Here is a 72,089-nt window from a genome sequence, read left to right on the forward strand (position 1 = left end):
ATCACATCAAATATACAGTATATTCTGGATTTAAAGCTATATTCAGATTTTATATAATTATTTCTTATTTGCTTCTATGGAATATCTGAATATACTGAATACTTATACACCTTGAATATATAGTTTTAAATATAAAAGTTTTTTGAAAGTTTTTTGAATTTTTGAAAGTCAATTTCTGTATAGGCAGTCCTACATACCATGTCTATCTTAGCCACAGAAAGCGGGGCAAGTTGGTACACTATAATGGGGTACATTTACATAATTGAACATGTCATTAAATAGCCTATAACAGGATTTGCAGCTAAATTTAAATAATAAAGCAATCATGAAACAGAAAACAATTTAAGAAAAGGCAAAAATGTGTATTTAATGGCATGAATTGCATTAATCCATGATATTTAAAACACACAACAACTTGCCCCAATTTGACATATATCAAAAATATCTTTCTCCTGAAAACCCAGTTCAGCTTTTTAGTTAAAATATGCAATTATTATACAATTTACAGTTGTACCTGAATGTATGCCAGGGTTATTTTATTGTGTTTGTTTTGAGGATATAATTCTTACAAATAATTCTAATTTAAAGGAATATTCCGGGATCAATACAAGAATTTGTGGCATAATTTTTGATTACCACAAAAAATTATTTCAATGGAAGTGAATGGGGCCAATTTGTGCCAGGTTTAAAGGCAGAAATATATGGCTTATAATTTTATAAAAGCACTTACATTAATTCTTATAGTTTAAAACTTGTGTATTATTTGAGCTGTAAAGTTGCTTAAATTGTAGTTTTAGGGTTTTAGGGTGGATTGAATTTAACTTGTATTGAACCCAGAATATTCCTTTAATAGGGTTTTGTGTTTGAAACCAACATACAAAACCACCAATAGAAAAACACACATTTATGTAATTAGACTTTTGACTTAAAACTTTTATTTTTACTAAGATATAGCTCTTTGTGACAACTTCCCAGTGTGACAACTATCCCCGGTCTCCCCTATATCTTTGTATGCAGACCACATTTCATGTAAAAGCATTAACATTTCTGAAATCTTGCCGCTGGATTGACGTGTTGTCCACACCAATGCTCCATTTACTGATTCTTACCTGCTCAGATTGCCACATAGCCATACGCATGGAAATAGATCAGACGGGTGCGTGAGAGAGCATTCATACAGACTAAATGAAACTAGAGGTCATTCCATTTTTGTTATTGCTTTGCTTTGTGAAAATGATGCTCACACCTCACATTATCCCTGTGTGTTATACTATAATGGTAAATGGTAGATGGTCTACACTTATATAGGGCCTTTTTTAACCTTAGCGGTTCCAGAGCGCTTTACACTGTGTCTCATTCACCCATTCACACACACCAATGACAGCATGTGCACACTTGAAAAAAAAAAAAGATAGGTTCCATCGAGATGGCCATTCATCTCAATATCTGAAAAGCGATGCCTGATTTAACCTTGAGAAATACCTTGTAAAGTACTTCTATTGATTATATTTTTGACATCATTTCGATCCTGGATGGATTTCAAAAGCATTGGAATTTTGCCAGGAATTTTCTGCTGTCAGCTCGGGGTGCACTATATGCTGGTAAATGGATGCTATTTACACAATTAAATGAATCAACATAAAGTAATTCTACATTTTGTCTCCCTTTGCTGTTGGAAAATTATGCTCAAATCAGTTAATACATGAGCAATGTATATTAGGGGATATTGTATAGCCAGCCAGTCATTATCGCAAAGTAAACCCTGAAAAGGTGACCAAAACTATCGGTATAAGTGTTGCCACGGACATTATTCACAGTGATTTCACTGCTGAATGACATGATTGACCCGTCAGAATGAATGTCTTTTAAAGACGGCATGACAAGTAAAAAACAGTTCAACTTTTATAAACGTGACATTTTTGCAAAATTACATTACATGGTTCCTTACCCATAACTGTGGCAGTTCCGAGGTGAAATGTCCACTGTGTGGCACTTAAAGCGAGTTTAATTTTCACCCAAACAGACAAGGTTTTTAAGGTTAATGCTCTATCGAGTTTTAAATCAACAAAACTGACTCCCTACCTGAAACCTTAAACCTAAACCTAACCAATAGTGTCATAAAAAGCAAATGTGAGATGAAAAATTAAATTGCTGAAGCAACCATTTGTGGTGCTTCTATGACACTTCAGTACTCGTACCCATGTCCTTTGCATCGCAAATGCAACATTCTATCTGTTGAGCTACTGCGCAATTTGATCAGACTCGAACAACCTTGTAAATGTTGTTGATTATGTAATGCAAATATTGAAATGTATCACTTATATCGTCATGTGCTTGTAAAAGTGTTTTTAAGTCATAAGATTGCATTGTGTGAGGAACAAGGCAAAAAGTATGTGTTTACGAACTGATATTCTGCCATTTTACTTGTGATTTGTGTGAATAAAATAAGTGCATAAAATGCATTGCTGTTGTAGCGCCTCTACATTTACATTTATGTAATTTGGCAGATGCTTTTATCCAAAGCGACTTACAGTGCCCTTATTACAGGGACAATCCCCCTGGAGCAACCTGGAGTTAAGTGCCTTGCTCAAGGACACAGTGGTAGTGGCTGTGGGAATTGAACCAACAACCTTTTGCTTACCAGTTCAGGGCTTTAGTCCACTACGCCGCCACCACCACTCCCTCTAGTGTTCATTTCACTAGGAAACTCCCACGACACGTCAATACGTACAAGACACTTTATTTAACCAAAAACTGTACATCTCAGTGGTAAGAAATTAATGTTAGTTAAAGGTAATTTAATGTCTATCAGTTTTTGATGTCTGTCAATAAATTCTAATTTTTAATTAGAATTTAAAACCCTAAATTGTGTTGAAGTCATTGGTTACTTGGAACAATTTAGGTACAGTGCTGTTTTAGAAAATATAAAATCTGGGCTCAATTTTCAGTACTGTGGTAATGATAAAAACTATTGTGCATGTTCCAGCAAATTTTACATATTAATGGTTGAATTAAATCTTAACATATTATTTGAATTCTCCATATTTGGTTATGTGATTGGCTTATTTTAATTATTAACATTTACATTTATGCATTTGGCAGATGCTTTTATCCGAAGCAACTTACAGTGCATTCATTTTATCAATTTGTATCTGTTTTTGTGTTCCCTGGGAATCGAACCCATTATCTTGCCGTTGTTAGCATCATGCCCTATTACCTATTAACTATTAACTTAACAATAGATGAAAACAAAACATGGCTTGTAGACTGATTATTGATATAATGTTGCTGTATGTTTGCAGAAAGGTCCCCGGAATTTAGAGGGTAAGTGAACATTATGGGAACTATTATGCAAACAAACGTTCTACTTCCGTAAAAAAAAAAAAAAAAGTTCCTGGCTAACCTAAAAAGAAACCTAAAACTAACATTCCCAGAAAGTTCTGGGAACAAAAAATTGTTAGTTGTGAAGCGACTTCAAGCGATAAAATCACTGTCAGTGTGAACGGGGCATTAATGTGATCTAGTGAGATGTGTTGCCTATAGCATACTGGTCAGAGGGTATGATAAAATAAGTTAATTTTTTTGTTTTGTTTATTATTTGTACTTAACACATTAAACTGACAGACCAAATTTTTTACCTTATCTTTTCTTTTATCTTCATATCAGCCCTAGTCAAATCTCCAGACGGATCTCACAGTGAAATCAGAAACAGTAGGTTGACTTTTCTCGTGCTAAAATCGGTCTGTGTGTACCGAAATTCAAAATACTGCCCCCAGTGGCCAAACTGGTATGTGTTGTTGGGCGTATGGGAACGTGTTCCATTTTCCATTTGAAATGTCCACAGAGAGGCACCAAAAGCGAGTTGTGTAGTGAGTTGTTGTACTGTACCCCCCAACCCAAAACTAAACCTAATCATAAGTGGAGTAAAAAAAAATACGTTAAAGGGAAATGCAATCTCTGAATTGTGCTCATCACTGATTATGCGAATGTGATTACTTCCTGGTTTCAATGCGGGATTTAAACCCTGATCTTCCACTCTGTGGACATAACAAACATTGGGTTGAAGGTAAACACACTGGAGCCGATGGAAAAATGTCTGATAGGAGATGGCTCTTGTTGATGAGTCGGCATAATGTGACCGATCCTAGGGTACCGGAATTATAGGAAACAACATGCCGACTTCCCATGTGATCATGTTTAATCTGTTGATGACTTTTTTGGGGGTAGATGTGGGGAAAAAATAATCTAACTGCTATAAGGACAGGCAGATTGCTTTCACTAAACCACTATAGCTCTCCTATCCTTGATAGTAATCAAAAGCAAAGAGAGGAGATGGGAGAGAGGAAGATTGAATTGATTGCCAGGGCAGACCTGACACCGTCAGGGGGATAGAAAATCGTCTGGATATAACCAAGTAAACTATATCAGTCTGTATTTGGGTTTTACACAATCCCGGCTGTCTAGACATCCTATGGTAGTGTGAAGACTGGCCATCAAAAATAATTACCTCTGATACACTTGAGGAATCGACTGAATGCGTCCTTAGGAGGACCTCTTTGTTACTTCACATTGTGGTCAAATTAGTTTCGTGTTTGATGTACAGAATAATACCCATTTAGTTCTCAGATCATAAATTTCACATCTTAAAGCCAAATTAACTTAGAGAAACATAAACATGTATTCTTTGCATACCACAAGTCATACATTTTTTCAGACTAATGTTATTAGCTTTATAAATCCATTAAACAATTTAAACATTTGCCATTATAACATCACATCAATTATAAAATGATCATAAATATATTCCTTTTCATAACACAAGACTCTGTTTAGGGAATATACATTTTATGTTTTATAAAAAAAGAATAGAAATCTGCAATAGTAACAAAACTTAACAAAAATAGACAAAAAAATTATGCCCGTTTGACCTAATGAGCTACAACACCCAGAATATTTTTCCTTGCATATCAAAAGGCCTATTTCCTAGTTCCTTATTAAAAACCATTCAGCTACAGATGGATATAAAGCATGTGGATATATCAAGCAGAGAGGCTGATCGTTTTTCAAAACTAATAGAGTCTTATCAGCTGAATTTCATTTCATTAGCTCTCAGATGTAACTTATATTGGCCTCGGCCATTGCAGCCAAAACAATCAGTGGATTATAGCCTCATACTTCATGAAACAGTTTCTGATAACGCTCAATCACGACCTTGCCAGACCAAAACTAATCAAGGAACTTCACCTTTTGTCAGGTATATTAAAACTCTATCAAAGGTCTGATAACCAGGACAAAGATACAAAAGGTATGTGTCAACACATTTGAACTGTGGATCGAAACTGTCACTTGACTGTCACTGATGTTTTTAAAGGCTAAATAAGCTTAAAAATCCTTGTAAATGAATTAACAAATCTTCCACCTGAAATTGATGGAACGCTTGACCTCCTTATACTCAGAGTTAGACAGAAGTCCAATCAGAGGGTTTGTGGTAAGCCCTAGGATTTGTTATGAAACCAAGCCATTAGCGTAATCTTCTGATGGGTGAAGCTGAGCAACTTACTGTAGAATTGATATTTGAAACTATATTCTATAAAGAGGCTTAAGCTATTTAATTGTGTATTATAATATTTAATATGATTAGTTTGATCTAACAGAATGATGTTTGATGTTCAGAAAGGAATACTAGCAATAGCATACTGTTTGCTGCCTAGAATTTAAATTTTATTTTATTTTAAATAGTATGTGAAACGGTACGCATTGTCCTAACCAAGCGTAACGCAATACGTTTCCAGCATCAAGTAATTTGTCTGTCCACCCCCAATCAGGACATATAAGAACACATTTAAATCATCAGCTATGGCATAAATTTGTCTTGTTTATGGCCACCTGAGAGTGATTGTGTGATCACTGACCTGTAACGAGGAGGGGGGCGTGGCCGGGCCGTGATGGAGCACGGCCGGCGCTGAATAAGCTGATCAGTGGGAGAGCGAGATAAAGAGGCGGCCAGAGGTGCCGGATTGAGAGAGAGAGATGCACGCGGCCGCGTTGTGTGTCCTTGTGTTTTATGTTGGTTAAGTTTATGTTGACCATTAAACTTTATGCGAAGTCCTCACCACTGCCATCTGCCAGGGGAGCAGCCACGGCCGTCTGCCTGTGGACGGAGGGGCGCTGTTGGCCTCAGAGAGCCGGAGGAACCGCGGCCATCTGCCGAGAAGGGGAGGATCAGCAGATGTGTTGCATCAGCAGTGTGGGAGACCCAGGTTCGGATACCGCGCTGAAACCAGAAAGTAATTGCATTTGCATAATCAGTGACGAGTACGAATCAGAGATTGCATTTTTCCCTCTAACATTACATTTTTAGTCCACTGAAGGTTAGGTTTAGGTTTGGGGGTTCAGTTTATAAAACATGCATTCCTCTTCACTGTATTACATCCAGTACAGCTGAAAACAACTCGCTTTTGACGCCCCTCAGTGGACATTACACTTGGAAAATGGAGCTCACACGTGCCCATACGCCCAACAACACTTACCACTTTGGCCACTGGGGGCAGTGTTTCAAATTTCGTTAAGCACAAACCGATTTTACCTAAAGAATAGTCAACCTACTGTTTCCGATTTCCATGCGAGATCAGTCTGACATTACATCCATGCATTATCTCCTGCATGATAAAGGAAATGTGAGCAAACAGGATGTGCAGACTTGAATTTGCTTGTCTACATGAATTACATAAATATGCCAGACTTGCATTCCAGACACCATAGATCACAATGTTTTTGGTCATGTACTGACTATTAGACATATAACCATGGTAGTTCCATACTCTTCTTTGAAGTACCTTGTGATTATGGGACATGAATATGGTAATCATTCAGTACCATGGAACATATCAAAGTACAGAATATATAAATAAGAAGCCTGCACACTATTAAAAAAGGGGACATACACCACCAAATGCGAGAACTGAGTGAGTTTTACTGCAGAATGTCAAATGTTTCGGTCACAGGTGACCTTCCTCAGTGCTTCAAATATATAAATACCACAGTAGTACAATCAGGGTTGGAGTAACGGAATACATGTAACGGGATTACGTATTTAAAATACAAAATATAAGTAACTGTATTCCACTACAGTTACAATTTAAATCATTGGTAATTAGAATACAGTTACATTCAAAAAGTATTTTGATTACTGAAGAGATTACTTTGCATTTTATTGTCATTTTAATATTTAGTCCTTTCAGATGGAAAACATTTATACATATAAATGATGCGATCCAAAGTGCATTTGAACAGCGGTGAAACACTTTCTTATGATGTGTTACATTCATACGAGCAGACAGAGAAGTAAGTTTGTAGTAAGTTTGGAGCAGAAGAAATAGAAATAAACCTTGTTTAAACTGTCAACTTTACGCTAAGCTAAAATGCTATTTCTAGCCGTTTTACATGCACACGTTACCTGGCACAATCATATTTTTTTATCAAGAAAATTCACGTTGGATCATAATTTCTTTTTTTCTAGTAAGACCTTTGATATTAGGGCAAAAATCATATTCTTGATAATTTTTGTATTGTTTTCCTGTAAAAATATCAAAAAATCCTTAAAACAAGATCAATTTGATTTATCTTGTTTTAGAAACAACACTGCATAAGATATTTCGGTTTTTCAGAGATGTATTTTTAACATGTGTATTTTGTCTTAATATACTGGCAGAGTTTTTATAGTCAAAACAAGTGAAAAAATCTACCAGTGCTGAAGAAGTAATCCAAAGTATTTAGAATACATTACTGACCTTGAGTAATCTAACGGAATACGTTACAAATTACATTTTACAGCATGTATTCTGTAATCTGTAGTGGAATACATTTTAAAAAGTAACCCTCCCAACCCTGAGTACAATCTAGTAGCATCACTGTACCGTGGTGCCACCACAGTAAGTGTTTCATAAGGATTTGAGGTAATTAAATGAATTAGAACTTATGAGCAATAACTTTTTATTTTTTTTATTATTCTTTGAAGTACCATGGCACATTACATCTTTTTTCATTTATAAAAAGTACCAAAACGTACCATGGTACTACTACCATGTTAAACATGTATGTTTTTTGACATGTATCATGGCAATAACATGTTTTGGGACATGTACCATAGTATTCATAAAAGTATCTTGTAAATAGCATGGTACAATAATATGGTTATCATCATCATGGTATATATCTGATACATCATTACTTTTTTAAAGGGGTTTAAGGAAATGAAATGAATTACTTTAACAGCCCTCTTCCATACACACTTTCGGATCATTTCTAAGTCCCTCTTTACATGGGATTTTTACCTTGAAATAAAAAATTCCATGCTGTCATTTTACAACACCATGAGACTGTTCACCTATGACACTAATTCATATCTGTAAATTGTCTGATCCAGTAGATGGCCACATTGAGCCAATTTCATATGCAAATCACTGCCTCCAAGCCCTGTTTATATTAAAACAACTGTTTTGCTCAATTGTAGAGGATATTTAATTGGTATTAAATTGCATGTTCGCAAAGATGTCCGCATGATGTAGGCTCTATGAGACTATGGTATCAGTATTGATTTATAGCCGTGAAAGCAATACAATTATAAATACATAGGGTAGGCTATTTGTAATTATTTTGTGGCTATTAGGTCATACAGAATGCCTACGAATATTCTATCTATCGACTTGCAGTTACAGAAGAACATGGTTTGGGATGCGACAACCTCCTCTGCTCCTCCAAAGACCTGTCAGAGCTTCTCTGAAAAAGCCAATGACGAGACTGAATGCCACTCTGTTCTTCAATTACAAGCTAGAGAAACTTAAGAAGGCTATCGAACCGAGAACTAACCAAGTGGGTCCTGTCTGTTACTTCTGATGGACTGCTGATGCTCAACAGAGCAACGATATTTATATATTTACAATTCAAGGTGTGCGCAAATAGGTAATATTGGAATTAAGAGACACATTTAAAGTCTGGTCTGTCCCCCCCCGTTATTATTATTATATATTTCTTTTCTTTTTTTTTTTTTTAATTTATTTATTTATTTATTTTTTTGCTAATGCATTGCAAAGTTGACATTTCTTGGGAATATGCACGCTCCACTGCTCCTCGCAATGCACACGATGCAGCGCGCGACAGGACGGGTGAGCATGAGCTTTAATTCCACATGATGTGCATGGGACGACCACAGCGTTTCCTTATGCAATAGTCAATGCCAACGCTTTAGAAATCAGTTATACAAATACGCACAGACCTTTTAAGGAAAACTAAAGCACGAAATATGGTTTTTCATCATGCACAGGATGGATTGGGGACAAACCGGACGCCTGGAACGTGAGAAGCGCGCCAAATTGCGCCTATCACTTTACTGTTGAGTCTTATGCATTTGCAGCTGATGCTAAATAGAATCGAGATACACTGAAAAGCGAGAGAATACTGGATATATTTAGTCTAATTAAAGACTTTGTTTTCTGCCAGTTAAGTGAAACGCCTGGCAAAAGTGCGCGATAGAAGGACACAACTCTCGTTTCTGGCTTCAAAATCAATGTGAAATGCGCATTTCTTGTTGGTTTTCAAACGGATTCTTACCCGTTCTCTCTGTGGAACAGAGTCTGCGTTGGAAACGGCATGAGACGGACGCGCTTCTGCTTTCATTAACGGGGACAAATCAGACGGACGCAGTGGAAATTCGATCGATAGGCAGTATCGATAAGCTCATATATAAGGCTAACGATCACGCCTGCCTGTGTTTGTTTAACCTGTTTGGGAGAGTATGCTGTGGGACTATGAACAAACTGCTGACAAGGTACTGAAAGAATAAACAGTCTTAATTAGACATTGATATATGTGTATAAACAATATTAAGTGGTTATTTTACTAAATATATGTCAGGATTTCCTCTCTCATTTCTGTTTTTGATCAAATCATGTTGATTGGGAAGGTCTGTGGGAGTTCATGGATCAGTTTTTTGGCACCTCAAGATTATTTAGTTTTGAAATGATGATATGCATTTTGCAAGATGACTTATGCAGTCAACATAGTCATGGACAATCCAGATCAACTAGTTGCTTGTCTATACGCAGCAGCTGCTCTGATTCCTGTGTAAACAGTCTTGGGTTGGACTTGGTCTGGAATTATGGGGTGACCGCTAATTTGACACGGTGAAAAAAAAAAAAAAAGCCATGGATGTGAACTACTCCACGGTCCTGGACAGCAGTGTGTCGCCGCGTGATTCGTCCAAGCGAGTTCTGACTGGCTGTTTCCTCTCGCTGCTTATCCTGACCACCCTACTGGGCAATACGCTGGTTTGCGCAGCCGTCACAAAGTTCCGCCACCTGCGTTCAAAAGTCACCAACTTTTTTGTTATATCGCTGGCTATTTCAGACTTGCTGGTGGCCATTTTGGTTATGCCATGGAAAGCGGCCACTGAGATTGTAGGGTTCTGGCCATTTGGCGCCTTCTGCAATGTCTGGGTGGCCTTTGACATCATGTGTTCCACTGCCTCCATCTTGAACCTGTGCGTCATCAGTGTGGACCGGTACTGGGCTATTTCCAGCCCGTTCCGCTATGAGCGCAAGATGACGCCCAAGGTGGCGTTCATCATGATCAGTGTTGCGTGGACGCTGTCTGTTCTTATCTCCTTCATCCCTGTGCAGCTAGACTGGCATAAAGCCCAGACAACAAGTTACACGGAGCTGAACGGCACCTACGGCGAGCCTCCCCCGGACAACTGCGATTCCAGCCTTAATCGAACATATGCCATCTCCTCTTCCCTGATCAGTTTTTACATACCTGTGGCCATCATGCTGGTCACCTACACCCGCATCTACCGGATTGCCCAGAAGCAGATACGCCGTATCTCTGCCCTCGAGCGCGCGGCCGAGAGCGCCAAGAACCGCCACAGCAGCATGGGTAACAATGGCAGTATGGAGTCTGAAAGTTCCTTCAAGATGTCCTTCAAGCGTGAAACCAAAGTTCTCAAAACCCTCTCTGTAATCATGGGTGTCTTTGTGTGCTGCTGGCTGCCCTTCTTTATCTTGAATTGCATGGTTCCATTCTGCGAGCCTAATGAGAGTGCCGACTTCCCGTGCATCAGTTCCACCACCTTTGATGTCTTTGTTTGGTTCGGTTGGGCCAACTCCTCACTCAACCCCATCATCTATGCCTTCAACGCTGACTTCCGAAAGGCATTCTCCATCCTGCTGGGCTGCCATCGACTCTGCCCTGGCAGTAATGCTATTGAGATTGTGAGTATTAACAAAAACGGGGCCCCTCAATCTTCTTCCCAGTACCAACCAAAGGGCCACATCCCGAAGGAGGGCAACAACAGCAACTATGTAATCCCGCACAGTATCCTCTGCCAGGACGAGGAGACCCAGAAGGTGGAGGACGACTCTGGGGTAAAAACCTTTGAGAATCTATCTCTGTCCATGTCGGGCAATTTGGATAGCGATGCTGATGTTTCCCTGGAAAAGATCAACCCCATAACACAAAATGGGCAGCACAAATCCATAACATGCTGAATATTCTGTTGTCAAAATTCTCTGTGATGCGAGCAAAGAACCCTTATTTCTACACAGTATGGAATCCAAACTTCACTGAGGACCTTAAAAAATTATTTTCAGACTAAATGAAACTCGTGTAAAACAAAGAATGTTCCAAATGAAGGCACTTTATGCTGGATAACTACCTGCAAAATGTTCGCAGCATTTATTATTGACGTTAACATGTCAGTTGTCACAAGACATTAATGGAAAATAATGTGAACAAACCATGTATGCATATGTATACATGTTATGCATTCTAAATGTGTATACATGTGCATGCCTATTTGGTTGTGATAGAAATACTGTCCGAGCTGTTAATACAAGGACCAGAGTTAGTACGTTAGATACATTTATTGTAGGTGAGTGCTTTGCCTAAATTGCTCACAAGTAGAGATATTTGGTTGCATCTACTGTCGACAATAAAATGTACATAATGTTGTGTATATTTTTTACAGGTTATCAGAGTTGGCTAAGTCAACATCACCCTGCGCTGCTAGTTGTGATAATTGAGTTCCAGCAAACAAATATTATATGTGCAAAACCACCTCATAATGTGACAGAGCAGTAGCTGTTTTCATCCAAGCATACTTTGGTACGATCTCGGGGGTGGGGGGGTTATGTGATATATCAGCTGTGGACATGGCCATGATATTTTCAGGACAGCACAGGGGGAAAATATGATCCCCCAGTAATCTCACAGGTCGTTACCCACCATTCGATTGTCATTACTCTCACGCTTAAAGAAACTTTACTAATGGTTATTTTAAACCCAAGTGCAATAGGCCTGTCGGTGTACTTGCATCCATCACAGGATTTGTTTAAATGTTAGGTTACATCTTTGAAAGAATATGTGGTTGTGTTTTTGTTACTGCACTGAGATAATTTTCTTACTCAGTATTTTTTCTGTCTAAATGTCCTAATAACAAGATACTGTACATTAACTTAAGAAGCAAACTGACTGAAGATTTGAAGGCTTGTTTTCAGAGAATCTAACAAATTTCGTGCGGTTTATGCTCAAACAACAACAACAAAAAAACTATTTGCCAATGGGGTGAGAAACAAATTAAATTAATTGAAAGGAAAAACAAGTTTGAAGCTTTTTTCCACTACTGAGAGAAAAAATAAAAAGGTAATTCTGACCTGTTATCTCATAATTGCGACTTTATACTCACGATTGCAAGAAACAAAGTGAGAGTTTAGATCTCGCAATTGCAAGATATAAACCAGCAATTCCGAGATCTAATCCTTCTCGCAATTTCATGTTTATATTTCGCAACTGTGACCTAATTTCTTGCAATTGTGAGATCTAAACTCTCAATATTTCTCGCTATTGTGAATTTATTTCTCTTAAATGCATGTTTATATTATGTAATTGTGTCAGTTGTGACTTTATTTCTCGTAATTGCATGCTTATACCTTGCAATTGCAACTTAATTTCTTGCCATTTGCGAAATCTAAACTCTAACTTTGTTTTTCAAAATTGCAAATCTATATTTCACAATTGCAACTTTATTTCTCGCAATTGCGACTTTATTTCTCAGAATTATGTGTTTGCAATAGCGATTTAAATTCTTGCAATTTCGAGACCTAAACTCTCATTTTGTTTCTCGCAATTGCAAGTTTATTTCTATAATTTCTTGCAATTGTGTCTTTATTTTTCACAATTGCGAGTATATATTGCATAATTGCGACATTATTTCTCGCATTTGCGAGATCTAAACTCTCAGTTTATATTTCACAACTGTGACTTTATTTCTTGCATTTACCACTTTAGTCATAATTGAGAGAAATAAAGTCGCAATTGCTAGATATAAACGTGCAAGTTGTTAAAAAAAGTCAGAATTACCTTTTTTAATTCCGTTTTCCATGGCGGGATCTGACTTCCATATTATGTTTCTGGAAACACTTTACAATAAGGTTCCATTCATTAACATTAGTTATTGCATTAGATATACTGAACAAACAATTAATAATATCGTTTTTTACAGCATTTATATTTCGTTGTTAATGTTATTGAACAAAAATACAATTGTTCATTGTTAGTTCATGTTAGTTCACTGTGAATTAACTAATGTTAACAAATAAAACTTTTGATTTTAAAAATGTATAAATATATGTTGAAATGAACATGAACTAAGGTTAATAAATGCTGTCAAAGTATTGTTCATTGTTAGTTCATGTTAACTAATGTAGTTCACTGATGTTAATAAATGGAACCTTATTGTAAAATGTTTCCATTTTCCAAAACCCATTGGCAAACATGTTTTTTTGCAACATCACTGAATTTTATTAGATTCTCTGAAAACAAGACTTAATGTCTTGTGTCATTTTGCTTCTCAAGTAATAGCTTCGTGTTTTAAGGATGTTTAGATATTTTAACTAGAAAACAAGCTTAAAAAAAAAAAAAAAACTGAGTAAGAAAATGATTCTTAACAGTGTGCCTCTCCTCACTTATTCCTTCCACTGTAAACATACAAAGTGGTAATGGCTGCCTTTTAACAGAAATAAACTGATGTCTTTGGGTTTCTTTTGCCAACTGTGTGGTTGAACTGTGATCTTGGTCAGCGTGAAATACAGTTAATGCAAAACAGAAACAAACCATTACTGTATCTTATGCAACACGTGTCCAGCCTCCCAGAAAGCTGCAGACATGTTGTTGACCTTTCCAAAATTATTAGACACCATAGGAAGCTCTATGTAGTACTTTCTAGTGCTTCAAAGCATATCCAGGATTACAAAAATCTTGCTTATAGTTATTGTGCAGAATGTTGTTCCTGTACTGTTATGTCAGCTATCAGTGTAGGATTGCGAACATATGTCAAAACCACAGGTACATTGACTCATACTCTGACGATTTAACCATTTAGCTGTCTCTCCTTGTTCAAACAAATTATGTGATGTACAAACAGTGCCCTACTTTTAATAATTTGTTGAGCTGTTTTGTAAGGTTATGCAACTGCCCTTGTAAAGTTAATTCCAGGGCCTACTATACAGTGAGCGCTTTCCCATGAACATCGTGATTTGACCGAATTGACACACATGAGCTTGTTCTCAGAGTGCATTATTAAAAAAATGCACGCAAAATGCAAATCGCTATGATTACTGTAAATCAGTGATGTGAGCTTTTAGTCAATAAGCATCAGTTTTCCCTTGCGGCTGATCCTGGAAACTTATTAAAAGGGTAGTTCACCAAAAAATTACAATTCGTGTGATACGTGGAACACAAAAGGAGATATTAGGCAGCATGTTAGGGACTGACAACCTCAGTCACCATTCACTTTCATTGCATCTTTTTTAATAGAATGAAAGTGAATGGTGACTAAGGCTAACATTCTGTCTAACATCTCCTTTTGTGTTCCTTGGAGTCATACATTTTTGAAAAAACATGAGGGTGAGTAAACAGAATTTTTATTCTTTGGCAAACTATGCCTTTAAGTCCACAATGAAATAACATTTCTTATATGTTCGCTTCAATAAAAACCGTGAGCCAAACAGCTGAAGACATCATGATGAACTTGAACTAAAAAATACATTTGACTCCAATCGATAAAAACTAAAGTTTTAAACAAATGAATAATTATGTGGACAACTTGTAGAGGTAGACAGATAAATAATGGCTAAAGTAAACATTTGTCTAAAATTGGACATTATCTGCTTCAGGGAGTTTTCTAAAAGGATGTGTTAGGACGTGTATACTCCGTCTGCTCACTCGCCTGCCAACGACCAATTCTTCTCAATGCTGCTATGGAAATATTCAGCTGTAAATGTATGATTTTGTTCCAGAACATTCGTCTTAACCACCTCTACATGTCAAAACAGCATCTTCAACTGAAATGCTAATGTTTGTCCCCTGACATTCACAAATTTAATAGGAGATATTTAAATATGTAAAATTGTGGTTCTTGTAGCATTTGGTTCAGTGAAATCACATGTATTCTCTCCAATGGGGCGATTAGCACTTAAAATAAGCATCCATGACATTCTGGAAAGTCCCAGGTGCTTTTTTAACTGCAAATGCTAAGGTATTCCCTGCACTTTTGGGGACCATGTGTAGTTCTTTAATTATAAGTGAATAAAATAACAGTTGGCCAAGTTTCTCATTTTCTTTCTTACCAAAGATTGCAGGTTTGTGTTTTGAGTTTTCAGGTGTTTTCTAGATGGTTTCTTGGGGGGGGGGGGGGGTTGCTAGACAGTGGCAGCACAACCCCCCCTGAAATGTCAGGATTGCTGCATTTTGCCATCATTTTATGGACATTCATTCCAAGGTTGTACAAAAAAGGGTTATTTCACACCCTAACCTCGGACACTCAACAAATACAAATGAGCATATTGTAAGATAAGCTGAAGAAAATAAAAACTGTGTTGTAAGATGTTAAAATAGAGATGTCAACACAAGTGCTTTTTATCTTGAAGTCCTTAATTGTGAGTAGAGAAAACAAATGTATGTGTTGTTTTTATGTGGGTTTGTCATGCAGTTAAAGCACTCATACAGGTTTGGTTACAGTGCTTTTTGGCATCTTTTGGAGGTCTTGGAACAACAGTCCTATCAAACCAAATCAGTTCTAACCCGAATCATTTACTACCCCTAAAATTAGAGGGAAATTGCAAAAAGCACTGGAAAAAATACAATAATAATACAAATGTATAAAATAAAATAACAATGATAATTTTTGTCTTTTTTTCTAGTAAAAATATTTTACACCCTTAAAAAAATGATAATTTTACTTGAGAACAAAAACGGACATAAGTTATGTCTTAAGTCTTTTTTTTTTTTTTTTTCAGGGAAAACTATTCAACTCAATTCAAAGGGAAAACAAGTTTATCTTTATCACGACATTTGCACATTAAATTCTCACTTTAAACATGAACCTCACTAAATTGTGTTAGATTTCAATGACAACAAGCTTTGCTTCTCAAGTAATTCTGTCTTGTATTTTTTTATAATGTTTAGATGTTTTTACAGGAAAACGAGACAAAAATACAGAGCCCTAAACTTACCCTAAAATCTGATTGGTTTACAGAAATGTTGTTCCTGAACCAATAAGGATGTTGGTCCAGAAACTCGCTCTACTTGGCAAAATCATGGTGACTGTACAAGTTCATTTGTGTGCTGCAGTTCTTCAAGGTATACCCAACCGATTTATTACAATACCTAGTTTACAATTTGTATAAAATGGTCCCTTTCTGTTTGCTAAATAAAAGTGTATGTTGTTTTTGTAATCCTGTTGTTTGCTGTATTTTCCCTTACTTACAATATGGGGTATAATGGCATCTGTTATGAAGGATTTCACTGCCAATTCTTTATTTAAAGGTCAACTCTGTTGCAAAAATCGATAGTTATTGATTTCGACATCAATGACGCACTTTTTTTCTCAGCTAGGGATGTCATCAATCGGGTAATTTACATAACATTGCATATGGAAAGGGAAAACTCAGCTCGTTTAATTGATTACTGATTATTTTTTTATTTTTTACTGTTATTGTCATATTGTGACCTCAAGGCTTGCCACTGAGAGGTATGAGAGACTGATGTTATTTATCACAGTGGAGTGAACTGGATTTAAGTGTTTTATCTGAGGGCAAAGCAGCAGTAGTCAGTGGGGAGAACAGGACATTAGTATCAGCAACTGTTTGAGCAGTAGATCTATCTTCCTTGCTGACCAACCTGGATATGAACAAACGCCTGGACTGTTTATGGAGTTCTTAGACTTTATGTGCAGACAACTGACTCAATAGAGCCTTAAAATGGCTTAACCCTGCCTTGGTTGTACTGGAGGGATATCTGTTTTTAGAAATGACATACAGTATACTGCAAAAAACAAACATAGAAACAAAAATTTAGTATTTTCAGTATTCTGCTTTTCATAATACATTATTTTAAGAATGTTTAGATGTTTTTAGTGGATTACAATGCAAAAATACTGAGTAAGAAAATTATTCTTATTTTGCAGTGTACTTACAAAGATGTTGTCTTAAAAGTATACAGTAGTTCACCCAAAACTATTAAACACAAAAGGTGACATTTAGTGGTAAATCTTTACTGTATCCATATACACAAATATATATATATATATATATATATATATATATATATCATACAAAAATAACATTAAAAATGTAGATAATACACATTGTACCAACACAGCTTTTAAATACTAAATGCACTGTATTACAGTAGTTTTGGGGTACTTATTAACTTGTCATCCCATGCCTCAGATAAACATTGACACAGCATTTGCTGTGAAGAAAATGTGTAGAAACACTCAGGACACTCAAAGCCTTCTTAAGTACTGGTTTCTCACATAGAGCAGACAAACTTGCCTGTTCTGCACCTGCAATCAGGGGCAGACTGGCCATAGTGAGAGCTGGGACTTTTTCCGGTGTGCCGCGAAACAGCTGCGATATGCTAAAGCTTTCCGGGGGCCGGTTTCTATGTAAAATCCAGGGCCGATTTATCTTCCCAGTCCACCAATGCCTGCAATATTTGACCCCAAGTCCACAATTCTTTGCAACTGCGATCTACTTTTAACATTCATTCCATAAAACCAACAAATCATGGCAAATGTTAAAACTGCTTCAATAAAAGATTCATAAAATAATGTAAGTACAGTTCTGTCAACATTAAAAGCCTTCAGCTTCCTGAGTAAATACAAGTGCTTCTGTGCCTTTGACACAATCAAATTATAAGCTACCCATTGTAGCTTATTATCAATCACTAAGATATTTATAAGAGCTGGCCATTTCAACCTATTTACCAGCAATATTAATTTTGGTACAGGCACTAAAACTTTTATTGAAATCTATTCTCATATCTTTATTTTTACCCTCATTTTTTTCTAAAAGGGATGCCTCGCACCAATCTAAAAATACTTCAAAATAGGTCCACGCTCATGGAGAATGTTGAGGATGTTATTTCCATAGTTGTAAAAAGGATACCAACCCCAATTGTCAAGCTTCAAAAAAAAAAAAAAAAAAAAAAAAGAAGAAGAAAGTACCATAAAAGTTGTCCCTATGACTCATGTGCTTATTTAAAGTCTTCATATGCCATATAACAGCTTTATGTGAGGCTTGTGGGTCTACTTTTTTTTGTTTGTTTTTTGGGGGTCCTTTTCTGGTCTTGATAGCCCCTGGTCATTGTCTACTTTAATTGTTTGTAAAAAATTAGCCTAGACATTTTCATAAATTTCTCCTCTTGTGTTCCTCAGAAGACAGAAGATCATACAGGTTGAAATGACACAAGAGTGAGTTTTCATGTTCATTTTCATCTTTATTAAGGTCCAAACGTGTAATGAAGCACTTTTCATTTTGCAAAAATGTTGCCATGGTCACGTTATGTTCATGAGATCAGGCTGGTTATTTCCTCTAATATCCCAAATGAAAAGCATAAGCATATTATAATTAATGGTATTAATGAATAAATCATTAATATGTGGCATGACACAGTTAATGCATTTTTCGTTGTATGTCATTGTACTGTAATTTTTGACAGGTTCCGTTGTCCTTACCTGAACATTTAACGTGACTTGTAAGACAATTGTTTCCAAACAGTACATTTCTCACAACACTTGAATGAGTCAGTACACATCGGATGTTGCCTGTAAGGCTTTTTTTTTTTTTTGGTTTGGCTCCTGTGTTAACCCAGAGGGCATTGTACTGATGGCCATTCAAGTGCAAAATACAGTATCATGATTAGTCAAATGCATTGTTGCACATACATACGGTATCAGTATGGGAATATGATGAGTAATAACAGCCATGGGCTGGGTACACACCCCTTAGGGCTGGTTTTCTGTGGCGATCTGACCCGGTCTTTCACCAACATAAACTGGAGTTCACAAGGTCCCCGTTTGGAAAAACACATTGTCAAGGTTAATGACAGGCCTGGGGCAGAGCTCACTGTGGTGGAAAAGGGATGTCTATGAGCCGTTGTAATGTTTTATGTAACTGGCGTTCGGGTCCCGATTTCATCACAGTGTTGGAATCAGCGTGAGCACTGTGCTCGCTAAAAATATCACATTTGCAATCGCACCACTCACAGGAAATGAACACCACAAATGAGATCTCTTTAATATCTCAATCGTTTCTCTTTTCTCCTGAGAAATACTAGTAATCTTACACATCTCCTCTAGAACATCTCTAGAACGACAAGTTTTTGAACACTGTGCCCAAATATGCCTACTTTATTACTATATAGTATGCCAGCATATTATGGTACAATGTTTCCCAACCTTTTTTCTGCCATGGCACACTTTTTAAGAATATAAAATACCACGGCAAAAAAAACAAATTCTGGGGATTTTTTTTTTTGAAAGAGCACCAATTCCAGTGATTTTAGTGATTCAAGTATAGCAAATTACCTGCACAATTGTGCAGAATTAGCTACAAAATAAAGGGTATTTTGGTATGGCTTGCTTCTGTGTAACAAATTTGTTCAATTTTATGAACTGATTAGTTCAGTGACTCCTTCTGGAGATGCCAGTTGGTGGCAACAAATGAGGGTCTTTTGTGCTACGAGTGAGTCATTGAATCATTTTGAGATGTTCACGACCGAAATCTACCAAGATACTTTATAGTGTTTAAGCATTAAAAGAACAAAACAGATCTATAATTTTCCTTCAGTTTGTGCATGATTTTTCATCCAAAAAGACAATAATAATAGTCTAATAATAGTGAGTTTTAATAACATCCTTACTTTCTCCTACATTAAAACTTGCATGACTACAAATCTACTGACTTCAGTAGAATGTTTAAAAATGATATGAACAGTGGGGGGCCTGGGTAGCTCAGTGAGTATTGACGCTGACTACCACCCCTGGAGTCGCAAGTTCAAATTCAGGGCATGCTGAGTGACTCCAGCCAGGCCTCCTAAGCAACCAAATTGGCCCGGTTGCTAGGGAGGGTAGAGTCACATGGGGTAACCTCCTCGTGGTCGTGATTAAGTGGTTCTCGCTCTTAATGGGATGCGTGGTAAGTTGTGCGTGGATCGCGGTGAGTAGCATGTGTCTCCACATGCTGTGAGTCTCCGCGGTGTCATGCACAGTGCACCACGTGATAAGATGCACGGATTGACTCTCTCAGAAGTGGATAAAATGACTTGTTTATGTTTAGGTCTTAGCGTTTTCTTGGTGAATTTAAATTAGTTCAATTACTGGGGTCTCTGACTCTCTGATACACAGAAACGATAAGGTAATATTTAATTAAAAGTAATCATGAGACATTCAATATCTCTTCACAAATTTGGACAGTTTTTAAATATTTCTTGTTGCTTTGTATTCTCAGAGACATTATTTGTGAAGCAAAAATGTGTGTAAAAAACACTTTGGTGTAAAGTGCCGTCACTTCATAGACTTCAGTGTATTCTGCAGCGCTGACGCAAGTCATGTGAAAGACCCTTAACGTGAATAAATATGAGTCACTTTTGCTCATTAATCATAGCTCTTCACAATCACAAAAGTGACAGATTATGGTTTCAAAACTGCGAATTTCACCGAAAGGTGAGGAGTTTGCATCTCTGAAATTATTATTATTATTTTTTATGCATTTATTTATTTTGTGGAATTTGATAATTTGGCACAGTGGTTGGGAAACACTGGTATAGTATATCAAATGAGTAGGATTTCCAAATCCTCAGTAGTTATAAAACAGTAGGCAAGAAATTGCCTTCAGAATCAGAAAAAGACGTCAGATTCAAAGCACTGAATTTCAAAATACAGTGGAGAACCACAATCAGGTGGCTCTTTTCAAATGTAAATGCTATACTGTATATACGGCAAGAAAATTGTGGTTACATTGTACAGGTTTTTCAAAACGAAAGCAAATAATTTTCATTGCTGTTACAACATCATATTTTTGGGTCACAGGACAATGCCCCTGTTCCCGTATGAAGTATGTCTGGAATGTATTCATACTACATATTATATACATAAATAACATACTTTATTAATGGTCGAGAAGCACATTCTTCATAAAATACAGTATGTACCGTGAAAGGGTCTCATTCATGAATCACGAGCAGAACAATTTTTTTGTGTAAATCGTAGGGGTGTGCAGCGAAACCATTATCTGTATTTGTATCTGTATCTGTTCATATGACAAAACGATATGTATCTGTATTTGGATAAATCTGGTTGTGGGAAACCGGAAGTGCATCAAAACTAAATGAAATGCCCATTTTTAAATGTTACTCTTACATTTATAGTTTCTATTATTAAAATATGCCTTGTATATGCCTTTTCATAATAATAGCCTAATAATAATAATAATAATTATTATTATTATTATTATTATACAACTATTATTTAAAAAAATATTATTTTATCCTTTTTTGTTCTTACCAGATGAAGCTGAATTTGTAGGCTACATTAACTGTGGAATATGTTAGCTGTGGTTTCTCCTGGTATTTCTGATATTAATATCTGTATGAAACAGAATTTTCATTTGTCTGTTCATGTATAACAACATTGTTCTGAAGGCAGGAGGTGTCAAGCATAATGTGAAATGTCAAGCACACATTTTGCAGTGAATAATAAATACAAATTAAAACATTAAAAGAAATTAAAATAAAATCAATATAGCCTACAAACAGGTGAAAGTCCCGTAAGTCTATCAGGCATTTTTACTATAAGACACAATATTTACTATAAGACATTATTTAGTTTAATAATAATAATAATAATAATAATAATAATAATAATAATAATAATATTCGGATGAATCTGTTATTCATTATGAAGTCATTATTCGTGCCTTTCCAAATAAGGTATTCGGCTTTGGGCACATCCCTAGTAAATCGTATTCTCGTATTCATGAAAGTTTTCGTATTTTCTAAATGTAAGTTTATATGAACCAAATGTACACCTGCTCCTGACCACGTATAAATTGGACTATAAAAGGCAGGGGCACTGCAACACACAGACTTACTCGGGCTGAAGCCCAGGGGCCCCTAACTTCCAGGGGGGTCCAATTCGCAGCATCCACCAACTTATTCTGCCCCGTCGATTTTCGTGAGAGGAGTGCATCTAAACGTGTTCAGCGGGAGACGCTGATATAAACAGGGAGACAGTGCGCAACAGTGAAAGCAGTCAGTGTAGCAAATGTTAATGTAGTGTGTCATAAAATAACTAAATGCCACATCCACTGACCACCCACCCCCACCCCGTTTGTCATGCATAAGTGCTTAGCATGGGGCAAAAAAGTCATGGGAAGATGCAGTTTGTATTATATTTTCTAGAATAATGAGGATTGAATGCACTTAATTAATTATAAAACCCTTATATTGCTGTTCTGCATATATGTTAAAAGCTTACTATTTGCAATCACTAATGAGTCTTATGTCTATGCCTTACTTATATAGCGTTTTCATAGGCGTGGAATATGATCATTGTGATTATTTGCGAATGTTTGGAATTCACTAACATACACAAGTTTATGCTGCGTGCATTGGTGAATCTGGCAGAAAGTTTTCTGGAAGGTCCATTTTACACCAAAATGACTCCTATTTTACTCATATATTTACAAAAGTTTCATGAATGACTCTTATTCACAAATTCGGATGCATTTAAAGATTCGGAGTGTCTATTTGCACACCGGTGTAAATAGCATCTGCCACACAGGGCAGCTATTTGCACCCCAATATTCTGGTGGAACCACAGAATCTACTCTTAATATTTCCTTTAATACTACATAAAATAATAGAAACAAATTAATATAAATGTTGATTTCATCGCAGTTATTTGCTCACTGTGGCATCGCTTGTGTGTAGATTGCATCAGACCAAGGTTATTTTTTCTCTGGTAAGGTTAAGGTTAGGTTTAGGTGTAGGGGTTAATGTAGTGTGTATGTGGGACTCTAAATAAACACAATAAACACTTCAGTAATGTCCATACTCAGGGTTGGGGAGTAATGAAATACATGTAACGGGATTACGTATTTAAAATACAAAATATAAGTAACTGTATTTCACTACAGTTACAATTTATATCATTGGTATTTAGAATACAGTTACATTCAAAAAGTATTTTGATTACTGAAGAGATTACTTTGCATTTTATTGTCATTTGTTTCATTTAATATTTAGTCCTTTCAGATGGAAAACATTTATACATATAAATGATGTGATCCAAAGTGCATTTGAACAGCAGTGAAACACTTTCTTATGATGTGTTACATTCATACGAGCAGACAGAGAAGTAAGTTTGAAGTAAGTTTGGAGCAGAAGAAATAGAAATAAACCTTGGGTAAATTGTCATCTTTACGCTAAGCTAAAATGCTATTTCTAGCCATTTTACATGCACATGTTACCAGGCACGATCATATTTTTTTATCAGGAAAATTCACATTGGATCATAATTTATTTTTTTCTAGTAAGACCTTTGATATTAGGGCAAAAATCATATTCTTGATAATAATTTTTGTATTGTTTTCCTGTAAAAATATCAAAAAATCCATAAAACAAGATCAATCAGATTGATCTTGTTTTAGAAACAACACTGCATAAGATATTTCAGTTTTTCAGAGAATGTATTTTTAACATGTGTATTTTGTCTTACTGTACTGGCAGAGTTTTTATAGTCAAAACAAGTGAAAAAATCTACCAGTGCTGAAGAAGTAATCCAAAGTAATTAGAATACGTTACTGACCTTGAGTAATCTAATGGAATACGTTACAAATGACATTTTACAGCATGTATTCTGTAATCTGTAGTGGAATACATTTTAAAAAGTAACCCTCCCAAACCTTGTCCATACTGTATGTTTGTCACGCCACCATTGGTCTCCCAGTCCTCCACTATAACCTGCTCTCATTCACTAACACTAATCCCATTACTGGCATCACCTGTCACCAATCACACACTAATCAAGGACTCTGTTTATACTCACCACTTAACTACAGTCATTGTCTAGTCACAACAATTGCAGCATTGACTTCACATGCTCTTTTCCCAAGATAAGTGCTGTGTATTATCATCTATAATATTGTTATTCTGACTTCTTCCCTTTTGTTTATTTATCAGTGGAGTCTCTAAGTTTATTATTGTTTATCTTCATAATTAAAGTACTGCATTTGGGTACACCTACATCCTCTGTGTTTGTCTTAATCCTCTTCAGTGTGACAATGTTAGTATTTAAATATGGGTGCAAGTAACTGTGCAATTAGTATCTACCATTAATTGCACCGGGGTTGGGGTGCAAATAATATTTGCTACTATTTGCACTGGGGTGTAATTAGAATATACCATTATTTGCACCAGGGTGCAAATAGCATCTGCCTTAAAGATTTCAAACATTTCTTAATAAATTCCACCAAGACCAAATTTTCTAAGTTACGCTATTTGCCATAGCTTTTTAAGCAAACATTTATTTATGAACAATTATCTTGACTGTTCTGATTTCTTAGGAATTTTATGAGAAATATTTGAGACAAAGTTGATGCATAAATGAAACATAACTGCCCTGTGGTAAACAAACAATCAAACAAACAACTAAAACTAGCCTAAGCTTCTTGGCTGGTCTTAGCTGGTTTACGCTGGTCTCACAGCCCCCCCCCCCCCCACCCTGCTTGTATTGATACTGAAGGTGGATGTATTTTACTTCAATCCAGGTTGTTCACCGGTGTGGAATAACAAGATTTAATTTTCCTTGCAGCCAGCTGACAACTGTAGAGATTCCCATTATGTCCAATATGATTCAGCACCGCAATGCGCGCAAACACGCACATACACTCATAACTCAAATAACATCACTCTTGCCAGTTTTGAAGCTGTTTTGCCCTTGCTAAAAGGCATTGAGATGGATGGCAGTGTGACGTGACTGACTGAGTGAAGCTCAGAAATAAACTGTAGAAGAATTAAGCACTTTTCCTCACTGTAGTTAGCGTTAGCATCACAGACAGTAAGTAAACAAAGCTTTGCATTGGGTGCAAACATAGTGCAGTATATTTGTCTCGGCTGCTGTGGCAGATGAAATATTAATGAAGCAATTTGAAGCAAACTCAAATATTCATTTGTTTACTTTTGCGACACTTCCTGTGTTTTTTAGCTAAGATGTTGTGACTATGTGCTGTTAATACAGCGTTGTGGGTAGGGGAGCCTGGGGTTCTTTTTTTTACATGCTTTACTCCAGCCAGCAAATTTTTTTCAGGGTAGGTTTCTTTTTGAAAGTCAGTTTCTATATGGACATATACCATGAAGTCTTGGGAACAACATTTTCCATCATTATTGCTAAGGAAAACATAGTGTACAAAAACCCCATATGCTGTGTTGCATTATAACACCTTATTACACAGGTCTCTGGAATACTCGATTCTGACTGGTCAATGGCACCTGCGGTCTGATATTTCTCACTAGCAACCGCACATCTGGGGATTATAACGTATCAAACCGGTCATCCGGGTATTGAGAGTCATCTTTACTACTTCTCGGATCACTATGCAGTATCTACTAGTAAGTTAATAAAATAATCAATGTTTCACATCCATTTATTTATTTATTTTGCAAGTAATCTTGTAATAAGCTGTATAATGAGCAGTGAGACGGTCATTTTGTTCAAAATAAACACCAACAGTGCTCGAAAAAGTGATTTCTTCTTTCGTAATTACATTATTTAAATTCAAATCAATATTTTATGTCCATTTATTTATTTGGTTATAAGCGGTGTAATAAGTGCAGTAATGTACAGTCAGCCAGTTATGGCAAATTATTACACGGCTCTCTGGAATACTCGGTTCTGATTGGTCACTAACGATTTAATATTTCTTTGTAACAACTGCACATCAACATTCATCTGGGTATTAAGAGTCATCTTTCCTGCTTCTCAGATCACTGTGCATTCTCTACAAGTAAGCTCATTGAATAATTTCAACTCAAATCAATGTTTCTTGTGCATTTATTTATTTATTTGGCAATTAGTCATGTAATAAAATGCATAATGAGCATTCAGGAGTTCATTAATTACAAAATTAACACCAACAGAACTCCAACGCAAACTGCAGGTTGATTTCAGCTATTCAGCAATTTTTTTATTCTCATATAATTACATAATTTCAATGTAAATCATTATTTTAAGTACATATATTTATTTATTTGGCTAGTAGCCATGTAAGAAGTGGGATAATGTACAGTCAGCCTGTTGTTATCAGAAAATAACAACAGGCTACGCCGTAACCACCGTAGTTATGCATAGCCTACGTCATAGGTTCAGTGTTGAAGTTTAAATCAGCCTTTAAATGTTACACAGATACAACAGTTGACAGAAGCGATTGGGGGAAGATCAATGACTGTTCATTTGCAACAGAAAACCGGTTTGTTGAGCATTAAAGCTTAAGCTTAATTATGGGAAAGAAAATGCTTGACAGAAAATATTGTCTTTCTCCATTGATTGCAGCGTTTTTGTGTGTGTCCGCTCTGTTTTTCAATTGTTTTCTTATGTGAACAAGCTCTAGGTGGACCTCGTAAACCGTTGTGCAGTGTCTCGCACAAGAGCTCCGCTGGAAAAAAAAAAAAATCCAGTGTTTCTAGCTGGAATGTCCTATATTTGGCTGGTAGATATTTGGCAACCCAAATGATAAGAGCTGGATGCTTTAAAATCTCATTTCATATATATCACACACCATGGTAATTTTACAACTAAGAACAAACATTTATGTTGATTATACTTTTATGTTCTCTGATCCATACTGATTACATATATATATATATATATATATATATATGTAACAGCATGGTCAGCACAAACCATGTTTTTCTTCTTCGCTAGTGTACTCGTAATCAATGTAGTCTGTGTCATTTTTTGTTTTCATGGATTTTGAGAATGAGGGCATATCATGAAACCTGTCCATGTTGGTATCTATTGAATTGGGCTAGCTTCAACCAAGTGACTTAGTAATAATAAATCACACTCCCTGGCTATATATGCATCTCCTATTTGTTTGCACTGAACAAGTCTGGACTCCATCCCAGATTTTTTCTCATTCAGGCTCTCTTAAGCCCATCAACATCGCTCTTCCTCAGAGCGTCTTACGCAGCATGCTCCTCTTGAGCCTCGTATGCGCTTACTGGGGAAAAGCACTTAAAACGCGAGGGCTAAGAATAAAACACTGCCGATGTACTCTCTCAGACTCACTCCTGCCATTAAATGGGTGTATAGAGTCCGCGGGGAGACTCTTCCACTAGCTTCTTAATTCCTCACATGCACTTCTATCCTGTCCTGAGCATCCAGGGAAAACAATCAAGCAACCCACCCTAAAAGAGCCTGAAATACTCTCTCTGTTAACGTTTTAAATAATGAAAGGTGTTCTCAACTGGTGGGTCGCAATCCAAAAATGCATAGCAGGCCTGTTCTGCTAGGGTCGTTGACAGCAGGTTAAAAACAGTGCTAAATGGAAATAATAAAATTAAACTTACCTTATTGTGCATAGTTAGAATAGCAAAATAAATAGGCTTCTCTTAGTTTTTGTTCTTGACGTCAAAGTTTATGCACTCAAACAAAATCTAAAGCATTTTACTGCACATTCATCTGTTACTTAGTTGAAGCTAGCTAAATTAGGTTGATATCAATATGGCAGCTTGGTCTCATGAAATTTACGTGAGCACTGCAACGTTTTTGCAAAACTGAAATTATGTGTTTCATTACACGTTTGGCTTAAGTTTCCAAGTGAAATGTCCAGCGGGGGGCGCCATAACCGAACAAAATTAAGTTGTAATAAGACAAGGTTTTTAAGGTGAATTTTAAATGGATGTTTTAATAAGTAAAATGTACCTCCCTAATCTAAAACTTTACCCTAAACCTAACCAGTAGTGTCTGAAAAGGTAAATGAGAGCTTAACAAAACAGATATCCTTACACTTGACCAACACCTATCCCTAAAATTTGAAACAGAAAAAATAAAACACATTTACTGAGCAACCATGTTATTTTGTGTCACTTCTGTGCCACTTTCACTTGCATGTGTCTTTGGCTGTACTTGAACTGTGGAGGTCAAGCCCAAAGTCCAATGCTTTATCAGGTGAGCTACCAAGCAAACTAATGGTATTGGAATAAGTGTGAATATATAGGTGGATCTGTAATACAAGTGTTAAAATGAATCGTATTTCAAATCATGCGTTAAAGTAAAAGTGTTTTGATATCATAACATATCAGGGGGTGAGAAACAGAGTGAAAAATAAATTTTTATAAAGTCATAATTAGCAATTGTATTTGTTTTTTGTGTGACAATGAATAAAACGCACAGTTGTAGTGCTTCTAGTATACATTTCACCAGAAAACTGCAGCGAAACATAGAACGGAGCACGTAAAAGTAAGTGTTAACTTAAGTTAAGTGTTGACTGCGATATGGACAGGTTGCATGACATGTCCTCATAGGCAAAAAAAAAAAAAAAAATATTAAAATGCAGAAACTAAAGGTAAATAGGCTACATATATTAGGGATGAACATGTTAAATGAGTGCGATTAATTAAATAAAAAATGTGTCAAAAAAAATTATGCAATTAATCATAAATTAATTAATAAATTCTGTAATAAAATTACCTAACTTTGGAGCAATTCAAGCTTGAAGTACATGTAACTTTGTGTTTTTACAAGCTGCATCAGCAGGGGTCAATCAACATGCCTCAGCAAGCAGCACAGCCACAGGAAACATTCTCGACAGCTGGATGCAGCACAACAGAATACAGGGTTCTCAAGACACGATTTTCAAAGTTTCAACTACTTTTAACTTAGCACAGTGTCCTAAAAACACTGCATTTATGATGTTGAAAACCAATGAGATGCTCCAAAAACATCCATCAGTCACTTATGTACACAAACTGACAATAAAAAATAGTGCAGACAGAAATCATGAACGTATCCTATAAGAACAGGACAGATTGACAAACACAACAAAATATACAGTATGTACAGTATATATATATATATATATATATATATATATATATATATATATAAACCTTAGCTACATTAGCTGCTGGAAAGGAAAGGTGTGAATAAAAAGTGTTGCACAACGTCTACTGTTGTAACCTCCATTACCTGATGGAGGGAACGAGACATTGTGTCGATGTAGTGACACTAGGGGTCGATCTTGGGAGCCCCAAACACCTTTGAGCTTTGAGAAAAGGCAAATGGGAATTGGTGAGTGGAATTTGCATGCCACTCCCCCGGACATACGGGTATAAAAGGAGCTAGCTCGCAACCACTCATTCAGGTTTTGCGCTGAGGAGCCTAGACATTGCACAGGGTCTGTGCAAGCAGGCTCACTGGGGGAAACGCATAGTTGCGCAGCCTCCGGGGCCAGCTGTGCGCCAGTGCATCTGTGCCGAGGGGAACCTCTGTCAGAGAATACTAGAGTGGGCAGTGGGAGGATTCCTGGGAAGCAAACAGGTCTACCTTTGCTTCGCTGAACTGACTCCAGATTAGCTGGACCACCTGGGGTGGAGTCTCCGCTCTCCCCTGAGCGTCACCTGTCGTGACAGCGCATCTGCTGTACAGTTGAGGTTGCCCAGGATGTGAGTGGCCCACAGCGACCTCAGAGGAGGAGACGGCTGGTGAGTTGCGACATGCATCAGCAGTTGCGACATGCCCGTTGCACACGGCACCCTGGCCTATCTTGGAGGCGTCTGTCGTAACTACGATGCGCCTGGACACTTGCTGTAAGGGGACAACTGCCTGCAAAAATGCAAGGTCTATCCAAGGGCTGAACGTGCGGCAGCAGATCGGTGTGATGGCCATGCGATGCACGCCATGGCACCATACCCATCTCGGGTCTGAAGCCAGTGCTGGAGCGGTCTCATATGCATCAACCCGAGTGGTTGCGTTTGAGGACGACATATGTCCCAGGAGCCTCTGAAAGTATTTCAGTGGGACCGCTGTCCTCTGCCATAACAACTTCAGGCAGTTCAGCACCGACTGCGCACGCTCGTCCGAGAGGTGCGCCATCATGGATACCGAGTCCAACTCCATCCTGGGAAAGAGATGCTCTGAACCGGGGAGAGCTTGCTCCTTTCCCAGTTGACCCGAAGCCCCAACCTACTGAGGTGCCTGAGCACCAGGTCCCTGTACGCACACAACAGGTCTCGAGAGCGGGCTAGAATCAGCCAGTCGTCGAGATAATTGAGGATGCGGATGCCCACTTCCCTTAGTGGGGCAAGGGTTGCCTCTGTGACTTTCGTGAAGATGTGAGGCAACAGGGACAGACCGAAGGGTAGGACCTTGTACGGATATGACTGGCCCTCGAATGCGAACGGCAGGAAGGGTCTGTGCCGAGGTAAAACCGAAACATGGAAGTAAGCGTACTTCAGGTCTACCGCCGCAAACCAATCTTGATGCCGAATGCATGACAGAATGCGTTTCTGAGTCAGCATCTTAAACAGGAGTCTGTGCAGGGCCCGGTTCAGTACTTGCAGGTCCAAGATTGGCCGCAACCCACTGCCTTTCTTTGATGAAGTAGGGGCTGTAGAACCCTTTCTTCATCTCGGCTGGAGGGACCGGCTCTATCGCATCCTTCCACAGAAGGCTCGCGATCTCTGCACGGAGGGCAGCGGCGTTCTCGCCCCTCACTGAGGTGAAGTGAATGCCACTGAACGCGAGCGGGCGCCGGGCAAACTGAATCGCATAGCTGAGTCGGATCGTCCTGGCCAGCCAGTACGATGGGTTGGAGAGTGCTAGCCATGCCTCCAAACTCCGCACGAGGGGCACCAAGGGGATGACCATGTTTGACTTACCTGTGGGTGGGGCCTCACGGCGGGGAGGAGCCTCACATCTCGAGCTTGTGGCTGTGCTGAGGGAAACATCAAAGCACTTACCTCCCTTCGTATACCCAGCATAGGACTGGTCAGCGACGGGGGAGGGGGCTGAGCGCCCTTGCCGCACGTCGTGACAGCCTGACCGTGGACGTGCCGTGGACGGGTGCACGAAGGCGGGGGGCCCGTGTTAGTAGTGGCCGCGAGTGTTCGGTGTCTGGCTGTCGTGATAACAATGGCCGTAAACACCGGCTGTGTGACCCAGGGAGTGAGGAAACTGCTCTTTCTTTGAGAATGTGGGTACCACAGCCCCTCGGGCGTGTGGCGAAAACAAACAAAAGGGAACACAGGATTCTCCTTCCGGCCCTCCACCAGGGGACGGAGTGGTCTGGATACCAGCTCCAGGGTTCCAGCAGGCCTCTTCTTCCCTGGGTTGTCCGTCTCAGGGGCACTTGGGGCCCTTCCTGGGGCTCTTAGCACCGGGCTGTGAGACAGGGGGTGTCAGCTTCCTGCGGGGTGCTCTACGCCAGGGCTCGGACTGGGGCGGAGCTGCCTGAGTTGCAGCCGCAGGGGGACACCCTCGGCAGCGAGCAGACAGGGTTTGGGACCTTGAACTGCGCCGGGGCAGGATGTGTTGAATCGCCTCCATCTGCTTCTTCACCACTGAGAGCTGCTGGGCGAAGTCCTCAACAGTGTCACCGAATAGGCCAACCTGGGAGACGGGAGCATTGAGGAAGCTGACCTTGTCGGCCTCCTTCATCTTTACCAGGTTCAGCCAAAGGTGGCGCTCCTGGATCACCAAGGTGGACATCTCCTGCCTGAGTGCCCGCACCGTCAAGGGTAGTGAGAGCGGATGAACCCAGAAATCGGGTCCGGGCAGTAAAAGGTGCCAGCCACAACTTTGTGAGTTCTTCGTGCACCTCCGGGAAGAATGGAACCAGGCCAGGTCATGGCCGTGAGTGGTGCTCCGAACCCAGGAACTAATCGTCAAGCCACGAGGGCTCAGGGCAGGGTGGAGGGTTCCAATCCAGCCCGACACTCACGGCGGCCCGGGCAAGCATGGCGGTCAGCTCTGTGTCAGCCTCAGACTAGGCGGTCACACCTGAAGTTGGAAGCCCAGTCGAGTCCTCAGCGTCCGACTGCACCAACCCGCTCTCCATCCTGCTCATGTGCTCTGAAAGAGACATTAAACTTGCCCTGAGGCGAGCTGCCTGTCTCATCCCAGAACTCGACCGGGGCAAATGAGCGTACCAGGGAATGGGAGGTCTGTGGGGGATTACCAGGCGGAACCACTCCCATTGAGGTCCCCAAATCGGCCCCAGCGCTCACCGACCCGGCCTCGTACCCATAGGTAGACGGCCCGGGGAGGGGAGCGGCTGGAGCGGCTTTCCCCCGGAAGAAGGAAAGCCGCGACCGCAACGTTGCCATGGTCATGTTCTTGCAGTGAGAACATGAACCATCCACGAACGGCGCCTCAACGTGACTTCGGCCCAGACACATGAGACAGCGCTTGTGGCCGTCAGAGGCGGAGAGATAGCGACCACAACCAGGAATTACACACAGACGGAAAGACATCTTTAAAAAGACGCTCTCCGTCAGTGCACGCTCTTTTAGAGGAAATATGCTCTTTTATTTGCAAGAATATACACTCTCTAAGCTGTCGAAGCACCCAGGGGCGTACTCTGCATCAATCGTGCAGAGGGGGAGAAAGCCGCTGAAATGCGCCGTATATCCAACAGCATACTCTTCTCGATATGAGGTGAATGGGACGGCAGTGGAACTCGCTGCTCAACACCACTCGGCTCCAATGAAAAAAATCTGAATGAGTGGTTGCGAGCCAGCTCCATTTATACCCATATGTCCGGGGGAGTGGCATGCAAATTCCACTCGCCAATTCCCATTGGCCTTTTCTCAAAGATCAGGTGGTGTTTGGAGCTCCCAAGAGCAACCCCTAGTGTCACTACATCGACACAACGTCGAGTGAGTGACAGATAGGAATTTGAAAACTCAAGGATGCTTGTAGAACATTAAAACACAACAGTATGACACCTTTAATCTTAACTTCTCTTAACTTCAAACTTGAGCGTTTGTCATTTGTTCCTCTTCTACTTGTCATTCAATGGCTTTGTAAAATAGAATATTGCATCCTAGCAGGGATGAATGGATATCGCCATTTCTGCTCATGAATATTAATGAGATTAACTTGATGAGACACTCTATCTGCAATGTGCTGTGCTGTACAGGCAGGCCTGATCATAACAGATTACTGAATGACAGCTTCTACAGCTGTACACGAGTTGGACTTGTGCCTATGAGAAAGTCAGACATAAAGACAGTGGCTGGGTCAAGATTATCTGTGCTGTGTGCTGTTGAGATGAAAAAGAACATGGCAATTTCTCTGATGAATATAATACCTCAATAATAATTGAGCATGCTCAGAACATTTTTTTTCCCTTTTCTGTGCTCTTAAAAAAACCCAAGTTCAAGATTGCATTTTTTGATGCAGTTTGATTCAAAAGGAGCAAGGAACAATTTTGACAGTATTTATCGAGGATGTTTAGAAATTGAACAAACCTCTAACTCTAATTATTACACTTGGGCAGAAACTTGTCCCACACCATTTGTGCTATAGCCATAAATAATACCTTAAGTACTAATAGTGCTAGTAACCACTAAGAAGATCATAGCAACTGCATAGAACACTTTAGCAACCAACTAGAACACCACTCGTGGTGGCAAGTTTTGTACAGACAAGCACCTCCACATTTTCTAAATTAGTGGAAATGCATTCGACTAAAACACTTCTTTGTGCATAACTGCATACTGCAAAAAATGTGTTCCTAATAAGTTTTTAATTAGTCTATTTTACTAGTTTTCCAGTAAGAAAATGTAAAAATAAATTTACCTGAGAACCAAAACTATCTAAGATATTTAGACTTGTTTTCATATAATATATCTTCATTTGTTTATTTATTTTTTTTATACATGTTCATTCTGTTTTTCCACTTGTTTTAAGTATACATGAGTGAAAACAGGTGAAGAAAACAAGCTTAAATTGACAATTTTGTTTTAAGGGTTTTTAAGAATACTTTCACCAATAAAGTAACAAAAAAAAAAAACATTATTAAAAATGGTATTTTTTTGTAGGGCTGTCAATCAATTCAAATTTTTAAATTAATGAATTACATGACCAGCCAATTAATTCATCAAATTAATCACAATTAATCACATACAGTATATCAATGATTTCTGAGAAAGACCCCCAAATGAAGATAGTTCAATATGAATAATACACTTAAATTAGAATAAATATTAAATACATACATACAGTCGACAGCAATGCATTTTGCATCTGAGTTTGTCAATCTGTCCTGTTCTCAGAGGACGTGTTTAGTCTGTGCCTTATATTTAGTTGGTCTTTGTAGTACATATTCATCAGACGGACACTTTTGGAGCATCTCATTGTTTTCATCATCATAAACGGCGCAAGTTAAAAGCATTTGAAACTTTGAAAATTGTGTCTCAAGATCGCTGCATTATGTTGTGCTTCATCAAGCTGTCAAGCACATGTTCTGTGTGAGCGCCTCTCATTCTTTAAGGTTTGTTGAGGCGTGCTGACTGCCCCCTGCTGACACGGTTCGTTAAAGCACAAAGTTACATGTTCTTCAAATGTTAATTTCTCTGATAGATTTTACACACGATAGGCATGATTAATTGCGTTCTGCCTCTTTCCTCTTTTTCTATAATTAGTTTTATGTTTTGCACTAAGCATATCTTTAAAAATAACTGGCTGCTTCTGTTTGCATCTCTTAAAATGAATATCCCATATCGGTCTCTGAAAAGTTAAATGAAGAAGGAAGTGTAGCTTGGGTATTGGGTATATACAGTACCTTCCATTCCTGTATGTGTCAAACACCCGATCGACAGTTCAAATACACTTCTTCAGCCAGTAAATCTCCAGCCTGTTTCCTAGTACACCCACAACATTAGAATGATGATTAAATAATAAAATCCAGCAAACGGATAATGAATTAATGCAAACTAGCTGTAGCAGAGGGCAGCTTAGTCTTAACAATGAATGAGCTGCAAAATCAGTGTGACTCATCAGCCTGCAGGTGATCATACATATTCTCACGCACAAATTGAATAAGCTGCACAATTATCAGACAACACCACAGCAGCAATGGAGACAAATGATGATACACTGCAAATCACTTACTGTATAGATGGTATAGCATTGGTCATTGTTATACTAATTTATGAGGTATATCCTATAATATACATACATATCAATCAAATCAAATCAAATCACTTTATTGTCACACAGCCATATACACAAGTGCAATGGTGTGTGAAATTCTTGGGTGCAGTTCCGATCAACATAGCAGTCGTGACAGTGATGAGACATATACCAATTTACAATAACATCAAATTAACACAACGCAATTTAAACATCTGTTATACATAATTAAACTCGACTTAAAACATCAAATTAACACAACACAATTTAAACATCTGTTATACATAATTACACTCAACTTAAAACATCAAATTAACACAACACAATTTAAACATCTGTTATACACAATTACACTCAACAATATACAAATAATAACATACACTGTACAGTATACAATATGCTGTTTTTTTTTTTTTTTTGTTTTTTACTATATAGATACTATGTAGATACACATTATTCAATAAAAATTAAAATATATATGAAAAAAGTATATATATATAGAATGTACAGTATTGTACTGTATTGACATTCAGGCTGTCGGTTGATAGTCAGTTGTTAAGAGAGAACATAATATAATAACAGTAATATAATTTATGACAGTCCGGTGTGAGATAAAAGAGTAATAAAGTGCAGGGCTGATGTATTTTGATCGTGGGAGATCAAGAGTTCAGAAGTCTGATTGCTTGGGGGAAGAAGCTATCATGGAGTCGGCTGGTGCGGGTCCTGATGCTGCGATACCGCCTACCTGATTGTAGCAGTGAGAACAGCCCATGGCTCGGGTGGCTGGAGTCTCTGATGATCCTCCGAGCTTTTTTCACACACCGCCTTGTATATATTTCCTGGAGGGAGGGAAGCTCACCTCCGATGATGTGTTTGGCAGTTCGCACCACCCTTTGCAGTGCTTTGCGGTTGTGGGCAGTGCTATTGCCGTACCAGGCGGAGATACAGCCAGTCAGGATGCTCTCCACAGTGCAGGTGTAGAACCGTGTGAGGATGTGGCGGTTCATTCCAAACTTCCTCAGCCGTCTCAGGAAGAAGAGGCGCTGATGAGCCTTCTTCACAACGACTTCAGTGTGGACGGACCATGTGAGTTCCTCAGTGATGTGGACACCCAGGAACTTGAAGCTGCTGACTCTCTCCACTGGTGCTCCATTGATGGTGATTGGACTGTGTTCTCTGTCTTTTCTCCTGAAGTCCACCACAAGCTTATATATATATATATAACTCAGCAAAAAAAGAAACGTCCATTTTTCAGGACACTGTATTTTAAAGATAATTTTGTAAAAATCCAAATAACTTTACTGATCTTTATTGTAAAGGGAACCATAAACAATTAATGAACATGCACCTGTGGAACGGTCGTTAAGACACTAACAGCTTACAGATGGTAGGCAATTAAGGTCACAGTTATAAAAACTTAGGACACTAAAGAGACCTTTCTGCTAACTCTGAAAAACACCAAAAGAAAGATGCCCAGGGTCCCTGCATGGAGGCATGAGGACTGCAGATGTGGCCAGGGCAATAAATTGCAATGCCCATACTGTGAGACGCCAAAGACAGTGCTACAGGGAGACAGGAAGGACAGCTGATCATCCTCGCAGTGGCAGACCACGTGTAACAACACCTGCACAGGATTGGTACATCTGAATATCACACCTGCGGGACAGGTACAGGATGGCAACAACAACTGCCTGAGTTACACCAGGAATGCACAGTCCCTCCATCAGTGCTCAGACTGTCCGCAATATGCTGAGAGAGGCTGGACTGAGGGCTTGTTGGCCTGACATCACCAGCAACAACGTCATCTATGGGCACAAACCCACCTTTGCTGGACCAGACAGGACTGGCAAAAAGTGCTCTTCACTGACGAGTTGCGGTTTTGTCTCACCAGGGGTGATGGTCGGACTCACATTTATTGTCGAAAGAATGAGCGTTACACCGAGGCCTGTACTCTGGAGCGTGATTGATTTGGAGGTGGAGGGTCTGTCATGGTCTGGGGCGGTGTGTCACAGCATCATCGGACTGAGCTTGTTGTCACTGCAGGCAATCTCAATGCTGTGCGTTACAGGGAAGACGTCCTCCTCCCTCATGTGGTACCCTTCCTGCAGGCTCATTCTGACATGACCCTCCAGCATGACAATGCCACCAGCCACACTGCTCGTTCTGTGCGTGATTTCCTGCAAGACAGGAATGTCAGTGTTCTGCCATGGCCAGCAAAGAGCCCGGATCTCAGTCCTATTGAGCAAGTCTAGGACCTGTTGGATTGCAGGGTGAGGGCTAGGGCCATTCCCCCCAGGATCCGGGAACTTGCAAGTGCTTTGGTGGAAGAGTGGGGTAACATCTCACTGCAAGAATTGGCAAATCTGGTGCAGTCCATGAGGAGGAGATGTACTGCAGTACTTAATGCAGCTGGTGGCCCCCCCCCCCTTTGTTCAGGGACACATTATTCAATTTCTGTTAGTCACATGTCTGTGAAAATTGTTCAGTTTATGTCTTGGTTGTTGAATCTTTTTATGTTCATACAAATATTTACACATGTTAAGTTTGCTGAAAATAAAAGCAGTTGAAAGTGAGAGGACATTTGAGAGTCAGCAGCTTCAAGTTCCTGGGTGTCCACATCACTGAGGAACTCACATGGTCCATCCACACTGAAGTCGTTGTGAAGAAGGCTCATCAGCGCCTCTTCTTCCTGAGACGGCTGAGGAAGTTTGGAATGAACTGCCACATCCTCACATGGTTCTACACCTGCACTGTGGAGAGAATCCTGACTGGCTGTATCTCCGCCTGGTACGGCAATAGCACCGCCCACAACCGCAAAGCACTGCAAAGGGTGGTGCGAACTGCCAGACACATCATCGGAGGTGAGCTTCCCTCCCTCCAAGAAATATATACAAGGCGGTGTGTGAAAAAAGCTCGGAGGATCATCAGAGACTCCAGCCACCCGAGCCATGGGCTGTTCTCACTGCTACAATCAGGTAGGCGGTATCGCAGCATCAGGACCCGCACCAGCCGACTCCATGATAGCTTCTTCCCCCAAGCAATCAGACTTCTGAACTCTTGATCTCCCACGATCAAAATACATCAGCACTGCACTTTATTACCCTTACTCTTATATCTCACACCGGACTGTCATAAATTATATTATTATTATTATATTATGTTCTCTCTTAACAACTGACTATCAACCGACAGCCTGAATGTCAATACAGTACAATACTGTACATTATATATATATATATATATATATATATATATATATATATATATATATATATATATATATACTTTTTTTATATATATTTTTATTTTTAATTTTCATTGAATAATGTGTATCTATATAGTAAAAAAAAAAAAAAAACAGCGTATTGTATACTGTACAGTGTATGTTATTATTTGTATATTGTTGAGTGTAATTATGTGTATAACAGATGTTTAAATTGTGTTGTGTTAATTTGATGTTATTGTAAATTGGTATATGTCTCATCACTGTCACGACTGCTATGTTGATCGGAACTGCACCCAAGAATTTCACACACCATTGCACTTGTGTATATGGCTGTGTGACAATAAAGTGATTTGATTTGACATTTCTTTTTTTGCTGAGTTTATATATATATATATATATATATATATATATATATACACACTGCCGGCCAAAAGCTTGAAATAATGTACAGATTTTGCACTTATGGTAAGAAATTGGTACTTTTATTCACCAAAGTGGCATTCAACTGATCACAATGTATAGTCAGGACATTAATAACGTGAAAAATTACTATTACAATTTGAAAAACAATTTCAGAACTTCTTAAACTACTTCAAAGAGTTCTCATCAAAATATCCTCCACATGCAGCAATGACATCTTTGCAGATCCTTGGCATTCTAGCTGTCAGTTTGTCCAGATACTCCTGTAGCACTTGCCATAGATGTGGCTGTTTTGTCAGGCACTTCTCACGCACCTCACAGTCTAGCTGATCACACAAAAGCTCAGTGGGGTTAAGATCCATAACACTCTTTTCCAATTATCTGTTGTCTGATGTCTGTGTTTCTTTGCCCACTCTAAACTTTTCTTTTTGTTTTTCTGTTTCAAAAGTGGCTTTTTCTTTGCAATTCTTCCCATAAGGCCTGCACCCCTGAGTCTTCTCTTTACTGTTGTACATGTAACTGGTGTTGAGCGGGTAGAATTCAATGAAGCTGTCAGCTGAGGACATGTGAGGAGTCTATTTCTCAAACTAGAGACTCTGATGTACTTATCCTCCTGTTTAGTTGTACATCTGGCCTTCCACATCTCTTTCTGTCCTTGTTAGAGCCATTTGTCCTTTGTCTTTGAAGACTGCAGTGTACACCTTTGTATGAAATCTTCAGTTTTTTTGGCAATTTCAAGCATTGTATAGCCTTCATTCCTCAAAACAATGATTGACTGATGAGTTTCTAGAGAAAGCTGTATCTTTTTTGCCATTTTTGACCTAATATCGACCTTAAGACATGTCAGTCTATTGCATACTGTGGCAAGTCAAAAACAAACACAAAGACAACGTTGAGCTTCATTTAACGAACCAAATAGCTTTCAACTGTGTTTGATATAATGGCAAGTGATTTTCTAGCACCAAATTAGCAATTTAGCATGATTACTCAAGGATAAGGTGTTGGAGTGATGGCTGCTGGAAATGGGGCCTGTCTAGATTTGATCAAAAAGGACTTTTTTTCAAATAGTGATGGTGCTGTTTTTTTTTTTTACATAAGTAATGTCCTGACTCTACTTTGTGATCAGTTGAATGCCACTTTGGTGAATTAAAGTACCAATTTCCTTCCGAAACATCAACATCATATATATATATATATATTCTTTTGTAAAACAAACCCATGTAATATAGTTTCAAAGAGAGAGGAATAGTTTATTATTAAAGGTGGCCTTATCATACCTTTTTCATAATTTCATAAATCATAATTTAGTTTTTCATGACCGTTTTCCATACCCTCTCTGACCAGAATGATTAAACTGACTGTTTTTTGCTGATGTGCTTTTAAGACTTATATGTGATCACTTTCTTCACATGTGAAATGAGAAACAGTGCTGACAGGTTGCAGGTTTGCTATTGTATCCAATACAAATGGCACTGTTCCATCCTTCAATAACTACCTCTTTGCAAAGCTTGCATTAAATTGTTATACGTTCACATAACAATTCATGCTGAAATGTGTCATAATAACTAATAAGATTAGACTGAAGCATCAGAGATTTTATTGAAAATAAACTTCAGTCAATTATTTTTATTCGTTTTTGGGAATCAAACTCACAAACGCTGCTAGCGGCATACTTTACCATTATTGAACTACAGGATTTATGTTGGAATGGATATGCAAAACTGTAGGTGCTACACACAACTAACAAATGTCTTCCACATCTTACTCTTATCGCTAGTTACTGTGTATGCCAGGGGTCTGGAACCTTTTTTCACTAAGGAGCCCATTTTTGGTTGATATATTTTTTTGAAAGATCCATAGCACAAACAAATAATTACCTATTTTAAAAAACAAAGTTTTTCAATAAAATAAAATGTTTATATTGCCCATAGACTACTCAAAAACAAACAAATATGCAAAAATTAATAGGTAACATGTTGCAATATGGAATTGAGTATATGTGTTTGTGCGGTTTTCCATAAAATTACTTCATTTTACAATTGTTCATGAAAAATGTAACTTCCCTTTTGGGCTGGGCAATATGTAAAAAATATTTTAACGATAATCGCCTTTAAAATATTGTGATATCAGATTATATGGTCAACACCCCTGCCAAGGGTCGGTGAATATTTTTGCTTTATTGATTTTGCTTTAAAAATGTAATTAATTTATTGAAACATGGAAAACTTAAACAAAAAACATTTCTAAATTCAAATTTCACTTTAAACAAAATGAAAAAGCAATTAAAATAACAAAGTGATTAAAAGATCTTATATATAACCACCTCCCCAAATCCAAACATTTACCATCTCCAATGGCCCCATTTGCTATCACGCAAGCATCTGTCAATGACACCAGGTGCAAAATTACTAATAGCCTACAAATTAAGAACTAAAGACAATTATAAATGTAAAGATAATTATAATAATTATCATAATAAATAAACCTAATAAATTACCTTGTGTTCCCAAAAAATACTGCCAAATGTGTGTTCTTATTCGAATGTGTTTGTATTGCATTGTGGTAATACAGTTAATGCTGCCTAAAGACAATAAAATAGAACTCAATTTTAGATTCAAGGTAAACGTGTCTTGTATTACTTTATGATTTAATCACTTTTGTCTTTGTTTCTTTAATACAAAGATATATATTACCGAACCTGCAGAGTTGCGTTCGTTTTTAACAAAGAGCCACTTGTGGCTTGCAAGCCATAGGTTCCCGACCCCTGCTCTAGACTGTCATGCTAACAGCAATAATAGCTTTGCATTTTTCTGGTATTTAACAGTATTGTTATCTTTTCTACATCCAAGATCATAATAACAGTTTCATGGTGTGGAGTGCTCGCACAATCTGTGGCCATATACACACAAACTGTGAGTGCATTTACAAAAAGATATGGGTGGTCAATATAAATGAAGTAGCACTAAGCTTAATTTGCTATTTTTGTGAGAAATAGGACAATGCACCATCTATGCATATGAGAACCATCTATTCTTGCCAACTGATCTCATGAAAATTACATGAATGTGGTGATATTTTTGCAATGTGACATTACATGGTTCATAACACGTATTGCGGCAGTTCCGAGGTGAAATGTCCACTGTGTGGTGCCATAAGCGAGTAACAGTAAATGTTTTTAAGGTTAATGCTTTATTGAGCTTTAAATCAACAAAACCTACCATAAACCTTAAACCTAAACCACGTCATTTTGTGATGTTTCTATGACACTTTTGGACTTGTTGACTTGCGTGCTCTTCAGGACTTCAGGAATCACAAGTGCATTGCGATAGCGTTACCTTCAAAAGTCTGTGCCTTTAATCTGGAAGTGTTATTATTCAGGTAAGCTGACAGTTCGCACTTATGTCCACTATATTGCCCCTTGCGGCAACGTTGAGAATGCAATGTGTATATGCATTGTGTTCTAAATTGCATTCTTCCACATTTTGGAATGTGACAATGCACAAAATCAAGCTTGCATGGCAAGAAGCGACTGCGTTAACATACTTGCGTTAGTTTAAACCTTAAGACTTGAGCATGTACAGTCCATGACCATGCCCGATGACTTTGTGCATGATGTATTGCATACCACTGCACTGCACTTAAGATGTAGTGCTCTTAGGGTTTTAGTATGTTTTCCCACAGTATGTTTTCATTGTATATTAAACTCTTTTAATTAAAAAGATCAAGTTAAATTACATGTTTCATTTATGACCCATTTAATACAGTTTTAAAGGACGTTTAATCAAAATGTAGTTTTTTAAGTACACACTACACATTCAGACAACATAAAAAAATAAAATAAATAAACGCTGTGAGCCAACCGCATCATTTGGACTGTGTTCATAAGGTCTGTGTCAGGACTTTGGTGATTTTGGTCTTTCTAATTGAAAGTGTTACAGCATAGGTGCAAGCATGTCTGAATTATAATGAGATGAATCAAGGCTGCAGGTCTTTTGGTGACCCAGAGGGGAAGCCCTGGAGGGAGACCCTCACTGTGATGTGATATGGAAGTCCTGCCTAGATACACTGCATAATCAAGAGTGTAATACTGAACACACACACACACACAGAGAACTTCAAGGGAACTCGTTATCTAGCAGTAAGATAGTAGCCACGAGTACGCACTTTGTAGACACAGTGTAGTGTTGCAACCTATTTATTCAGTAGCATGATATTAATTCAGCATTTTTCAAAATAGTGTAGCTTTTCTTGTAACCAGCTACTTTTTTTCCTCAACAAAAAGCAGTATAGCATGGTAAAACTAAAAGTTTGATTAATTCCAGTGAATCAGCTCGTCCAGACAGTTTATGAACCGTTCATAAACTTTGCACAGTTCAGATTTTAAAAAAAAGAAAATATTGAAAAACAAATCAAACGGATGTGCAATCTCCTGGTGACTTCCTCCATTTCTACAAAGTAGTTGTAGTGGTTCACAAAAAAATTATTTTCGAAATTTTCATGCCATGATCGTGGAGGCAGAAACATTTATGACGTAGCCATTCGGACTTACTAGACCGTATCTAGCCTACAGCTTCAGAAGGACTGGTTTAGGAAGAACACATCTTTACAAGGCTTCAGCCTTTTGTTTGAGAAGCACCCAACGTAACTGGTAACCAGTTATCGGCCTCAAAGTATGTGGAGCTCCAGGTCACACCTACCGATGGCGTGGACCAATGGCAGTAGGAAGGTGTTTAGCTGCCAGTAGAACGTTTCCTGAATGTTCACCCTGGCAAGCGCCTAGAATTGTTTCCACCTTTCACCCCACTAGCTATGGTCCTGATTGTAGCTATAAAACCACTTTTAGCCTGACTGTAGTTTATTGGTTTAAATTCTGAGTAACTTGTTGCTTGGCAAACTATAGTAGCTAACTCAACACAGCACTTAGGATGTGTTATGATTGGACTTTATAAGACTGTGGGGCCTTTAACAGACCGGGCCAAAGTTTCTGTTATAATTGCTTGTGTGACACTGGCTCTTTGGTTGGCCAGCTGTTCCAAGCCTCTTCTCATTGGTATGCCATGCCTCATTTCACCAATGGCCTATCAGCCTAATAAAGCTGACAGTCTCTATGATGTCAACAAATCTGCTTTATAGTTGTCAATTAATTGTCCATAGACTTAGAGGTGAGTTATCATCACACTGGACTCAGTGTTCTTTCAAAGAGGGTCTCTAATAAATCATGTTCTGTCATCTGGCGGCAGTCGTCTTGAGGGACTTTATTGAGTGTTGCCTCACCTCAGTTCAACTGTTAACACACAGTTGTATGCAAATTAACCTATGCAGTCTGTTGTTTTTAATATACCACACCCTTTATCAAACTGTGTTTGGGTCCTTTGCCTATGAGCAAAAGAGGAACAAAGAAAGATCCTAATTTTGAAAAGTTGAGCCACTTAAAAAACAATTTGCTGCCAGATGGAGCTAATTAACAAAATGAGTTCTCACAATATCAAGTAGGGTAATACTTTCTACAGTAGGGATGCAGTGTTGAGAAGTATAAATAACTGAGGCAGCGCCCTTACACAAAATCTAGAGTTTTGGCAAACTTGCCACAAATTCGACACTCATTAGTTTCACATGCAAATGAGCTTTGGTTTGCTGCAGGTTCACCACTACCAGATAGAGGTGCAGACTTCTGACAAACATTTTCGGTGAATAGCAAGCTCATTTGCATGTGAAAATAATGAGTGGTGAATTTGTGGCAAGTTTGCCAGAACTCCAGATTTTTTGAAAGGGCGCTACTAATCTAACTGGAGTTTTCTTTCATGTCATTACAACCCTTCCAATTTCAACCTCGGCAACTTGGGCATCTAGAGTTCTGAGTTCCTCACTGGTAAAATGACTTTGCTTGGCCATCTCATACCTAATGGCTTCATTAGCAATTAATACAGTTATAACGTTTCCATCTGGTTTAGCCTTAGGGGTTTATCACTATAGTGCTCTTCAACAACGCATTTAACCACAGGTCTTACCATGGGGACTGTACTGGCGATTGGTCAGTTATTAGTTACCTAGGTTAACTATGTCAAGATTTATATTTTGGTCTGTTTCTCAGACATGTATAAAACCACTTGAGTCATAAGGATTACCTTTATGCTGCCTTTATGTCCTTTTTGAAGCCTGAAAGTTTTGGACCTCATTGACTTGCATTGTATGGATATATTCATCTCATATCTCCATCAAATATGTGTTCCTTTTGCAGAAGAAAGGAAGTCGTGTAAGTTTGAAATGAAATGAGGGTAAGTGAGGGTGAGAATGATCATTTATGGGTAACTAGCCCTTTAACTAATTTTCAAATTTTTCAGATACAAAGCACTGAATTTCTTGAATCAAAGCTCTAAGTACATATAAAGATAATTTTATAATATGGTTATTGTTTTATGCTAATTTTTTATTTTTTTATTTTTAACAAAAATAAAACTTAAGTATTCAGTCCCTGTGTAGCAGGGTCTGTTTACGCAGATGAAAAATGATTGTCTTAAAGAGGACAATGTTGCCCACAGTTGTCCTCTACCTGTGAATAATTAAAATAATTACTTATTCCAGAAAAAGCCCCACAGTTAAGGGATCATTATTCCGTTTGAATAATCTAACAGATATCGGGGATAATGAAGACAAAAGAACATTTCAAAGAAGTTCGAGAGATAAATTAAAAGAAATGCATGAATTAGGAGAAGGATACAAATACAAGGATCCCGATGTCCCAGTGGACACTTGGTATAATTATGAAACAACCCAGATACTGGATGAAGACACTGCCTGTAGGGTTGTGCTCCTTTCAGAACTGAATTAAAAAATGTACTTTACATTCCAAGTCAACTCCTAGATTCAAAATGAATTTGAGCTGAAGTAGCAAACAGGACATGGAATTGTAATTTGAATTTAGGTACTTGAATTAAAGTAGAATTCAATTCAACTGAATTCATATGCAGTAATTGCAGTCAGTGTAGTTTTTAATGATCCATTTCAATGTGCATTACCCATAAACATGTTATCTTACACCTATCATATGGGGTATTTCCAGAAACATTAGGAAACTTTTGTAGTTTTACTCACACGTATATTCTAAGGATGCACTGAAATGAAAAATTTGGGGCGATACCGTTTTTAACAAAAACCTATACACTGATACTGATATTTTGCCATCGGATCACTGTTTTGCTTAAGAATTGTGCTTTAAAAAATGGATAAAGAGGTACAAAAGCTATTCATTGTTCTATCAATAAACAATTTCTGTAACACTTTACAATAAGGTTGCATTATTTAGCATTAGTTAACTACATCAGTAAACATGAAATAACAATGAACAATACTTTTACCACATGTATTAATCTTGGTTAATGTTATTTTTAAGTGTTTACTGGTGTTGTTGTCTTCCCCCTCCCCTCTTTTCTCCCTCTCTTCTCTCCACAGGAATTGCAGTTGTTGAGTATTTATGAATTTATCTATATTCTGTTCCTGCACTCTTTGTTAAAAATGTATTTACTGTAGATAGTTCGAAAGTTTGATTTTGTATGTTTTGCTGTGCAATGCGTGTGTAATTCTAATGTTCAAATTAAATAAAGTGTGTGTTTTATTGAACACATAAAATGTATATTTCAGTGATTGTGTGCTTCAATTTCAGATACAATCTCAATTTATTATTACAGGTGCTCAAAAGGAGTATTTGAGGAGTGGTCATGTGAAATGTATCTTAACATTCTAAATGTTTGTTTTATTCCGTTTTCCCACTAATCACTAGAATGGTCATAACTTTTAAACAATAGATTATATTTCTAATCTGTCTGCTATTCTACAATGCCCACAAAATTATGTATATTTCATACACTCTAAGTTTCCCTCTAGCTTGTAAATAAAATGGTTGAAAATGCAGTTGTCTGATGAAGTATGGCGGCAGGAGAAGATTTTTGTAAAAATTGCTGTGTGAAATCTTATTGTTAAAGGATGATTAGCCATAAATAATCATACATATATTTATATCATTTGAAAGCCCTAGTTCTTCTCTTCAATATGGTATATACAGTTCAGGTGTGTGATGTTATATGAATATGAATGTAATATGAATATCATATTCTGGCACAGAATGGAATTTTCTGAATTAAGGGTTAATGTGGAGAAAAATGTTTAGTTTTTTCAGTTCTAAACAACAGAACTCACATTTTACATTACAAAAAACATATCTACATGCTTTTTCGAATACCATTTATTTTGGTAGGTATTTCCTTATATTACATACAGAAAAACTTATGAACAAACCATTGGTTTTTCATATCAAAATTTTCATGCTTATGGCCAATATGCTGGTGGTTTTAATTTGGTCAATATTCGGCTGATAAGTATGTATGACCGATACAACGGTTTATCGCAACTGCATTCCTTGTTTTTCTGTATACAGAGTACTCTGTACTTTGAAATTATTTACTATGCAGTCTTCGGAAATAAACATACACTGTACTCACACACTTCCATATTTCATGTATGGTATACACTGGCATGTTCTGGACAGTCTGTGTATTTGTTGGGTTTGTTCTCTGTGTCATCTGAAGACAACGTTTAGTTATGATGGAAGAAAATTGTGTTTTTGAGTTACATTTATTATTAAATTAAATATATAACCAAGGTGGATGAACACCTTTTTTTCTTGATAACATTTTGCAATGTTGTATGATTTGTTTTCTTTTTTTAATTAAAATTTTTTTTGATGGTGTTTTGGTGTTAATTTTTGACTGTAATGAACTTGATGAGGAATATGCCTTATCATCTGAGGGGAAAAATGCATCATGGAATCAAAACAACATAATTAGTCAAAATTAATGATGTAATTATTTATGCTTTGTCGCAAAACTTTTGGGTGACTGTTGCATTACTTTGAGTTGCAATTCAGTAAATTCCTCTTTCTAGCATTCCCATTCAAATTACACTTCAACATCCTGTGGGGCATAGCCAATTGAACCTTCATTAAACTCTGCACCCCTTGGTTACCGTTACTCACTCTGACAAGCTTTCTCATTGGAAAAAATGGGAGTTTGCTGTAAACAGTGCAGTTTCTAGCAAAATATTCTCATAAACTGTAGATGGTGAATCAGAATCGTGGCAAATGACGTTATGACAGTCACCTTAAAAGATAAAAATGTAATTTGATGGTGATTGCACACCTGATAACATTAGTGAGCAGAACTGCTCTTTGGACAGGGTTGGGAACCACTGATGTAGACAATGCATTGTGCTAAAATACAGTGTGTATAGTTTGTATATTACCTTAGCAGTGGGCCAACCAACCCATTTAACTATCAGTCATCGCATTGGCAAATATTACTGCATTGGCTAGCTTTTCCCTGGCCAAGTATCCTTAATAGCCTGATTAATGTTTCCGTGATGATATTACATTTGACATGTACAGATTGAGCTGCTACCACATGCTGGTACTGTACAAGACCCTATATAAAGAGATGAACCAAAACCATGACATGAAACTGACTTGATGTGAAACATTTTGCTTTAGTGAAAGGCTGGTTGCCAAAGCAAAGATTAATGTCATACACACCAGATCCAAGAGATTGCTGCTGGACACTCACCATTAACAGTGCATTCATATTCCTGGCAGGACAGTTCTTAAGCATTTACGAATTACTACATCTTACTTATTCCACTCCCAGACTTTAAAGTAGGAGACATCAAGCTAAGTATCCACATGAGAGACAATTCAAATAAGCTTTCCTCTGAGAGGGTCGCAAATGGAAGGACAGCCCTGCTGTAGGGTACAAACAACAGCTTACAAATCCACATTTCAAACTGTAATATTGAAATTGCTAGGATGATTCCTATATAGTTTTCCCTCTCTATAGTGTGTCCATAAATATCCAACATAATCAGCATTCGTGCAACAGTATATTTCACTAAAATATGCACTAAAATTAATGTTCCCTGTATTATAGTATATACTGCATATGTCAAGATAAGTAAGCAGCAACTGAACTTAGTTAAAAATTGAAGACATTTTCCAACTCATCCATGAAGCCTCAGCTGTCAACGGAAGAAGCTTCTCGGATGAGTTGCGAAATGTCAGACTTGATGAGTGGTGGGAGCTTTAGCAGACATACTCTAGCAAATTTAATGACTAGAATTCTTTATATAAATCTAGAATATGTAACTACTCCACCATCTGTTCACATGAAACATTCCTGCATGTCCAGGTCCAGCAACTTCTACATCATTATACTAGGAAGTCTGATTCATTTGAAGGATTTGGTTCATTCAAACCATTCGTTTCAATGAACCCTTTAAAAAATGATTCATGTCTGCTTTTGAAATGAAATGAATATCTGATTAAATACTACTATTTTTCACCATTATTGATGAAGTTAAATAAATTAGGGTGTTTCTTCTTTTATGTTAATATACAGTATCCCCAATAAGTATTTGGACACTTAAAGGAATATCGAGCTCAATAAAGCTCAAATCGACAGCGTTTGTGGCATAATATTGATTACCAAAAAAATTATTTTGACTTGTCCCTCCTTTACTTAAAAAAGCTCAAATATGGGTTACAAAGAGGCACTTGCAATGGAAGTGAATGGGGCCAATCTGTAAAAGTTCAAATACTCATGGTTTCAAAGGTATAGTCACGACACGTAAACAAAATGTGTGTTAACGTGTTAATGTGATAAAATAGCTTACAAACATTTTCTCTGTAAAGTTATATCCAATTTTACAATTTCATTGCCATGATGCATAACACCTTAAACCATAAAACCATCAAACAACTGCACAAGCAATTGAACTACTTACAGCTCTAATAAAACACAAGATTCAACTGAAGAATTAATGTAAGCACTTTTATAAAATTATAAGCTTCACATTTCTGCCTTTAAACCCTCCAAAAATTGGCCACATTGTAAGTGCCTCACTGATATCTTTTTTTGCTGTTGTTGCTTTTTTTAAAGAAAAGGAGGGATGAGTCGAATTAATTAATTAATTTATTTATTTTAGTGGTAATTAACATATTATATAACATAACATAAATTCTGTCAACTGAGCTTAATTTGTATTGAACCCAGGCTTTTTGTAAGTCAAGCTTAAAAATGTATGAATTAATGACATTGCATTAGATAACAAAATAGCAAACCATATTTATTCTACAGATATCACAAGCACAATTGTTCAAGCAAAGTATTTTGCAAAAAGAAGTTTGTACTAGGTTTTAAATTGTAAAACAATAGATATACTGAGCTATGAAAGAGCAAAATCTGAGCAATAATATTTTCCTCTGGGTTTATATACAGAAACCTACCTCCACATTCCCGCAAATTACCCTCAACCTGACTCTTGGTATTTGCGAAAGAAATATCTACAAGTAAAATGTACTGTATATGTTTTTATTAGGACTTCCAATTATACAGTATTGTGTCTCGTATTGTATTTGTGGTGAGCGATAGTCTGTGACCTACTCACAAATCAACTCTATTTTCGATTGGCCTTTATGTGTCACACTTGTGAATCACTCTTGTCTCTATTTACATTCCTGTTTTAGTGGTTTGATTTATGCCCTCACCATCTGGTGCACCATTATTATAATGGCCTACTTTCCCCCCAGCCTCCTTGTTTGTCTATGTGCTCAGCACAAAACTTTCCTTCACAGCTGAATATATTCCCGATCTTAATGGTGCATTGCACTGGAGACTCATTTGCCTCAGTGAGTCAAAACTTTAAATTGATTCTGATGCAGTTCAGTGCCTCAGCATGGTGAGATGAGCTCATAGTAAATTAGACTTTAAACCTGTTTATCCCCAACGAGCACCTTTAATGAAACTATTTCCTTCATATTCACAGGGTGCAATTGATTACTCCATTATAAATCAGTTTCGATGAAGTGCAACAATAAATGACATCATTCCATACGATATACATGTATGAATCAATGCTATCTGGTGAAGTGAGTATACAATTGGTGCGTTTTGATACAAATGAAGAGTAAGTTTGAGTTAGAAGGAAGACCTGAAAAATATGCAATCTGTTAATAAGATCATCAACCACAATGATTACTATATTTAGTGACGCTTGCACAATAACAACTGCTCATATTTAGCATTCAGGATTTGAATAGAGAGCAACAGTGCTCACCCATTTCTTCAGCCATCCCAAAAGTAGTTTTCCTATTCGTTTTTCCATAGGGATTTCAAAGAATCTCTCATAAAAGAGTTCTAAGCCATGAACTAAACCAACCAGCTCTGAGATGAATGACAACAATACAACCTTTCATTTGAAGCAATCAAATCAAGAAGCTCTTTCATGAGGGCATGAACTACAATTCCATGTTGTAACTGAATTAAAAACAACAGAGATATATAAAAACTTTTGATTAAAAAATTGTTGATTTTAAAAACAATATATTTCAGTTTTGAATCCAAATGAATGAATGCTTCATGTGGGTGGACGGTCGCTGCAGAGCTTGTTTGGATCTGATTGGTAGATCTTTCTCTGCTGGATCATAGATAGTTTAGTTTTAACCAGGAATTCTGCTATTAAACATTATTTTTAAACAATGAAGTTGAAATAAACAGGCCAGGATCAACCATTTGGGCAATTGGGCATGTGCCCAGGGGCGCCACGTCTAGGGGGGCACCACGCATAAGCAATTTTTAAATGGTCTTAGGTCCGTTTTTATTTCAATGGTTCTTAAAGATTTTCAATATCATAATCAGGACAAATTATTGTCCAGATGTCCAGACCCATACCGAAACAGCACAAATTGGCAGTCACGTGGTAACTGTTACATTTCTCAGCCCTGGCCTGGATGGGCAGTCATTCATTATTACTGAATGAGTATTTAACAAATACTTTTGTAGATACTGATAGGGTGGATTTTCATTCACAGTTATGAATCCTTGCAGCTATCAGTTTTTATAAAACATTATGTCCAGTGTAAAAATGTTTAAAGAGATCAAATACGTTCTGATATTTAAATGCGTATGAATGGAGGATTCAGCTTTCTGAGCTGTCAAGTGCCCCCTGCAGGAAGAAAACTTTGTGTCTCAAAGCACACAGTCAGTGGCTGACAACATTTTACGTGTCGGTCCGTTTTCCACACAAAACTATCGTATGAATTTAGAAAACACAGTATATCACTTGAGCAATATGATGTTTTGATTGAAGGTAAGTAACTGTTGATAGAATTTTTAGTGAGCAATCCTATATTATTTTATAGTGTACATTCTTTGCATCTCCCCCTGGAAAAGATGGTTATAGTGTTATAGGATATTATTTGTAACAATTAGTACAAAATTAGTTACTACAGTAGCGTTTAGGGCTACAGATTAGCAGTGCATTTTTCAGATTTTTTTTATTAAAATATTGCTTGATATTGTGTGGTTTTGTGTCATATTAGGTCAGGAGTTATAGAGTATTATTTATGTGTACTGTTTGTACAGTATGTGTGTGTGTGATTGGGGGGGGTGGGGGGGCACTATATGTGTTCATGCCCAGGAGCACCAAGGAGTCTTAGTCCGGCCATGGAAATACTGTGGAATGATGGCTTCGACAGAGGTGTATACCATCGATTAACAACCTCGGAGCTCATGGTAGGTCTGTCTTTAAAGGTTTATAAGATAGTGTTTAAAATCAATTAGCCTATGGAGAAAATGAATGAGATTTTTTCTTCTTGAACCTGTATGTTGTGCTTTATAGACCCTCAACCCCAAGTATTACATTTGCCTTACACTGTTTGTGCTTTGGTCAAGAATGATACCTCACATCGGTGGAGCTATTTTATTTATTTTTTTCAAGCAATCAGATTTGCATTTTTTGCAAGACGATAAAATAGGTGAAAAAACCCAAATTACATTTAAGGTGGTGCCCGAGCCATATATGGGTCCTGAGACATGAGGGTGGGCTTTTTGACTTGGGCCATCTAACAAACTACCGGAAAAACCCTAGCAACCACATAACAATGCCTTAATAACCACCCTAGCATTGTGGTGGTGACTTTTGCACAGGCAAGCACTTTCTTCAAAGATGAAAGTGAAAATCTATTTACGAATACTACTTATAAGACCTTGGTGATGATGTTATTCATGATTTGTAGTTCCACTGACCTTCAAAAAATTGTTGGGCTCAGATGACCGTTAAGAACATAACCAGTTTATAGAAATGGTAGGCCAGGAGTGTCCGTTGAAATGGGTAACCAACTCCAGCTCTCAAAAGAATGTCAAAGACACTGCTGTAACTGCGAAGAGCTTGCTCAGTCCCCATAAATCAGACTAATGAGAGGTATTACCATAATGAGAGAGACAGAGAGAGAGAGTGGGGAAATGAATGGAAGTGGGAAACTGTGGAAGCCATATGCATCATATCACTATCCGTAAACAAGCCCGTACTCAGCTCTGCGAAAAATACCAAATAGTTGCAGCTGCCACTAATCTGCATAATGTGTTAGTGTAATGCACAAAACATGTTCTTTGCAAGTACGTGAATGCAAACTCTTCTAGCTGCGCAGGGTTAATCTAGTGTGTTGTTGCATTCAGAAATTTGTCAGAACTAGGGTGACCAGATTCCTGCTTGTGGAAAACGGTACAGCCCCTTCCCAGCAAAAATGAAAAGGCACATATCAATGCGAATTAGAGGGTGCATGCGCATCTGTAACTGTGTCACCTTGTATTTTTCGCTGGCAGCAATTTTTCTCAGTGTGCGGATTGTCTTCCAAGAGTTTATTGTAAAATACAGAACAGTCCAGTCTAAAATTAAGACTTACGAAAAGCATTGCCTTCATGACTGTTACAATGGGTCGAGATTTATCTGGTGTCCATGCAGCGTTCATTAATGAGAACATGCTCCACAGATGCAGATGTCCCAGGCAGGCATAAAACAAACTCCATGACCTTGGCTAAGACTCCGATGTTCATGGTCTTGCTCTCCAGCTCATGAAAAACATCTGTCCATCTCTCAGACATGGCTGTCTTGTTCATGTTCCACACAGTGATGCGGCAGGTGACAGTGTTTTTAACGCAAGTTTTTCTGTGTTCTCCAATGAGCGGCTCCTATTTTGGAGGTAATCCACCGATGCTGAATAAAAGTTTCTCACTGCACAAAAGAAATCATCCAATCACATGTCACCAGCTTCAACCAGGGCATCCAACTGCTTTTTAATGTCAGAGGGTATGAATGATTCCTCCAGTCTGGACTACAAGACTTTTCTCAGGTCATGAATGTGCAAAGCCACTTCTGTGGCTGATATGTGATCTTGCTCTACTATCTCCAGTGCACAGATAAAAATGGTTGTTTGCTTGAGTGTGAAGCCAATCCAAAGTTTAGTGCAAGGATCCTGAAAATGTATCTTAGAAACTTTTGCCATTTTTCTTGAGAAAGAAAATTTGCACGCAGACCATTGAAAATGTGTGGTATTCTTTCAAGAGCTGCACCAAGAGAGAGGAAACGTGTGTTGCCATGCTGTAGTAATTTCTGATAGTCCAGCTGCACAAAAGCGAGTACGTTGCATATGACAGCTTCAGATTTGGTGCAGGCAGAAGAAAATTTCAGATCATACAATTTCTTGATCAATTTCACAGTGCAGTCAGTCGAACGAAAAATATGGCCATGCACAACAGAATGAAAAGCAAAAAGTCCTTCACTTGCATGCACCTTGTCAGATTCGGAACTTTGCTTCACAAACGGAACTTCGGAACTTTGCTTCACTTGGTGCTTCACACGCTAACACTTGGTGTAGCACACTTACTTTTAGCAGCATCCACATGCTTTTTTGTATGAACATGCTGCATGATGTCGGTGCGGCCTTCATGGGCGATGGAAAAGCAAGTTCCACAAATGTCACACCTCACTTTACTAGGCTCTGTCTGTGACTCCTTTTTTAGAAATGTAAACTCTTTTTGAAGATCCTCATTAAATGTATATGCACACTTCCTTGACATTTTTCCAGCCGCAATTTCATCTGTGTGCTCTTTCAAACTGACTCTTCAATCAGTTCACTAACTGGACGTCTATTGATATGGGATTGTGATCGGATAGTTTTATCCAATCATGTACTTCAAATAACACAGTGTAATTTTATTGGTTTTACAAGCCATATCCTTGGCTACCTTTGATTAGAATACTCTTGTGACTAAGAAAGCCGCATAAGCGATAGAGTAATTTTAGGAGAGGGGAAATATGGGACAAAACACTATTTTTTCCAGAATAAGTCGGGACACTAGAAAAAGTGTTATATTTGGGACAGTCCCAGGAAAAACAGGACGTCTGGCCACACAATTCATAATGTAAATAGTAGAAGTGGGGGGAAAAAAAATTATATTTCAGTATTGTGATATTTTATCTTATGACACTGTATCAAATATCCTCCTGGGGAGTTCATACCTATGAAAGACGTAAATATGATGTGATGTGCGTTCAAGCGATTTTAGTCTGAAAAAATGTTCCCATTTTGCGTTTTCATCTTTCTTTTTCTCTTTTTCTTTTACAGACAAAGAAAATTAGCTTTTTTAGCACTAATGCAATAAAATGAGCAAAGCCACACATTAGGTGTGTGATTACGCCTATGTGGTGGTGTTTAACTTGCTCTCAACTTGTAAATATGATCATTCCAACATGACTTGAATGCACCATTAGTTCACGAGTGAGCCGAAAGTGTCATAGAAGCACCACAAAATTACATGGTTTCTTCAGCAATTGCATTTTTCATCTGACATTTGCTTTTCTGACACTATCAGTTAGGTTTAGCTTTAAGGTTTAGGGTAGGGAGGTAGGTTTAGTTGATTTAAAGCGTTAGTTCACCCAAAAATGAAAATTCTCTCATCATTCCTCACCCTCATGCCATCCTAGGTGTGTATGACTTTCTTTCTTTAGCAGAACACATTTTAAGAAAAATAGAAAAATATCTTAGCTCAGTAGTTTCTTAAAATGCAAGTGGATGGCGATCTGACTTTTGAAGCTCCAAAAATCACAGACAGTCAGAATAAATGTCATCGATACGACTCACAACAGTGGTTAAATTAATGTCTTCTGAAGCAACACGATCACTTTTTGTGTAAAAAATCAATATAAAACATCCCTTCCGGTCAGCAGCGGTATGCGTGTGTGACGTAATGGCGTTGGCACATGAGACATGCAAGAAGAGCAGCGCTGTATAGAAGCTTCGTCGGTTTTGGTTTAGATCTGTATTTGTATCTGACTGTTTACTCACAATGGTGTAAATGTGTGCTTATCCTGGATGTCTCAACCAAGAGAGAAACATGAGATTGCGTCCGTAACATGCTAACGCAAATACATCACATGAGAGACCATGTGAACTCAGCCCTCTCGTGATGTGAATGCGTATATTGCTGATGACTAGAAGTGAAGATTTATAGTTAAAAAGTATTTAAATATTCATCTTTTTTTGCACCAAAAGCAATCGTGCCCAATTAGAAGACATTGATTTAACTGCTGGAGTTATTTGGATGATATTAATGCTGACTGTCTGTTCTATTTGGAGTTACCCGACAGAGGATAACCTTAAAAACTTCATCCGTTTGGGAGAACATTTAACTATTTTTTAATGCCACACAATGGAAAGTTCACATCAGAACTGTCACGATATGTTGCAAAAAACACGTAATATTATTTAGCAAAAATGGCACCACAGTCACGTAATTATCATTAGATTAAACTGAATAATACACTGGATCAAAAGTGTGTTTTTTTTTTTCCTAACACTGACATGCCTATGGAGTACACTACGGTTCTACTTCTACAGATTTTAGCATCGAAAAAAACGACACATCACCTTTAAATTGCACAAGTAAATTTATAGAGGCAATGGCATTTAACAGCTGGCGCATTCATTCTGGCATTGTTAGCTGGAATACATTTCCTTTATCAGATTAGGGATGGAGAAACAAGAGCATGAGAGAGTAGCAATGTGGATTATTCATGTAATAATACACGACGGAGGGACAATTTAAATCAGGCTGTCATGAATACTGACATAATGGAAATCTGCAGCTGATGGCCAACAGTAACTTCGTTTTATATGATGAAGACACTCAGCTGGTGTTTAGATGGGATGTTCTTCTCAGTGTCTGTTGCTGGAACCACACCATTGCCAGTGCAAAAATAATCCAAATGACAAGAATTCATCTAATTTTGTTATCTGACAAACCTTCAGAAAGTATACAGATAATTTCTCTTCAGAAAACCAGGTCAGGCTGACACACAGCTATGCTGTCACTGTCCTTCATATTTGATAAGCTCAAACTCTAGCTCTAGGCTCTAGACTTTTGCACAACCACATAGGTGTCCTTTATGAGTTCATGTGTGTTGATGGCCAGTTACACAACAAGCGTGTAGCTCATGCCTCTTAAGCAGTTGTGTACAGATGGTAACATTTGTTCTAAAAACAATCTTGAGATTTGCAACCTGATCTCATAGAATCAAGTTACTACACCTACATTTTTGCAAAATTATTTTTACGTGCCTCATCATATGTATCGCTTCAGTTTCTTGTTGAAATTAACACTAGAGGTGCTTCAACAAAAATGCTTTCATTCTTTTTCACACTAAGCACAAGTAAACAGTTCATCAACACTTACTTTTTGCCCTGTTCCTCACACAATGCTATCTTATGAAATGTAAACACTTTTACTATAGCACATGACTTCTTATCCAATATTTTTTAACGTTGCATTGCATAACCAACTATAAGCTTCTTTGAATGTTAATATATTACGCAGTAGCTCAACTTAGCGTTTCACTTGAGATGCAAATGACCAGGGTATGAGTCCTGAAGAGTACATGAGTTGACACATTAGCCGAAAGTGTCATAGAAGCACCAAAAAAAAAAAAAAAAAAAAAACGTGGTTGCTTTAGGAATTGCATTTTTTTTTTATCTCACACTTTCTTTTATGACACTATTGGTTAGGTTTAGGTTTCAGGTTTAGGGTAGGGAGTCAGTTTTGTTTATTTAAAACTCCATAGAGCATTAACCTTAAAAACATAATCTGTTTGGGAGAAAATTTAACTCACTTTTAGCGCCACACAGTGGACATTTCACCATGAAACTACTGCGATACATGTAATAAATCCCATAATGTCATTTAGCAAAAAAGTCACCACAGTCACATCATTTTCACGAAATCAGGCTGGAGATTTACATGCAAAATCCCTACATTGTGTTTCTTTGGAGTCCCATAGCAACAATTGAATCTAAACACAATCCATCTAAGCCAGAGTTACGCAAACGTGAAGAGTGGGTGGACGTGGGTTTGTTCAAGTGATGTTAGCACAAGTAATCAATATCTTTAAGGGCCTAGCTACTAAACATTGATCTCACATGTGAAACATAATTTTCTCTCTTTCTCTCTTGTGCTTTAATTATCCGAAATCAAATATTGAGAGCAGTAGCATAGAGAGTGTTTCCCAACCTTCTTTGTCTTTTGTTTCCCCACAGCCCCATCAGAAGGATCAAGTACCTCTTCACTGACACCAAACCAGGCATGTATTTCTTTTAACTCATATTATACTGAATATTGTTTAACATTAGGCCCTCTCAGTAATATATGATTCATTTTTAAACTAAAAACAATTGATAGTTAAAAAACAAACAAGAAAAAAAAAAAAGAAAAAAAGACTCACTAGGACTCTTCTCACCTATATCTATAACGAGACACCTGAACTTGCTTGACTTTTACACGTTTTGACAGTTCTGGGGGAAATCTCAAAACTTGCACAGAGAGCAATCTAACTGTAAAACATTAATGAATATGCATTGATGGAACCTTCAACAAAAGGGAAGTCATTTGCATTTCAGAATGGTAGAAATGAACTTTTAATTCTTAAATGCATGGTATTTTCCTCAAACACTTACATATTCAGGTCTTTAGAGACCCAACACTTATATCTATCACAAATGGATCTACAAAATGCCCAGATAGTGTACAATTTCCAAAATATTTTCAAGACAATTAGAAAACAACAGAATGAAATATATTTTTATTTTTTATTTTCATAAATCAATGAGATAATGCAACAAATCAGGACAAATCTAGAACATGATTCATTACTTTCACACTGAAATTTCAGGAGATGCAACTGGCTGTCAAACACACATTGAGCTACACATAAGATACACATAAGTTACACATAAGTATTTTCCAAGGCACTTACTGAGTCTAAATAGATGCACAACTTACATAGTTTCAGTAAGACTCCCAAATGACAATAGTCATATCATACTGTTCATGTGTTACACTATAGTTTACCTTCATGTTGTTTCTTTATCAAATAGAAATGTTAAATGTAAATCATGTCTTGCCCATTTGTCTTGACAAAATGCCTCCAGGTCATGCAAAGTCTTTGGTCGTCTTGCATGAACTGCACGTTTGAGATTTTCCCAGAGTGGCTCGATGATATTAAGGTCAGGAGACTGTGATGGCCACTCCAGAAACTTCACCTTTTTCTGCTGTAACCACTGCAGGGTCAACTTGGCCTTGTGCTTAGGGTCACTGTCGTGCTGGAATGTCGAAGAGTGTCCCATGCGCTGCTTTCTTGCAGAAGAATGCAAATTGTCTGCCAGTATTTTCTGATAACATGCAGCATTCATCTTGCCATCAATTTTCACTAGATTCCCCGTGCCTTTAGAGCTCACACACCCCCAAAACATCTGTGAGCCGCCACCATGCTTCACAGTGGGGATGGTATTCTTTTCACTATAGGCCTTGTTGACCCCTCTCCAAACATAGCACTTATGGTTGTGACCATAAAGCTCTATTTTGGTCTCGTCACTCCAAATTACAGTGTGCCAGAAGCTGTGAGGCATGTCAAGGTGTTGTCGGGTATATTGTAACCGGGCTTTTTTGTGACATTGGCGCAGTAAAAGCGTCTTTCTGGCAACTCGACCATGCAGCTAATTTTTGTTCAAGTATCATCGTATTGTGCTCCTTGAAACAGCCATGCCGTCTTTTTCCAGAGCAGCCTGTATTTCTCCTGAGGTTACCTGTGGGTTTTTCTTTGTATCCCGAACAATCCTTCTGGCAGTTGTGGCTGAAATCTTTCTTGGTCTACCTGACCTTGTCTTGGTATCAAGAGATCCCCGAATTTTCCACTTCTTAATAAGTGATGGAACAGTACTGACTGGCATTTTCAAGGCTTTGGATATATTTTTATATCCTTTTCCATCTTTATAAAGTTCCATTACCTTGTTACGCAGGTCTTTTGACAGTTCTTTTCTGCTCCCCATGGCTCAGTATCTAGCCTGCTCAGTGCGTCCATGTGAGAGCTAACAAACTCATTGACTATTTATACACAGACACTAATTGCAATTTAAAAAGCCACAGGTGTGGGAAATTAACCTTTAATTGCCATTTAAACCTGTGTGTGTCACCTTGTGTGTCTGTAACAAGGCCAAACATTCAAGGTATGTAAACTTTTGATCAGGGCCATTTGGGTGATTTCTGTTATCATTATGATTTAAAAAGGAGCCAAACAACTATGTGATAATAAATGGCTTCATATGATCACTATCCTTAAATAAAAGACAGTTTTTTTTTTTTTTTTTAGCATGATCAGTCATATTTTCAAAATCAATGTCAAAATTTCACAATTTCTGCCAGGGTATGCAAACTTTTGAGCACAACTGTATATATATATATATATATATATATATATATATTGTGTATGTGTGCGTGTGTTACACTATTTATAAGAAATAGACTGAGGAATAATAAAGGGGTGTGGGCATAGCTCCAAAGAAAATGGATGATGTTCAGGGGGTGGAATGAGACCCCGGACCCCTCCCTTTTAGCAAATTCGCTAAGCAGTTTTGCCACTTTTTCATGAGGTAGCCTATTTAAATGCAAAAATCTGCATCACCACCAGAAATCTAGTTTAATCAGGTGCTAAATGCACTGAACTTGTGCTGCTCCTTGAGTATTTCAATTATGTAACTGTCATTCTCTTCAGCAAAAAACACACCTCCTATTACTGCTGTTACAAACCACCCGGCTCAAGGCAGAGTAACATGAAGGAGAGACCATACGTGGATACGATTTTAACAAAAATATAAATGTTTATTAATCATAAAAAAAATAATTTAAAAAAAACATAACATAATTCCAACAAGAACCCAAAAAACAGATCCAGTTGCTGGTGAGAGGAGAGGTCAATACACTGGGGAGAAGAGCCATTTTATGAGCTCAATCACAGGTAACCTGCCACACCAGTTCCGTGACTCCACCCTATAAACAGAGAGAGAGAGAGAGACAATGCCATCTGGTGGACAAAACAGTACCAACTTGCAGGGCCGTAACACCTCCCCTCTTAAAACCGAGGCCCCTCAAAAAGGGACTCTGTAAACACAGGACATACAAAAACATACATACTGTATTTAATTTGTCCAAAACGGCTACTTATCCATTCAAATGGAGGACTTCTAAACAGTGAGTGGATCATGTTCTTTTAACCAGCTGCTGTCAACATGACCCGCTCTAACAGCTCGCAAATCCATAGACCCCATCCTCCATCAGTTTCTGGCGCCTAGAAAAATACTGAAAATACTGAACATAGGAGTGCAAGAGGAGAAATAGAAGTGAACAAGCCAGCCACATCACTTAGTCGGGGAATGGGACAACGCATCCGCCATAACATTGTCCAGTCCTCAAATATGACGGATCTCTAAACTATACGGCTGTAAGAACAAAGCCTAATGAATAAGGTGCTGATTTGGGCTTCACAAAGAATGCGAGAATGTGAGTGGATTGTGGTCAGAAAACACCACCACAGGCACAGAACCTCCACCCACATACACGACAAAATGCTGAAGTGCTCAGATCAACGCTAATGTTTCTTTTTGCATTGTAAAACATGTGCTGACAATTTTGAGACCAATCAAATTTGTTTTTGGCTTCCAGAAGATCAGTTAACGGAGCTACCACTGTTGAAAAGTTTGCACAAAAATTGCAATAGTAACCTACCATTCCTTAAAATCACATTAGTTATTTTTTAGTAGTAGGAAGAAATCTGCCAATGGCCAAAACTTTGGCATGCACAGGATGCACTTCCCCTTGTCCTACTACCTTCCCCAAATAGGTTACTATGGCACCTGCAAACTCACATTTCTCCAGGTTAACTGTCAGGTTCGCTTCTGCCAGACTTGCAAATAGTGCACGTAAACAGCAAAGATGTTCCTCTCACATTTTACTGTACACTACCACATCGTCTAGATAAACAGCACATCCTTCCAGCCCTAAGAATATCCTGTTCATCAGGCGCTGGAAGGTTGCAGGCGTGTTCCAAAGACCGAAACTCATCATGGTATAGGAATATAATCCTGACTGTGTTATAAAGGTGGAAATCTCCTGAATGGGAAGGTTTCGCAAGCCATTATCCAAAAGATATTGGACTTCAGCCTCCAGGATTTTTTGTTTTAATTTTGTACTTTTAGTTAAAGATACTTCAAAGTTGTAATGTTCAATAACACACCACAGCTGATCCTTTGTAAGACAATCAAGTCTTTCCTCCTTAGGCGCAACAAAACTCCTCCAACCTATCCAGTTTTGTCATTTAAAAAAAAAAAAATCACAGCTCCAAATTTCTAATGAGCCAACCAAATTAGAATCAATTGAAAAGAGCCCAATCAAACAAATTATTGATCCCCATTTACCCAAATTCCTTTGACTGCGCACGACCAATGGAGCAGTGCAGACAGCACTACGATACCGGAAGAAAACGTAAGTTTACGAGCTGCCCCGTATCTAAACTAATAGACCAGTTAACTAAATCTCAACCCTAGTCTTCGGTACGCCCACATGCAGCTCAACTGCTAATCAGTCTACCCACCTCCAACGCATAAAAACAACAAACTAAAATAACAAACAGCGTTAATTGCTCTACTGCCAAGCTCTGGGTTTTACGTAGCTCTAGTGGTCTAAACCACACTTATCCTTTTCTCCAGCAAACATAACACAATCTCGCACTCACCTTAATTGATCATATGCATCAAAAGTTCAACCCCTAAAAGTACCAGAACTTTGACCGCAGGACAATCTTGGCACTCTTGTCTCCAGCCCCAGGGAAAAAATCCAACAAAAAGAAAAAATATTTTCAGTATTCACAAAATATAAATTTTTTCCCCAATCAGTAAATCCATTCAGCACTCCCCAAACCCAAATAGGCCCAACTGACAATCAATCAATTACCATTAAATTATTAACTTGCCAATCGGTAAACAGGCCCACCCAAATATTTTAAACCAACACTAACACAATACCTCTCATGTAGTGTTGTAAAAAATATTCCTAAGGGCATTACTGACCTGATCCCAGCTGCGCTATAAGTGTGGGCATACATCTAGATGCATACTGTATCTAGTGTTGTTAAGCAAAGTTTTGGCATTTAGAGATTCAGTTTAGGTATCACAGTGGTGAACGTGGTGGATGCTGTACAGTCCAGTGTTATTATAGTTTTGGATTTTTAATTTAGTTTTTATTTATATTTTATATTCAATTTGTCATCACAATTTCATTTAGTTTTAGTTTGTTTTCACAGTTTGTCTGTTAGTTTTAGTTTAGTTTTCATTTTCTCAGTGTTTTGTAGTTTCAGTTTAGTTAGTTTTTAATTTAGTTTTAATTTTATTATATTTTTTTTATGGCTGCCAAAGCTGAGTTTTTACTAGTGTAATTTAAAAAGTCTTACATTTTACAGGGCAGTCTTGAATTACCTCTATCTAGTGGTATTTTCATGTTTAATGTGGATTGTAAATGTTGCAAATTTAATAATATAGGGTGAATATGGGTAAAGTGACAATGGACATTTAAGCTTGATCCACATTGTATCCACATATATTTCCTTAAATTATTATAAATCATTACTAAACTAATCTTTAGGGAATACACAATTAAAGGAATAATTGCAATTGCAAGATGTACAGTGAAAAAGGAGTTATATTTTGGTCTGTTCTCACCCAAAACAGATTAGATCACTTCAGAAGACATGGATTAAACCACTTATGGATTACTTTTATCCTGCTTTTATGTGCTTTTTGGAGCTTCAAAGTTTTGGACCCTGTTGACTTGCATTGTATGGACCTACAGAGGCGAAATATTCTTCTAAAAATCTTCGTTTGTGTTCAGCAGAAGAAAGAAAGTCATACACATCTGGAAAGGCATGAGGGTGAATAAATGGTAAAAGACTTTTCATGTTTGGGTTAACTATCCCTTTACCATTTTGAGGTTTTAAATGGATGATTTTACTTTGATATGTGTGGCGGAGCTCATTTCATGACCACTGGTGGGAAAAGCAATGGTAAAGAAAATGACAGAAATATGAGGTAAATCTTGTTAAGGTTATAAAAAAGTAAAAGTTAACTTAATGTTATGATGTGAAAGTGCATTAGAAAATCTAAACATTTATTCCAAACTCTTTGTAGATATTTCCTATAATAAAAAGAGGGTCTTCAAAGGTTCTACTTCCCATTATTCAAAATGTCTTCATTTTTGCTTCTTACTCAGGTAGAAAACATCCTAAGCTTTCTTCAAAGGTATAATGTTAGGTTATGTGGCGTTTGGATCATAATTCAAAGTGTCAAGAAATTTAACATTTTGACCATATTCACCCTAGTATATTAAAAACTAAAACTAAAATGAATTCAAGATCATTTTTATTTTATTTTAGTTCGTTTTGGAGTTATGAAAAAGTATTATAGTTGAATTTTTTTCCCCAATAATTTCTAATAAGAAATTAATTTCTAATTTCTAATAAGTAAAAATAATAAGTTTTAGTTTTTATTTTAGTTAACGAAAATTATTTTAGATAGTTTTCGTTTAAGTTTTCGTTAACTATGATAACACTGATACAGTCCCAGTAAAGTATGACAGATTGCAGTTGTCTGCTTCATCCTCTACAACCTAGCACTCAAAAACAATACGCAAGATCGAAAATTGCGGCATGCAAATTGTGTTCAGCACTAAAAAGACAGAGAACACAACTGAACACAATTCATTCTTAATGAATTCCCCCCAGACAGTTAAAACTCTTTTCAAAATATGTATTTTCAAACTGTTTATTAGGCTCTTGGTAATAACAGCTGAGTCTGGCAATAAGACTACAATCTGTGGAACTATAAAAAGACTGTAAATAGCAAGAGGCTTTTTACTCTGGTCTTTATATGCTGGATGACCTCTATAAATGTTATAAAATAGCAATTTCTTCCAAAACAGAATCCTCTTTTAGCTGTGCTTTTGTGAGTGTGACACTCTCAGTCAGTTACAAGGGCAAGTAAGGAAGCAGGAAACCGGCTTACACACTTCGGGCTGATTTATTTAGCTGCAACATAAAGTCCTTATTATAAGGTTTCATATAAACATAAAGAAACACTGCCAACCACAGCGTTTTCAGCTTCCAGTCTCTCTCTGTCTTCACTGCGGCTCCGCTGCTCTTTTATCTCCCTCCAGCTTTCACAGTTAATATAAAATAGCTGTCAGAGATAATTTTCCCCAGGTGTCAGTCCTTACCGTACCCTCTTCCCTGGCCTCGTGCTCCACAGACGTCGCTCGGCCACACCCATCTCTCCACAGTGAGTAAACCAGGGAAAGGAAAAGTTCAAGGAATTAAATCAAAAACTGTTTGCAGAAAGTAACAGAAAACGAGAACAAAATCTCATTCAATTGTTCCAGAGTGAAACGTTATTAGTAAGGCTGTTGATTTAACACATTAATTTAGTTATTCATTAAAATATATATTAAAAAAAAATTAACACAATTATAAATCAAGCATGCTGACCATACAGTAATTCGACAATAAAGAATTTTCCTACCATCGTACCACCTTCATGGTTTTGCGAGTCACTGTCAACAGTGGTCGGTCAGTGCAGCTCCAGCTCCAGCCTATATGTGCAGCTGTACAGGCAACAAAAAGACAGCTGTTCAAACACAGCTAGAGAGAGTAGAGTGCAGGGCTGTCAAGACATTTTTTAAAAGTTTTAAACTACATTTCATTTGACACAGCGTCCTTAAAAAGCAACATTTATGCGCTAGATGCTGAAAATTAGCAAAACGCTACATAACCACAGTGTAGTGATGGGAAGGTCGGATCATTTTACTGACTTGGATCTTTGAGTCTCGTTCAGCAAAATGAACGAATCTTTATTCAAGTCATTTCGTTCATTTGAGAAGAATTATATTAAAATGTTACATTTTCAATAGCCAAATCCCCCGAACACGTCTACATACACAAACTTTGATTATAGTCCCAATAAGGAAAAAAATTATAATGCAGCCAAGGACAAATTATGAGAAACAGAAAGATTAGTTCACCTCTGTATTGAATCTTCTTATCCGAGTCATTCGTTCTTTTGTCATGTGACAGCCGTATACGCTATGCACAGCATATACGGCTGTCACGTGACAAAAGAACAAATGACTCGGACCAGAAGACTCGAGAGGTGAACTAATTATTTCTGTTTCCTGTGTGAGCAATGCATAGCGTATACGACTGTCACGTGACAAAGTAACGAACGACTCGGACCAAAAGAGTTGAAAGGTGAACTAATCATTTCTGTTTCCTGTACAGCACCTATGCAGTTTTCATGTAACAAACGAATGGATGTTGCGCAATGCGCATGCACGGCCAACACAAAATGAACGAATCACTCTCTGAGACTACTCGTTCTTCTGAGTCACATAAAAGAGTCATTCAAAATGAACAAATCGATCATGAACGACCCATCACTACCACAGTGAGACCTCCAAAAGTGTCTGTCTAATGCACATGTACATGTGTACAAGACTACAGATTAAAGAACTGAATTGCAAAATGGATTGCTGTGGACTGTAGGCCTGTAAAAGTCTTGTTCAATGTAATGTAATTAAAACAAACATTATGTTGAAGCACCTCTATTTTTTAGCATCATAAACATCGCATTTTTAGGACGCTGTGTCAAGTCAAAAGCATTTGAAACTTTGAAAATCACATCTCGAGATCCCTGCATTCTGTTGTGCTTTGTCCAGCTGTCAAGAACACGCCCTGTGTGAGTGCCTCCATTATGTGGATGTGCTGTAGTGATGGGTCATTCATGAACGATTCATTCATTTTGAACGAATTTTTTATGTGACTCAGAAGAACGAGTAGTCTCAGAGAGTGATTCGTTCATTTTGTGTTGGCCGCGCATGTGCATTGCACAACCTCCATTCATTTGTTATGTGAAAACCTCATAGATGCTGTACAGGAAACAGAAATGATTAGTTCACCTTTCAACTCTTTTGGTCCGAGTCATTCGTTCTTTTGTCATGTGACAGCCATATACGCTCTGCATTGCTCACACAGGAAACAGAAATGATTAGTTCACCTTTCGAGTCTTCTGGTCCGAATCATTCGTTCTTTTGACAAGTGACAGCTGTATATGCTACGCACATAGGACTGTCACTTGACAAAAAAATGAATGACTCGGACAAGAAGTTCCCTATCTGTCACTCACTCGACGTTGTATCCTGTCACTCACACCCGTATGTCCGGGGGAGTGGCATGCAAATACCACTCGCCAATTTTCATTGGCCTTTTATCAAAGACCAGAGGTGTCTCGGGCTCCCAAGAGTGACCCCTAGTGTCACTACATCGACACAACGTCTCGTTCCCTCAATCAGGGAACGGAGGTTACACAAGTAACCACGACGATTCCAGAGGTGAACTAATAATTTCTGTTTCTCAGAATTTGTCCATGGCTGCATTATCATTTTTTTCCTTATTGGGACTGTAATCAAAGTTTGCGTAAGTAGACGTGTTGGGGGGGATTTGGCTATTTAAAATGTAACATTTTAATTTAATTCTGCTCAAATGAACGAAATGACTTGAATAAAGTTTCTTCATTTTGCTGAACGAGACTCAAAGATCCAAGTCAGTAAAATGATCCAATCTTCCCATCACTACTGTGCTGCACGGCTTGTGAGGTTTTTTGAGGGGAACTGACTGCCCCCTGCTATTGTGGCTCATAAAAACACAAAGTTACATGCATTTAAAGCTTGAATTTTACTAATGAACTTTAATTTAAAGCTGAGAACACTCAAAATATCATGGCAACAGGCTGCAAGAGATTTTGGACTTTTCTCAACTTTTTACTAAAGTACCTCACACAACTAAAATGTTTAGCTTTACAATGCAAAAAAAGGAGAAAAGTAAAAAATAAAGGCAACATGATGTATTGCAATTTTTGAGTTCTCTCAACATCCATAGTACTTTAGCCAACTTGAATTTGTTTGTTCATTACATGCTAAATTGTTGGTCTAACATGTAATTGTGTGTAGATTCTAAGTATTTCACATTTCCTAGTATCTGTGACTCAAAAAATACAAATCACTTCCTCTGTTTCAAGTGAGAACCAGAGGTCAAATGCACTCAAATCTCAAGTTACAAAGGCTTGTTTTCATGACATTGTAGTGTTTGTTATTGCATTAAGTTAAATCCAAAGTCCTCATTAGCACAATATTTTACAATGTAGGAAAATCTGTACTTTTATTATGGAATTTTATGCTTGGGTCAGAAGGCATGATTAATTGTGTTACTTTATTAATGCATTATTTTATTTGTATTAATCGTTAAATCGACAGTCCTAATTATATTATATTATATTACGTAAAAAGCTGTAATATTATAATATATTATATTATATTATATTATATACTCTATCTAGACTAATTTCAAGGCTTGACAGATGGCATCTGCAGTAGCCTATTTAAATGTAATATACACACAAAATATGTTTAGGTCACAACTGCATCTGTTTCTAAATAAATTGTGATTGATTTTATGTCATTGTTAATTTATTTAAAAGCTTTTTAGTGTACTCTCATTTTACACAGAACGTTATTAACCATTATTAATGGTTAACGTTTGGAAAGTCCACGGAATGTAAAAATATGGTTTCAACTAAGAATGAACCAAAATGAAAAACATTTTGTTTCTAATCTCTGAAGCTAACACAATGTTCAGTCTCCACATTGTCAATGCCTGTATTAGCATCTTTTACTTCTACCAGAAGGCATTTAGGGCCCACAAAAGCTATTGGGAAATGTGAAGCCTATTTCATCGTTCCCTTTATTACATCATGCTCTTTCGCACACGCTCTCTTGAGCTCTTGGGTCAAGCATTATCTTGTTCATTGGTGGGCTAATCTTAACACAGCCTGTCATGCTCTCACCATATGCTGGTGAGGGTCGCCAGGGTGACAGAGCGGATCACTCCAGCTGAGTTGACTCAGGGGAGGAAGTGGCAGTGGCCTTGATGTTAATATGCAAAAGGGGACAGTGTTCAAATTGTGTTCATGACCATTTTTACTACGTCAATTAAAATTGAAAATCTATAGTGGATGTATTAACAGGAATATAATCAAATTTTATTCATTTTCAGTTAGTGATTTGACTTGATTAATTTGAATGTGGCAGGTTCACTTGAACCTCATCATGCACTAACGACTAGCCTGTTGTTAATGTTACCTAAAAATAACTGTTAGAATATTATTACCATGACTGTTCAGCACAAAGGCAAACACAGATACTTATTGTAAAATAAGTGTTAAATAATCATTAATTAATGGAGACAAATTTACACTGAATCATAACCAGATATGGTGCCATAAAATTCCAGCGATAAGCACTTTGTCTGTCCATACTGAATACCATAAAACTGCGTGGCACAGTCACAGCCAATCAGAACATATCTGATGTTTAATGTACAGTTATGAGGAGCAAGATTTTGGACCAATGAGATTTCACAGTGGACGGGGCTGCCCAGCTTGACACTGCAGAATAGAAGTGAAGTTAGGATGTGGATGTCTCTTAAAATGTGAAGATGTGCTATAAGCATCCAATGTGTTCATCCCCATTCTTAGAAATTTGCAACTGAAAATCAGATTTGAATCACTTATGAAAATTTGGAGAAAATAAAAATAAAAAATGTTTTCAATAATTGTACTATAAAAAAAAATAAAAAAAACCTGTAATTTTTTATTTCAGTGAAACCGGAGGTAATCCTTAAGTTTATTTTTATTTTATTTTTTTCTTCTGGTGGTCCTTTAACACTTATGGGGGGCCCAGGACACTGAGGTGAAAACAGCATTGAGGGGGAAGGTCCTGCTGACCTCAGATGGAGGACAGAAGTTGGGATTAGTCTAGGGTTGATGCTACAAGACAGTTCTGCTCCAATGATTCTTCCCCAGAGCGAGTCCCTGGAGACAAGCGTATGCTGTCTCTCTTCACGCATTCCAACTGAGCTGCATGTTAACTATTTAATATTTCTTTGAGAAGAGAGAATCATAGAGATCAACATCAAGATCTACATCAAAGGACAATCATCAAGTCTTCTGCATGTTATGTTGAACGCTCCATGGCAGTAGATGAAAATCGTACTTATTTTATGAAAAATGTAACATTTGGTGTCGCTAGAGAAGCATTCATTACACTTTAACTTGTTCTATGTCTTAAAACTCTATGCAGACTGGAATATATTACTGTTGCCCACAGTAGCATTTACTGGCACAAATACTGCCAACATTTCCATTGCAGTCAAGGGGTCGCGGTTTGACTGGTTATCATGGCATAGTTAGCCCCTACTGTTGCATGCCGTTACTACACCATCTGGCCACAAAAAGCATATTTCTCCATTGGTGGCCATTTAAAATTAATGATTTTTATAAATAACAAAAAACTTATTTGTAAGCAACATATTTACATTATTCTAGATGTTTTAGCAGTGCCCATTTTTCAATAGAATAGAACATTACTGCTGACAAAGTGCAAGTTAAAAGTAGAACAGATGGTCTATTTATCATTTAGATGTACTGTGTATGCATTAAAGCAATGTTTATAGTATTTGCATTCGAACTACTGTTGTGACACAACTTCCTTATTTTGCTTAATTTGTGTTTTATTTGGCGAGTGGCATCCAATTGTCATTTTGGAAATGTTAATGGTTATTTTGCATTTTGTGTAAAAAAAAAAAAGTCATAGCTTTTGTCAGTCTGATGTTAAAATGTCACAAATTATTACTGCAGTAGCATGGTAGTATGAGTAGCAAGGTAGTATGCTGTTTTGAACATCTGTATTTGTCCATTTTTGGAATACTGGTATACTGCAAAGTATAAATGGTATACAGCATACTATTTTTAAACTAGTATGTGAAACATTACACTGTCGAACGATGAGCATTTCAGCATACTACATTGTGTCACATGACCTCATTAAAGGGATAGTTCACCAAAAAATGAAAATTCTCTCATCATTTTCTCACCCTTATGCCATTCCAGAAGTGTATGACTTTCTTTCATCTGCTGAACTCAAATGAAGATTTTTAGAAAAATTCCTCAGCTCTTTTGGTCCATACATTGCAAGTGAATGGGTGTCAAAATATTTTGAAGCTCCAAAAAGCTTAAGTCAACATTAAAGTAACCCATAAGACTCCAGTGGTTTAATCCATGTCTTCAGAAGTGATATTATAGGTGTGTGTGAGAAACAGATCAATATTTATGTCCTTTTTTACTGTAAATTCTCCTCCCTGCTCAGTCAGTCTCCACTTTAACTTTTCATTCTTCCTCTTCTGTTTTTGGTGATTTACATTCTTCTTGCATATCGCCCCCTACTTGGTAGGGGGAAGGATTTCTAGCAAAAAAGGACTTAAATATTGATCTGTTTCTCACCCACACCTATCATTGAGTGTCTGAACATATGGATATAACCACTGGATTCGAATGGATTACTTTTATGATGCCTTTATGTGCTTCTTGGAGTGTCAATATTTTGGCACCCATTCACTTACATTGTATGGACCTACAGAGCTGAAATATTCTTCTAAATATAATTTGTGTTCTGCAGAAGAAAAAAGTCAAACACATCTGGGATAGGATCAGGG

The 72,089-nt window shown here is 37.6% G+C and overlaps 1 protein-coding gene across 1 annotated transcript; it reads left to right on the forward strand.

Moving 5' to 3' along the window:
- The first annotated feature begins 9,170 nt into the window (after positions 1 to 9,170).
- LOC127430425 (D(1)-like dopamine receptor) lies at positions 9,171 to 47,015 on the forward strand. Its single transcript, XM_051680182.1, has 2 exons — positions 9,171 to 16,692; positions 46,632 to 47,015. Exon 1 carries the CDS (start codon positions 10,203 to 10,205, stop codon positions 11,541 to 11,543), a length of 1,341 nt encoding a protein of 446 aa, XP_051536142.1. The 5' UTR covers positions 9,171 to 10,202; the 3' UTR covers positions 11,544 to 16,692; positions 46,632 to 47,015.
- The last annotated feature ends 25,074 nt before the right edge of the window (positions 47,016 to 72,089 follow it).

Source organism: Myxocyprinus asiaticus, chromosome 40, assembly GCF_019703515.2.
Source record: "Myxocyprinus asiaticus isolate MX2 ecotype Aquarium Trade chromosome 40, UBuf_Myxa_2, whole genome shotgun sequence".
Taxonomy (NCBI): domain Eukaryota; kingdom Metazoa; phylum Chordata; class Actinopteri; order Cypriniformes; family Catostomidae; genus Myxocyprinus; species Myxocyprinus asiaticus.

Coding starts and splice junctions, on each gene's coding strand:
- LOC127430425 (XM_051680182.1), top strand. CDS start 10,203: ATGGATGTGAACTACTCCACGGTCCTGGACAGCAGTGTGTCGCCGCGT.